Genomic DNA, 72,089 nt, shown 5'->3' with positions numbered 1-72,089 from the left:
CATTAATGGCATTATCCTTTCACAACTGGTTTTTTTAATCTAATCTAATCTCTTTTTTTATACAATTCCATAGTTTAATTTAAAAAAAAGAATGAAGAAAATTTGTTATTATGGCTTAAAAATAAATTTAATTAAACTCTTGACAAAAATGACATGTATAGATACAAGTAAGAATCAATCCCTTCAGATTTTAAGATACATAATACAACATATGTAATTACATCCATCATTTATTGCTACATGTACTATGTTGAATAATTAATAGAAATTGTAGCCGATTATTTCCCATGCGATATAAATAATTATTTAATTTCTTTTGAAAATCACAGATCAATAAATCAATGTTGACATATACTGAATAGCAAGTATGGCTCTTTTCTCCAATGATTTACAACTCCTAACAAAGTGATTTTTTTTTTAATTACTATTTGCAATGGTAGTAATTGAACAGGGAGATAGCCAGTGATTTAGAAACTTTTCTCCACTAATTTACAACTCTTTTACAAAGTGATTTTTTTTTACTGTTTGCAATATTGGTGGTAATTATATATAATTAAGACAGTGACTGTGAGTGAGATAGCCAGGGATTTATTTAGAAACTCAATGTTGATTCATGACCATCATACCATGCAATATTTTTTGCTGAATATGTATAAATCAAGACATGTGTTCAAAAGTCACTACATGATTCTAACAGTATCACATTTCCATGTTAAGTGTTATGCAAAATCAATGCTACATGTACATGTACATCAAACATTAACATGGCACATATTAAATTTTAAACAATACATGTATATTTAAACAAAAATGTTAATTGGTTAAGAGCTGGTGTGGCCAAAAGTTCCTAATCAACTACATTAAATTTGAATAATTCCAAATATAACCTGATGAGGTTAAGACAAATACAACATACATGTACAAATGTACCTGCCAGATGACCAAAAACAAATTACACCTTATAATTACTGCATAGAACTTTGCACTAAATGGTATGAGGGTTTAAAAGTAGATATAAATAAGGCCACATTTAAAAGAATGTCTGTTTCCCCTCCCCCGGGTCTACCCTTCATTTTCCCTTTCAGTTTGTAAACAGACCAGGAAGGCAGGTTCTTTTTTTTTTTTTTTAACTGGATGTGATTGTCATAGCATGGTGGTCACATGAATGGTTTGACTTGTGCAGTCCAGGCCACTTATCAGTTGTTTCTGCTCAATTTGAGTGTATTTATTTAGATTATCAATCCTTCTGCTTTCAAGCACTTTCCAAAAATGGAAACAAATTATTTTCAGGAAAAAAATAATTTCGATTTTTTTGTGGAAAATGATTTTTTGACCCGGGTGGGGGGAGGGGAAACAAATATATTTTTAATTTTGGCCTAATGTACAGTTCCAAGGGAAAACATCAAGAGTGACTCAGACTATTTATACTACATACAGGTACCTCACTCACTAATATATATGTTTATAATTTATTTATAAAATTGCACCCATCAGCATTTCAAGGAATGTTGACATTTTACCAATGACTCTTCATGACACAAACAATACAATGACCACCCTTTCAAGACTGTCAAGCTAGGAACAAGTATGGTAAACTGAAGTACATGTAGATGACAGACACAACCAAAGAAACCTTGTTCTATTCGAAAGAAGACAGCTAAATACATGTATAAGCCAACACTCTTTCTTTACAGACACCTTATTATATGTAAAAGTATATCACTTGCAGTTACAACTCAATCTACTCATTCAACAAGTTCAAGAGATAAAGTTGCAGAAGACAATATTGTGTCAAGAACTGATTGCAACATTTTACTTGTACAAGCTGGTTTTTATCTGCAGTGTACAATGTAAGTATACATGTACATACATGTACAGTTTGTATGGTTTAACTATTTTAAATACTGTCATGACTGCTAAATATTAACCTTGCAGCTGCCATTTCAACAGAAATGCAATTTTAACAGAAATGACAGTCAAATTTGACCTCATAATAAAAAATGCCTGACACCTCAAAGCAAAATTGATTTTTTGACATACATGGTTGCAGTGTCACAGATATATGCTGAACATCTTATTGCTATTCCAGGTTGACCTGAGAATCTGTCACGCTAAAACTATTGACACCTTACAACAATCACCTTTCCATTGAGGTGTCAGATATTTTGTTTTATGACCTGTGTGATGTCCAGTAATGGCACACAAACAGTGATAACATGTATTGACAAATTCATAGATATAGGAAGATGTGGTATGAGTGCCAATGAGACAACTCTACATCCAAGTCACAATTTATAAAATTAAACCATTATAGGTCGAGGTATCGGTACCTTGAATGACAAAATAACACCAGGGCTCACACTACTTCAGAATTATAGGGAGAAGTGACTTCTCTTTTTGAAACTGATAGGGAGAAGTGGTGAGATTTGAAAGAGAAGTGCTCATTCACGCGGTGCGCTACAATGTTTGGATTTTACTATAGTATAAAAGGTCATATGTAAATAATGTTCTTTTTATATTATTTAATTAATATCTGAGTATACAATTAAAGTAACATTTCAAATTAAAAGTTGTTCAAGTTTTACTAAGGTTTTTGTGCGAAACTACAAACTAAATATTAGTATCTAGCACTAAAAAAAATATTTTTTCATTTTAAAAAATGTAAAGAAATTATAATATATCAATTACAATTTAATTCAAATCTATCGTGTGTATGGTATTCAGTGCTTCTCATCAAAAAAAATTTGTAAGGGTTCCACGGAACCCGGTGTCTCGCCTACTTTTGCTGTAAATCGCAGGCTCAACAAAAGTGAGGAAAAAAATCAATAAAAATATTCCTCTTGATACTATCTTTTGATTGTAATAAGCTTCTGTCCAAGTTTGGTAAAAATCCAGGATAGTTTTTGAATCTAATAAATGTTTTAAAAACTTTAACTGCAGACTGTATGTAATGTTAACTGGAAGAAAATCTAAGTTCATTTATAAGTAAAATACGAAAAAAATGGATTTATTTTTTTACAAAATTTACTTCTGGATACTATCTTATGATCATAAACAAGCTTCTGTCAAAGTTTGGTACAAACCAAGGATAGTTTAAGAAAGTTATTAAGACTTTAAAAACTTTAACCACAGAGTGAATGTAATGTTTCCCCGCAGAAAAACTAAGTCCATTTAAAAGTAAAATACGGAAAAAATGGATTTATTTTTTTACAAAATTAACTTTTGGATACTATCTTATAATCGTAAACAAGCTTCTGTCTAAGTTTGGTACAAATTCAGGATAGTTTAAGAAAGTTATTAAAATTCCAAAATGTTTAACCACAGAGTGAATGTAATGTTTCCCTGCAGAAAAACTAAGTCCATTTAAAAGTAAAATACGGAAAAAATGGATTTATTTTTTTACAAAATTTACTTTTGGATACTATCTTATGATCGTAAACAAGCTTCTGTCTAAGTTTGGTACAAAGTCAGGATAGTTTAAGAAAGTTATTAAAATTCCAAAAACTTTAACCACAGAGTGAATGTAATGTTTCCCTGCAGAAAAACTAAGTCCATTTATAAGTAAAATACGGAAAAAATGGAATTTTATTTTTACAAAATTTACTTCTGGATACTTTCTTATGATCATAAACAAGCTTCTTTCCAAGCTTGGTAAAAATCCAGTATACATTTTGTAGTTTAAGAAAGTTATTAAAATTTCAAAAACTTTAACCACAGAGTGAATATTTGTGGACGCCGCTGACGGAATGTAGGATCGCTTAGTCTCGCTTTTTCGACTAAAGTCGAAGGCTCGACAAATATAAAAGTTATTAAGCGAGGCCATAATATAATTAATAGTCTCAGAGTTAAGCAACTTTGAAGCAATCAATAAAAAATATAGGGATTTACATACACCATAGTCCAATCAATTAGATGTAACCAAAAGTCTATTAATGCGTGTGGAATACGTAATTTTTCCCTTTGGGATCAATATTCTTCTGTCAGCTGTTCTATCCGTGCGTCCGTAGTAATTATTGTAAAAGTACGGATTTTGGTCATAGCTGGTCCGATATAGATCCTTAGTTTAGAAATCGGTCAATGGCGGACGAATGCAAGAAAATTTACAAAAATAAACGATGTTTGACAAGTTATTTGGAAAGGATCATGATGTTTTGAATGCAATAAATGGATTAAACATTTACTGGAGGCAACTTTTATCACGTTTAAATGAAGTAACAAACTCATTTTGCCGCCGAAATATAGGTTGATGTACGTTTTCAAATAACAAGTACAGGAAAGTTGTATTTTTATCAAATAACCTGCTTCACACTGCAAAGACAATGCTTCAACCTCTTTTCTTAAGTTATTGAATTGTTTATGTCTAAATTTCTTTAATTATCAATAAAAAGTTGATGTTTCATCAACTTGGTAAAAATTGAAAATGGCAGATGACGGAAGCGACTGAAAGCGAGTATCGTCAAGAACAGGACTACTTGTTTTCACTTTTGGGGGTCGGGGAAAGCGAAGTGATGGTCGGGAAAGCGACTTCTACGCCCAAGTCGCCTGGTAGCGTGAGCCCTGATCACTGTTAATATAGGAATAACACTTTTAATGACCGAATAACACTTGAAATTTTAATATTAGCACATATTGGTGACTTTTTAAACATTGCTTATCAAATAGTAGTATATTATAGATGTATTTTATAACTTATAAATGATTTACAGAAAGAAGATAAGTTTAAAAAAAAAACTTTTAAAATTTAGCGTGTATATATCCAATATGGTGACCACGGAAATCACAATGGCCACCATGTTCGATTTACACGCTAAATTTAAATTGATCTTTATGAACTTATCTGTTTCCTGTAAATCAAGTTATGAAATACATCGAAAATATATTATTATTTAATAATCAATGTTTAGAAGTTACCGAAATGTGCTAATATTAAAATTTTAAGTGTTATTCGGTCATTACAAGTGTTATTCGCATAATAACAGTGTTATTCGGTCATTCATGTTACCCTCGAGGTATGGTTGCATGTTGATTTGTTGAGTCATTATACATGTGTCAGCCACTGTAACTTTTCAAGTCTTAAGATAATTTGGTGTCTCCAAATTCAAAAGTAAATATTACAAATCAACATTAAATAGCAGACATGTGTAACTTGTAACCAGATATATATGAGTATGGTTGGGCAAACCCAAAGTAATTTGTGATATATACTTAACATACATAACATTAAGGATTGTGGAAGTTTCTAAACAAATCAATATTTTATAAACACAAAAGCATTATTGCTTTAACTGTTCTAGTTTTTGACATTTCATATTTTCATAATCAGCATGTAAATATTTGTAAAACTAGAGCCATACCTTCCAACCATTTCCTGCATCTTTATAGTATGGAAAATGGTCACATATCCATTGGTAAATTTCACTTAATGTCATTTTCTTTTTATGAGAACTGTTTATGGCAAATGTTATTAAATTAGCATAACTATAGGGTGGCTTTCCATCTCTGTGACTTGTTGCATCGTTCTGATCGAGTGTTGCAGTTGTGTCTAAAGGTGAATTTGGAGCCTTCCGTAAGGCAATATTACCACCTTGTGTTTTAGTTAAAGGTCCATTTGATACACCGTCTTTACCCACGACACCAGCCATAGCCCCGCCGACGGTTAAACGGGGTAGCCAGTCCATTGCTGTGAGAGAGCTTTCTAGGTCCGCCATCTTAGATTTCATTAATTAACCGTATCACATCATTCGACAAGCGTATTAATATATTCGATTGTAAACAATTCCTTTTTAAACAGAATTAACCAATATCACATTTAAATGGTTGCAGTGTTGAAACAAGTATTCGAAATATGATTTAAATTTAAAGCATGCTTCTTAAATAATCAGAATTAAGAAATCACTTTTTTTAAGGGGCGGAATAAATAGACGAATCACCGTCGGAAATGCTTTTGCCCCCCAACGACGTCGCATAGCAGCGTAAACATTGCTGCGTAAGCCCTCTAGACTTTTATCTATACTAAGGAAAACACAAGAGAACAACTTTCCCGGGAAATTTGGCAGGTGCCCGAAATCACGGTAAAATTTCACAATCGTGTGGGAGTGGAAAACCCCATTAAAAATAAAGATTTTGAACGAAAGAATTACACGTTTATTCATGAATGAAAAAATTGTGCTTAGCTCAATGAAATTTAACCTCTATAATAGACCAGGACTCTTATTAAATTCCTATACAAATAGGATATATTTACTAATAAAATTGAGAATGGAAATGGGGAATACATGTGTCAAAGAGACAACAACCCGACCAAATAAAAAACAACAGCAGAGGGTCACCAACAGGTCTTCAATGTAGCGAGAAATTCCCGCACCCGGAGGCGTCCTTCAGCTGGCCCCTAAACAAATATATACTAGTCCAGTGATAATGAACGCCATACTAATTTCCAATACAAATTCTAGTCTGCAATATCCACAAATATAACCCTCGGATTTAACATTTCTGAGTCAGCAAAACTAGAACTTAGTGAGTTACAGACTATAACCACATGTCTCACACTTTTTACTCTCTTTTTTACGACCGCCGCTTTAGTACAGCCAGTCAGATAGACATGATTTATTGATACGGCTAATCCGGGCTAAACAAGTTGTCCTGTCCACAAGTACCTAGTAGGGTATAAAGCTGGAGAGAGACCGTCGATCGTGACAAAAAAAATAAGCAGAAAGAAATACAGGAGTCCACAGAAAGCGATATGATATAAAAGAAAAATGAATGATGTCGCCGGGAGGAGGACGACAAATCCAACCAAAACTCCGTTTTCAATAAAATTATAATTAAGCTACTGTTAAAATTGGTGCATCATAGGCATGTAACACATAAATGTATATAAAAATGTAATGTAGTATTTATATGAGAATAGTGAAAGTAGTGGAATGTTTGCCAATGGATTATACGACAGGCTGTGAAGAGGTCAAACGACACAGAAATTAACAACCGAATATTATTAAGTTGCCGAACGGCCTTCAACAATTAGCAGAGCCCAAACATTACAAACCGCATAGCCAGCAATTTATTTTCTCTAAAATACGAGATCATACAGTATTCAGTATTTTTCATTTATCATTTTAAATGTACGCTGGCATCACCCGTCTGTTTTCTTACCAATTAATAACTTAATTAAGTTCAGACTTTTTTATGTTTAAAATATCATCATTGGTCCATAATTAAGATTGTTTCCTAATTGTTTTAATCGTAATTTATAAGCATGCATTAAATATTTGCCACTGGACGTAAAGCAAATAACACTCAATCATTTTTTTAATTATAATTGCCGAATATTACGAAAAGTTACATGGCAAATTCGGCTACGACAGTCTACACCTGGGGTAGAAAAAACTTAGTGTTTCGAAAATTTCAATCCTAACAGACATAAACAGAAAATTAAATACCTATGATATTTCGAGTCAGCACAAAAGTGCAAAGTGTTGAATACTGTGCTGGTGATACCATGGGGGTGGGGGGGGGGGGGGGGGGGGTCTCAACGAGCAATAATAGCGACCCAGGGATTGAATTGTATTTTTCAACAAAATTTAAAGACAGGCCTTAACGACATAAATACTGAAGTTATAGTAATATCGTGAACTCAAAGCTGCTTTACTTTTAGGTGATATAATGTTATTTCAATATATCATACATATATGTATGTAAATAAAAGTAAAGTCAACCATTATGTAAAATAACACCCGTATCGTATGTCTCTAGTCAGAAAAGACTACAATGGAATTGCATGTCATTTTTAATTTAATTTCCAAAATTTTCCATATTAGTGACACTAGCGCGAACGAAATCAAAAATCAATAGAATATGTATAAAATGAGATTTACACAAAACCAGACCGAATTAATTTGTCGTTCGTCTTGCATTTCGGTCTATGAAATGTATATCCATGTATTTGTTTATATAAAATTTTTGTAGGAAAAATGGATTTTTTTTAATTTGTAAAATATCAGAAGCAAACCAAAGTATATGTATCAATATATATAACATGCTATATTTCAAGTGAAGTATACTGACCTGTTTTCATTTCCATCTATTTATTTGACATCACCATCATAGATACAAAAACATTGTAAAAATGTTTTAAAAAATCCCCTTAGGGAAACTTGTTCAATATTATCAAAATAATAAAGCACTACTATAGTTAAAAAGGTGTTTTTATTATTTTATTATTTTTGCCAATTTGCCAAGGGTACAAACTAACAATTCGAAGAACTGCCGATTTGGGGTTTTCCCCAAACAAGTGTTGTATTTAAAGGCATTTATTTTGTAAATACTATTATTCAACCTTGACATTCAAAATTGTTTATATTCAAACGATGCAATTTTTATAGGTACGGGTCTGACATTATCAGAAAGGGATTGAATCCTAAATACACAGTTTCAGTGTTCTATAAAATTTGAATAAACTCAACAAAACGTCACAAAAGTGTGCATATAAAAAAAACCTACAAATTAGAAGAAGATATAGACGTTGCATTATTAAAATAATTAATTAGTTCATAACTCGTAATGAAACTAATTAAGGTTTCAACTTCGACAGGCAATTGACATTATAGATTGAATTAGCTATAATTATTGTTAGGTCTCTTTTTGGACAAACAGGTTCTGTTAAAAAGCCAAACAAGTGTAAAGTTGAAGAGCATTGAGGACCCAAAATTCCAAAAAAATTGTGCCAAATACGGCTAAGGTAATCTATGCCTTGGATAAGAAAATCCTTAGTATTTCGAATAATTCTTACTTTTGCAAACAGCTAATTTATCCAAAATGGCCATACAATTGATACTTAAAAGTGTAGTCAAGCTTTTCATGATACAACTATTGATTTTATTGTAAGGTTATGCACCCTTACATGCTTTTGTATTATATGATCTTTAAGATACCCATTGATGTCAATTTCAAACTTCAGCTTAATATAATATCACTTTAGGCCTTGGGTTCAAATAATGGAATTGGATGTCATAACTTATTTTTATTTCTTACATTTTCTATACAAGGGCGAACGAATTTGATAGAAAAGACTATAATATGAAAAAGTAAAATCACAAAAATACTGAACTCCGAGGAAAATTCTAAAAGGACAGTTCCTAATCAAATGGCAAAATAAAACAATCAGACACATCGAACGAATGGATGAAAACTGTCATATTCCTGATTCATTCCTGACTTGGTACAGGCATTATCTTTTGTAGAAGATGATGAATTAAGCCTGGTTTTAAAGCTAGCTAAACCTCGCACTTGTATGACAGTCGCATCAAATTCCATTATATTGACAACGATGTGTGAACAAAACAAACAGACATTACAAGAGTACAGCAGTCAACATTGTGTGAAAGTAAGAGTTCGAACACATCAAATTAATTTGCGGCAGTAAAATGAACCGGAGGGAGCGATATGATTATGTATCATATTATATAAATAATTTTTATTGTTTTAGATTAATTATCATTCACGTGTAAACTATGAAAAGCTCAATTTAATATAAGTGCAAAATACAACATGCTATATTTCAATCTAAATGATTTACTTGTTCTTGTTTTCATATAATGTTTTGACATATCTATACACATTTGGATATAGAAACACTTATTATTTAAACAATATTTTGAACAATATTCACAGCAAACTTAATCAGCATTATAAGATTTATAAAGTACTAATATTTGAAAAGATGTTTTTATTTTTATATATTTTTTGCCAATTTGCCGAGGTTACACATTAACAACCCAACGAACTGCTGATTAAAGCTTTCCTCACCCATGCAGTATTTAAACCTGAATTTATTTTGTGAATACTATCATCCAATCTTGTCATTCATTTAAATGGGATAATATCCAAATACTGTATGTTAATATGTACGGGTCTGCAATTTGCATTATGAATAACAAGAAATAATAGACCGAAAGCGATTGAATCATAGTCATAGAGCTCGCTGTTTAGGTTTTTTCAAAGCAAACATTGGTCAGTACTTGTGACTAAAATAACAAAAATATCGAACTCCGAAGAAAATTATAAACGGAAAGTCCCTAGTACTGAAAAGCTGAAACACATCAAACGAATGGTTAATAACTGTCATATTTCTGACTAAGTACAGGCATTTTCTAAGGTAGAAAATGGTGGATCAAACCTGGTTTTATAGATAGGTAAATGTTTTACTTGTTTGACAGAATACTTGACTGGTTATTGTAGACCTCCATGACGGTCTGTATTTTTGCATCATAACTTTAAATAACGTTGAATATCTGTATAGTTGTAGTTATGTAAAGTTTTGAATGATATTGTCACATCTCTTATAGCATTCTCTTTTTTGAAGAGTTTTTAGATGGTGCTATTACAAGGACTGAGTTATTTGTTTACAATTACTTTTAGTTTGTTTCCTTTTATAACTGATGAGAACACACTAGTTTTAATTAATTCATGACTGAAGTGTTCAGAATTCTTTACATCCGTTTTAAAATCTTTTTAATTCAAATATTTTCTAGGATCAATAGACCAATTTATCAGTGTGAAAATCTATAAAATGAAGCGTACATGCATAGCAAATCATTTTTTTTAAACCAGTAAAACCGCCGAATGCTTTAGTTTTTTATGTTGTGTATTGTACGTGTTCTATTATTTGTCTACTATTTGTTTTTTTCTTTTTTTAGCCATGGCGTTGTCCGTTTATTTTCGATCTATGAGTTTGACTGTCCATCTGGTATCTTTCGTTCCTCTTTCAAGTCTTTACAAGTAATGCCAAAATAGATGAATATGACAGCATTGGATCTCCAGTCTTTACTGATTGATATTTGTCTGCACTTTCAGAGATAAGTTATCTGTATGTCTTTGACATGATTTCTTTTACATTGTGATAAACCCCGTTTACTGAAAATGATTCAATAGAAAATGTCTATGTATTTACAATTTGTTTTCGCATTGTATATAATGTGTACTGGTGTACAAAGTTTAAGTAACGACTACATTTTGCAGAGATTTGGTAAGTATATTCGTATATTATTAATTATGTAAGATTTTGGTAAGAAACGTTACATTGCTGGTAAACAGAATATAAAGGTGTTTAGTAAACAGTTAGACGATGCTCCTATAGCTGTTTCGGTCAGGTTTTTTTTATTTGTAATTCATCAAGGATTTCGCCATTTCCGTTCCTACAGTTTACATTCCACACTAAAGTCTAGATCACTGAATTTTACCATGTTGAATTATCTACAATGGCAATAGGAAAATACCAAATATAATGTGTACATATTTGTTTCGCTAGTTCCAAATTAGAACACAAATCTATAGATTTTCTATGCATGCCGAAGTGTCAAAATCGTACAATAAATCCTTTAAGGGCAACAGTAGTATACCGGTGTTCAAAAGTCATAAATCGATCGAGAGCAAACAAATCCGGGGTAAAAACCAAAACAATAATGCCTCATTCTGGTCAGTTGTATTTTATTCTTTTCTTTATTGCATAGCGTATATGGAACAAGAAATTGCAAATCTAAAAGTAGAAAACCAAAGACTTTCTTCCGAATTGACGAAACTGCAACAGCAAGATTTTGCAGATGAAGATTTACTCAAGAACAAGTATGGACACGCCAACAACTCCGAATCGAAAATGAAAACAAAACGTTTACTTCTAAGTTGTAAGTACTGTTACATTAAAGGGATAGGAGTCTTTTTGCCGTTGGCACTTTTACAAATTGACTGTAACATATATAATTGACATCAAATACAATTGGTTGCACGACCTTCGAATAGTTGTAAACGACAAGGAATCAACGTATTTTTTTTGTGAATGGCATTTGATAGAAGGATTTTGAAAAAAGCCACTTTTAACTGCACTGCCACACCTCCCCCGCCCATGGAGAATTCGTTCCGTTGATTGATGTAGTAATTTACATTAGATGTATGTTTCATTATAATACTTTATTCTGATTGGCTTATTGTACATCACGTGTTATTCCTTATGCAATTGCATTACTCAATAAAACTTTTCATTCATGATAACACGCGGTCCCATAATTAAGTGTGCAGGTGAATTAAATATTTTTTTTTTTATAAAATTCGTGTTTTCATTATCATAGCTAAAAAATGTAATTATAAGTATTGAATGCTTCTTTTTGTAACTTCATAGGGTTGTAAAAGCGTTGACTGTGCGCACATTTTTAGAATGAAGCGCGGAATACAAAATGTTCTTCGGTCAACGCTTTTACACCCAAATGAAGTTACAAAAAGAAGCATTCAATTCTTAAGTAGAAAGTTTGATTTTATCCGGTTTTATGGACTTTCTCTTTTACATTGGAGTTTTATTATAAATTAGAAATTGGAAGTCGACAATGATAAAGTTGAAATCTTTATGTTGTCTATATATTCTAGTTCACAGTTGTCTATCTTTGTCAATATAAAGGCAAATGATCAAGTTTCTGTAGTATTGATAATTTCACCGGGATACATTCTTCCAAATTTTGTTTAAAACATAATATTTAATCAGAAAATATATTCCATTTCTCAATTGGGCAAAACAAATATAATTTTAAAGTTTCGATAGCAAATTTGTGGTGATTGTGATTAAAGAATTCATAGAAAATCTTTTGAATATTTAAGGATCTGTTCTGACTTGACACTACTTCAAGTTGTTGAGTGTACCTCACCCAATCGTTTTTAAGGCCATTTAATACTGTGGTTAGAATAGAACTAGGATTTAAGAGGGATGTTTAGTTGAACATCTAGCCGACCCAACGTTTCTTTACAATGAATTTTATTAAGTTTTGGTAACTAGCATTAATCCTCATGGATCTTAATACTAAAGAAGCGAAGAATGTATGTAGCTTTTTTTCTTCTGAAATCTCCTCTTTTGTGAATGATGCAGGGGTTAATCATAAGCACCCAGATTTGCTGTGAAGTCTTAAGTAATTTTGTTAGGCACACCAAATAAGGATTTTGAAAATAAAAACACAAATGGTTTCGGCTTTGTCTGCTGAAACAACAACGATTTAACGTGGACGATGTAGGGGTTAATCTTAAAGGTATATCAAATAAAGACTTTGAAAATAAAAACACAGATGTTGTCGGCATTGGTGGCTGAAATAACAACATATTTGTCGTGTCGTGAACATGTGAAGAAAGATTAGAAATAAGAAATATTTTAACTCATGTTCTATCATATCTTTCTAAATGCGTGAATGAATAGTATACAGTTTAATTCCACGTGACCACTGTAAATTGACTGTTTTAGAAGCAATAACGCGTATGTTTTACTTAACAATTTTTTACATTTTAGCTGATTCCCCTCCTACAACAGATCACGTGGCATTTTGTGTAACACTAACACAAACCATTACAAACATGGGAACACACCAAGCTATTGAATACGACAAGGTCATTACAAATGTAGGACATGGGTATGATAAAAGGCATGGACATTTCATATCACCAAAAAGGGGAATATATCTGTTGTCCGTGACAGCTCACTCAGAGAACGATGCCAAGCAAAAAATAGCACTAGATTTAGTTGTAAATGGAAGTATAATATTTCCGCTAGAGCCTGACGGATCAGGAGGGTCTGAATCCAATATGAGCCAAGTATTTCCGATTGTATTGGAACAAGGAGATATGGTATGGTTAAGGACTAAAACGGGATATGACGGGAAATATCTATATGGTTCTACAGTATGGATGATGAACACTTTTTCTGGTGTTTTGCTGTCAGCATTATGAAATCTTTCGCATAACTAAAACCTATGCCAAAATTCTGATTTTGTTCTTAATGATTCGATGATGATGATTTTAAAAAAGATTAAAAAAATACCGAAAGTAAACCGGGGAGCCCACAATAACACTACAAAACATGCACCTATCTTACGACATTACAACGGAAAGACATAATGTTGAGCCTATTATCTATAACGTTTGAAAAACTGTCACGGTTGTTGTGTGGCATAAACTATATATTTTCTCCTATGACAAAATGATCAAGAGAAAACTTACCTGCAATCAAGAATAAAACCTGGATTCGAGTATGCAAACAGCAAACTGATAAAATAACCATAAGATACAATCATAAAAACACTGTCTGTGCATAGTACTAAGAACAATAGTCATGGCCAAAACCCGCAACAATGATAGTTTAACGGGAACGGGGATTGTTGAAAGGTTATTTTATTTGCAAATACAATTTAATGTAACCATAAGTAGATAGTTAGTCTAACAAGAAAAAAATGGTGTTTTTATAAACTCTAAGATTTAAATGAACATGAAACTTGATTTATCCTAATTACGCATGCAAAAATTCGAAAGCAAATGAAGAAGGTTGGCAATTCTCCTTATTCAGAATAACATTTTATCGTCATACTGTCTTTTTCTCCGCATATTTAAAATCTGTAAGCGATGACAGGATCTAAAACCGAGTTATTTGTAACCACCATTTAGCAGGTTTAGTTATGTTTTTGGTACCCGTTGTTTACATATCGTGTCGAGAACAATGTGAATTAGAGTACCACTTAGTTATGAAAGTGCTAGTGGCAATATGTGAACTTAGTAATTCATATACATCGTATCATGTCCTCTCCTAGGTCACATAGTGACGTTTAATTTCTAACATCCTTGGCCTTGTTTTTTTTCTTTTAGGGAAAAGAAATTTACATTGTCAAGAACCACACTGATTCAAACAGCATATATACCAAAGAAGATATCACCAAAATGCTGGCATTTTAATGACAACTTATTTGTTGTTTATTTGCTGGTATTCCGATGGGTTCTAACTATGCACCTCAACTTGCAAAAAAGTATCAGGAAAAGGGAGCATGAAAAGTTCTTTAATTTCACCTTGAGATAGTTATCTTTTGAAAAATGATTTTACAATTTTTTTGAAATTCCCTTGTTTTCTGTCACTTGGGAAAGTAAATTTTGATTTTTCGAGAATATTTCAATCTTGGTATCTAGGATGAGTTATTTCATTACTAAATGATACAGATATGTTCACAGATACACAGGCTGTATTTATTATTCTTTAGGTACTTTTGGTTTATTTCTTTTTAACATGGAAATGATGGAGGCAGATTTGTTAGTCAGACTAGACAAAAGGCGACATCTTATGTAGACGAAACGTGCGTCTGAAATTCAAAACTATCAGATTTTTATGCTGATAATTTTTACTATATATACTAGTCAACAGAAGAAACGATACCCAAGTTTGTGCTAAAGTTCATCATAATATATACTAAATTAGGAAAACTGTTTAATTATCCAATGACAAACATTCATTTACAAAGCAAATGCATATGATTAAAATAATTATGATTATTGTTATATTTATAAATTAACTGTTTACAAAATTTTGAATTTTTTGAAATACTAAGGCTTTTCTACCTCAGGCATAGATTACCTTACCTGTATTTGGCAACACTTTATGGACTTTTGGATCTCAATGCTCTTCAACTTCGTACTTTATTTGGCTTTTTTTTTTTTTTTTTTTTTTGCAACTTTTTTGGATTCGAGCGTCACTGATGAGTCTTTTGTAGACGAAACGCGCGTCTGGCGTATATATAAAATTTTGTCCCGGTATCTATGACGAGTTTATTTACAAACTAAAACTAAGGGAAACGTATCAAATATAAGAGAACTACGACACAACAGCTTTGAAAGCGATTTTGATCTGAGCGTCACTGATGAGTCTTCAGTAGATGAAACGCGCGTCTGGCGCATTAAATAATTATCCTGGTATCTTTGATAAGTACTGTTTGTTACTTTTCCACTACAAAATCAACCGAGATCTTTCTGTAAAAGAATTATAAGATGAATTGTTTTACTATTGTCAAGTCATTTAGGGACCATTTTATATATAGATTGCTGTTCGGTGTGAGCTAACGCTGCTCCGTTTTTTACCTATAATTGTTTACTTTGACAAATAGGGACTAATATGGAGATTTGTCTCATTGACACACTTTCTCCTCTTATATTTGATGTGTTTCCCTCAGTTTCAGTTTGTAAGCCGGATTTGTTTATTTTTCTCAATCAATTTATGAATTTTGAACAGCGATATTCTACTGTTGCCTTTATTCATACCACATCTCTTTGTGTATAAATATTAGGACAACTCGTCTCTCTCAAAAACAAGTGAAACAAACAAGAATTGAGAAATACTGCATAGATAATAATAAACACAGACCGTGTATCACTGGATTTATCTCAATTATTAACTTTAAATCATTATGTAATATTACCTTAAATCAAAATTAAATTTCCCAAATGAAAAAAAAATACCCGGAAAGCAAGGGAATTTACCCAAAAATGTACTATCATAAATATTCAAAAGAACATTTCATTACCTCGATTATAATTTTAATATCATATTAGCATGTTTATAACTAAAAGAGAGTATTGTTATTTTGTCTAAGTAGCATTACGCATTATTACATGCATAATGAGGCACGATAACATTTGTTATTTCCTTTTTACACCGACTTGTGAAAATGTTAATCATAAACAAACTTTAAATTGTACTATGTTTTTTTAAGATTAGGTACTTTATGAATGGAAATGGGGGATTTAAATTTATTAATAGGAGATTAAAAATAGCACTGATTTCCTAGTTACCAGCATGTTTAATAACATTAACGGGACCAATTTTTCTGCACCAGATGCGCATTTCGACAAATAATGTCTCTTCAGTGATGCTCGTGTCCAAAATATGTAAAATCCAAAGCTTATATAAAAGATGTAGAGCTATAATCCAAAAGTTCCAAAAAAGTATAGCCAAATCCTTGAAAGGAATCAGAGCTTTGCACGAGGGAGATACATTCCTTAATTTATAATATTTTTTAACATTTTGTAACAGCAAATTTAATAACACAAAAAATCCGTATTTTCATGCCAGTACCGGAGTACTGGCTACTGGGCTGGTGATACCCTCGGGGACTAACAGTCCACCAGCAGAGGCATCGACCCAGTGGTAGTAATAACATTAACGGGACCAATTTTTCTGCACCAGATGCGCATTTCGACAAATAATGTCTCTTCAGTGATGCTCGTGTCCAAAATATGTAAAATCCAAAGCTTATATAAAAGATGTAGAGCTATAATCCAAAAGTTCCAAAAAAGTATAGCCAAATCCTTGAAAGGAATCAGAGCTTTGCACGAGGGAGATACATTCCTTAATTTATAATATTTTTTAACATTTTGTAACAGCAAATTTAATAACACAAAAAATCCGTATTTTCATGCCAGTACCGGAGTACTGGCTACTGGGCTGGTGATACCCTCGGGGACTAACAGTCCACCAGCAGAGGCATCGACCCAGTGGTAGTAATAACATTAACGGGACCAATTTTTCTGCACCAGATGCGCATTTCGACAAATAATGTCTCTTCAGTGATGCTCGTGTCCAAAATATGTAAAATCCAAAGCTTATATAATGTTTACTCTTTAACGCTCCCAAATATAACATGTACATTGTATTAGATATATAGATATAAATATACAATTAAATACCTAAATAGAAAATGAAATAAGCAGCTACTTTTCATTGAGATTTAATTTGAAAACATTGCGACTGATGAAACAAATATAAATGATTAATGGGATAGGAAAGAAAAAAAAATTCAAGTTACCGAACAGAACCTTTATGGTCGAAATGCGACTCCGGAACAATAAAATGAACGACAGTTATGTTATGACATCTCTTGAATCCCGTGGGAGTAGAAATTAAGAATGTTACAGAAACATAATGTCTGATCTTTGCTATACATGGATAAGGATGGATGCAGATTGGACAGTCATACTAGACCATGTAGACTCTTTTAATCTTTTAGTTAGTTTCAACCTGTGGTAGTCACATTTACATCTAAATCTAAATCTGCATCTATACATCTATACATCTACATGCTTGAAGTGCAAACGGCCTGAGACCCAACACACAATTTCTTAGTCAAAAGTAAAATCTCAAAAATACTGAACTTCAAGGAATATTCAAAACGGAAAGTCACTAATCAAAACAAATGATAAAACTCATCTAACGGATTGACATTAACTGCCATATTCCTGACTTGATACAGGCGTTATAGCAATATATAAGTCACATTTTACCATAGTAAACCAGGTTTCACCAACCATTTTTCTTAAAATGTCCCGTACCAAGTAAGGAATATGGCAGTTGTTATCAAATCGTTCGTTTCTATATATGTGTTGGCATTTATTTTCGCTGCACTTCGGTGTTCCTGTTATTACTTTGTTTTCCTCTTGTGGTTGATTGGATTTGTATAAAGTTCCCATGATTTGTAAAAAAATAACCGGTTACCAAGTGGGCAATATAAAACTTTTGTGCTATTTCCTCAATCTCTAGATCTATTCATAAAATATTTAAAACATGGAAGCAGCTGAAAGAATTAGTTTCTTGAATGGAATAGGATTTCAGAAATAGAGACGCACTGAGATAAAAAAAAAATATTCAAAATATTCTTACTTGTATTTATTTTAGAGAAAATGAGAGCTACCTGAAATGTTTTTTTAAGAAAATAGGAAAACAATTTTTTTTTCATATTCTTTTACTTATTCTGTAAAATTTGTTGATTTTCTTAATTATATTACGAAATATGTTCATTACATAAAGCAGCTATAATAATTTCAGTTTTTTTTAAGTTACTGCAAGCTGTCAAACCAATAAAAACATTTATCCCCGGCTTAGTATATATCTAGGATTTTGATTGGTTAACGCACGTCGTTACAAAACCCATAGCCCCTGGGTGTTGCTAACCCATATCCCCGGACGTTGCTAACCATTATCCCGGGGAACTTCACGCAAGTTTTCCTTAGTTCCATGATTACACCTTGTGAAATATTGAATTCTGTAGATTATCCATGATGTTTGTAATTAAATATTTAATTCATTAACGATTTTGTCCTATTATACCCGACCATTTACACTCATTCTATTAAATGCATCACTTGACTGCCACATTTTCAAGGAATGGGACTACTGACCTAGCTATGCAAATGACCCACGTTGACGTCACACCATCTATGACGTAACGCTCACAACATTGAGCGCCAAATTCGACTCAATCCAGTTTCTCTGTCTCCGTATTAAAAACGTCTTATATTTGACTACCTGTAGGGTTCTACCAAAGGTAGTACCCTACACCCCGTAGAAACTATGTAAAATTTCCAAATTTCAATAGAACCTTTTTAGATAATGAAAAAAACGTTGTTTTCACGTTACACTTTGTATCCGAAATTCCATAAAACTCGCCCGATTCGGACTAAGACCGGGGATAAATTCGTTATCTACGTTCATATCCGTAGATATGGATATTTTAACACCCTTCAGTACCCTGTACACCCTTCGGCTACGCCTCATGGTGTACTTGGGTACTTCAGGGTGTTAAAATATCCATATCTACGGATATGAACGTAGATAACTTATAATAACTAACGTAACTTCAAAAATTAAATTTAAATTGGTTTTTGAATACCCTGTATTTGAGTTCTGCATTGACTAAAATATTGGTACCTTTGATAACTATATATATTGGAGAATCTTTATTTAAAGTGAAAAAAGTATCTTGGCCCTCTTTAAAACTGAGTTTCACTGTGCGTATAATTGTGCGTTCTTTTATTCTGGATGTAAAGGGGATGGTTGAGATCTCACACAACATGTTTAATCCCGCCGCATTTTTGCGCCTGTCCCAAGTTAGGATCTTCTGGCCTTTGTTAGTCTTATATATATATTTGTTAAATTTTGGTTCAATTGTTTGTTTAAGAGCTGTAGTATTTCGTCTATTTACACGGTTAAGGGGCCCGATGAAGCAGACCTACGAGTGCGAGATCTTTTCGCAGTATTGAATGATTAATGCTCTTCAAATTTATACTTGTTTAGCTAGTAGTTAACTATTTTGATCTGAGCGTCACTGATGAGTCTTATGAAAAGGAAACGCTGAACTGGTGCATCAAATTATAAGCCTGGTACCTTTGTAGACACATTGTTGGCCTTCGTTGGTCTAGTTGCTGTTGGACACATCCCATGTTTCCATACTCAATTGTATTTTATATTAGTGAGTCAAACAGATGTAACTATTATGCATTACATCTATAAATTTCCAATATGTATATCCAATTGTCTATGTAACAATGTTTACACTGTCTTTCGGCGTATTACATATGTACCACATGTGTTCGATTTAAATTATATTGCATATATAGTAACATATGATTTTTAATTCATGAATGGAAAATATATAGAGCATTAAGTTCCTATTCCTAGTTACAACATGTAAACAAGACAAGGTTTTTATTCAAATTGATGACGATAAAAATATATAGGTTAATGGTTGCTGTTATTGTCATATAACCAAAAATAGAATTGATTAATGTTGTGGATACCCCGATATTCCACTTCAAATGACTTTGTTGATAATGCATAATAAAATAAGCATTATTATCTTTTAGCACACATTCCTTAAACTGTGATTACGGGTAAACAATAGCATGAATATTGGTTTATTTAATTTCAAAGAATTTAATTGAATCTTGAAAAACTTATAAATTTAGAAAAGGTTTTCTATGCATCATACTTAGAATTTGAATGCTTTTTATGCTATTTCATTTAGGAGTGATCTTTTCCTCACCGTTGATAATTTTCGGTGCGTAAACGCCTGTACCAAGTCAGAAATATGACATTTGTTTTCGTTCCTTTGATGTGTTTAAGCTTTCGATTTTGCTATTTGTTAAGGTACTTTCCGTTTTGAATATTTATTGGAGTTTGGTAGTTTTGTTATTTAATTTCTACAGCTGATATTATATCTTTACTTTGTGGAACCGCTTGTGGGACTAATTTTGACAATCTTTCAACTTCAACTAAAACAGAAACACATACATATATTCATATATAGATATAGGAAGATGTGGTGTGAGTGCCAATGAGACAACTTTCCATCCAAATAACAAATTTATAAAAGAAAACCATTATAGGTTAATGTACGGCCTACAACACGGAGCCTTGGCTCACACCGAACAAAAAGCTATAAAGGGCCCCAAAATTAATAGGGTTAAACCATTCAAACGGGAAAACCAACGGTCTAATCTATATAAAAAACGAGAAACGAGATGTATGTTTCAGAGTTTGGCGTGTCGTTCATTTTCACGGAATTTGTACACAGTTTAGGGTCCCTCTAAAGCCGACTTCCGAGTGCGAGATTTTCTCGCTGTAATGAAGACACATAGGTGTCCTTGGGCTTTTTTCTTTCTTTTGTCTAGTTCTTGTCTCTTTGACACATTCCATGTTATCCCACTCAATCCACATCTTCTTTTTTAAATGATAATAACAAATATTGATCATCCACGTGCAACAACCAATCGCGTATGCACGAATTTTGTACACTACGCCGAAAGACAGTGTTAATTTTGTTACATAGACAATTTGAAATAAATATTGTCAATTTATAGATGTAATGAATAATAGTTACATCTTTTTGACTCACTTATATTCAATTTATAATAATTTCTGTGTCATTTGGTCTCTGGTGGAGAGTTGTCTCATTGGCAATCATACCATATCTTATTTTTTAAATGATAATAAAATATATTGATCACCGAACAACCAATCGCGTATGCACACCTAAACTATATGTTAATATTACAACCTACAGAATAAATAAGTTCTAGCTTGAAACGTATAGAGCAGGTTAGCCGGACAAACCATATAAAAAATTATCCTGTATGCCTATATAAACAAAATGCCAAAGTTCAGCAACAAAAAAGTAAAAATAGGAATAATACCGAACTCAAAAGATAATTTAAAACAGAAAGCCCTTTATCAAATGGCAAAATTAAAAGCTGCACAAATCAAACGAATGCAAAACAACTGCCATATTCCGGACTTTGTACAGTGACGCTCAGATCAAAATGGTTAGAAATGCAAACAAGTATAAAATTGGAAGAGCATTGAAAACCAAAATTCCAAAAGGTTGTGCCAAATACGGCTTATGTAATATATCCCTGGGATAATAAAATCGGATACTTTTGAAAACAGTTAAAATTAATAAAAAAAATGACCATATAATTGACATTCATGTCAACACCAAAGCGCTGACTACTGGGCTGGTGATACCCTCGGCAATGAAACGTCCATCGTAAAAAAAATGAGGTACTGCAGTCAACATTGTGTTATAGCATTAATCACTATAAAAACAAATAACTATTTCAACACAGATAAACAAAATAGTGGGATGCATAAATACTTAGACACACCAAATGTTAATTACAAAAGAATGGAATAAACAGTTAAAGTTAAAAAAAAAGATAAATTAAGGTTAGAAAAAGTTAAGTTAAGAGAACACTATAATACGTAACTGAGATGATAAACGACGTCAGTACCTATAATGTATATTTCAAGAATATCATGTATTATTTCTGAAGTTGATACGGAATATTTATCAACAAGGTCTATACTTCCGGTGAACATTTTAGAAAAAGGACGAGTCATTCTATGACATAACCCTGGTTCGTCAATTTTCGGCTCTGCAGTTAATTGTGACGTTTTAAATAAACTGAGTAGCAGCTGTGAGCTCTCTAATATCGAATGAGTTGGAAAATGTATATTCAATGTGCAGGTGAAGTTAGTAACAAGTCATTTGATGAAAATTTAAGAAAGGCCAAAATCCTGATAATATGCATACCTTTTATATTTGCATTGAAACAATTTTAAGGTTTAGTTTGACAACTGTACTCTTGGTGAGTTTGCAATATACACCTTATACCAAACATTCTACAGGGGTAAACGATAAGCCCAAGATACTTAGTCAATTAGGCATGATACATATTTTACTTATACGATGGTGTTCTATTTTATAAACCATTTGGTGACAAAATATCATTTTGTATAAGCAGTTCAAAGTTTGAAAGTTGTTAATGTCAAAATCTTACTGTAGTTGTGAAGGCATATGATACTATTATTTGACGAATTAAGTAATTGCTATTTTTAATATACTAATGAACTTTCCAATGCAAGGGACTAACGAATATTTACTAAAGAATTAAGATGATACCGGTAAACAAACATGTTGCACTTAGCTTGTTTCAGAGCATGTCATTTAGCAGACCTTAATTCCTTTTTTGATTTTGCCGACAATACTGATGTTGGTAAGTTATCTAAAACTGATGATAGTCCTTAGAACGAAATATTGTCCGTAGACCTGTATACTAGTTATTTCCTGGAAAAAGGGGTTTTGATATCATTTATAATAAGTGTTAACGATATATATTAACTCATTACGGATTTATTATGATAAAAACGTTGTGTTTGCTTTTAGAAGTCACGACGTCTATGTAAGCAACTAATTACTACCAAAATTTGTGGAGTGTCTGGCAACACATAAATTTTGCACTTGACTATTTACATTTAACAACATTTGCAATAATTTACAATTAAAAGTATCTACATCTTTTGATATCAATGAAAAGCGTGCATATTGTTATTGCATACATTATCTGTTTGTCACACTTTAACACTGTCCTGTTCTCTTTCATGCTCTCTCTCTCTCTCTCTCTCCCTCACACTCGTTCTCGCGCACGCTGCTTACCTCAATGTATCTAATGCCTTCCCGAGCTCCCTCTTTCCCGCACGCACTCGCTCAATCTCACACTTTCTTATCCTTTCTCTCACACACACTCTCACCAACTGTCTCCAACTCACACCGTCTCCCTCACACTCTCTCCAACTCACACACACTCTCGCTCACACTCCCTCTCCCACGCTCTCTCCAACTCACACTCTCTCGCTCACACTCCTACACTCGCTCACACTCCTACACTCGCTCACACTCCCTCTCCCACGCTCTCTCCAACTCACCCTCTCTCGCTCACCCTCTCTCGCTCACCCTCTCTCGCTCACACACTCTCACACTCTCTCGCTCACACACTCTCACACTCTCTCGCTCACAGACTCACTCTGTCGCTCACACACTCACTCTCTCGCTCACACTCTCTCTCTCTCGCTCACACACTCTCTCGCTCACACACTCTCTCGCTCACACACACTCTCTCGCTCACACACACTCTCTCGCTCACACACTCTCTCTCGCTCACACTCTCTCTCGCTCACACACTCTCTCTCGCTCACACACTCTCTCTCGCTCACACACTCTCTCTCGCTCACACACACTCTCTCGCTCACACACTCTCTCGCTCACACATGCACTCTCTCGCTCACACACCTACACTCGCTCGCACTAGAAGATAGAGAAAGAGTAAATGAGAGAGAGAGAGAGGAAATAAAAGGAAAGAGAAAGTCAGAGTAAGAGTTAAAGAGAGAGCGAGAGAAAGTCAGAGTAAGAGTTAAGGAGAAAGCAAGAGAGAGCGATAACAAGAGAACGAGAAATAGAGAGAGAGAACGAGAGAGAGAGAGAGAGAGAGAGAAGGAGACAGAGAGACTTCCTTTCCAAAATCAAATAAATTGCACTATATTATTAGTGATAGGATAAAGCAGTATCGGTTCTACTCCACCAGGATTATGAATGAACACAGTCCATCGGGGACAACCTTACTGCTACCCATATTTTGGAAAGGTCGGTACCCTAACCTTCAGTACACTTCATTAGGTTATGGTACAATTTCTACATAAGTAAATAGAAACAATTTATCTTAATGAAAATAATGTACATAGTGGTATTTGAAAATTATATTTATTACATTTAAATATTCTTTATAAAGAAATTTTCATTAGTTTGCTTTTAATTTATGTTGATTTTTGACCATTCTATTGATTTTTACAGCTGAATTGATTTGAAAACATTACTATTTAAAATATTTTGAAATATTAGAAACGAACATATTAAGGGGTGATAACTTCAATGGTTTTATGTGTGTATAAGAATACCAAGTTATTACCAATCTGTTCACGTGTAGCCAGTATAAATTAAGGTTCATCATAATAAATGAACACAAATCCATATATTTACACCTCAAACACTACTCTGAGAACAAATTAACTTCTCCCGTTGGAAAAATTTTAAAGCCTGGCAACCACTAGATATATGCAAGTTAAATGCATTTTTGGTTTTGTTTCAGAAAGATGATTTTTTTTTAATTTGATGTGCATCTTTTTCCGTTACTGTAGAAGGTATAACATTACAATACACTTAGTTGGGTTAAATCTTTTAGATGCTATACCTCTCAGGTAACAACTGTATTGTTCTGTATTGATTGTCCTTGATTGACATTGACAATGGACAAGTTCACGGTGAGTTAAATGGTGTACCTGAGTTGACAGTATCTAATGTAATTCATGTGATTTTATTTTTTACACCAACAGCAGAAACGACAATAAATGCACATCAAAAACCAAAACATATTTTATCTTTATGAAACTGAAAATGCACTTATTTTTTTTATATATATATCTAGTGGATGTCAAGCCTTAAAGAACTTTTCCAACCGCACAGGTTAGTCGGTAGTCTTTTTGGGTAGTTTTTGCTGTGTAAATAGTTATCAAAGTTACCAGGATTATAATTTATTACGCCAGACGCACGTTTCGTCTACATAAGACTCATCAGTGACGCTCAGATCAAAATAGTTGTAAAGCTAAACAAGTACAAAGTTGAAGAGCATTGAGGACCAAAAATTCCAAAAAGTTGTGCCAAATACGGCTAAGGTAATCTATTCCTGGGATAAGAAAGTCCTTAGTTTTTTTTTTTTAAATTCAAAGTTTTGTAACAGAAAATTTATAAAAATTGATCACATAATTGATATTCATGTCAACACCCAAGTGCAATGTAGGCACATAATTAAAACTGCAACAAATAATATCTTCTACATAATTATTTACATATCAATTTAACCAAACCAACTAAGACACAGATAACGCCACCTCTGCATTCATGCATATAGTGCATCAAGACTTGAATTTAGTAAAAAGTAATGTTGAAGAACAATTTGAAAGGCTTGTGTCTAAAAGACACATTTGATACACCCGCCAGTTAAGGTTAAATATTCTATTATTGGTTCAATGTTGAATGCAAATGAATATACTGTTTAAATACATAGCTTTTTATGTATCATACCCTGTATACTATTAAAGTATTAGCTAGTTGTATGAAGAGTAAGTCGGACAAACCCTTGTACCCACCCGCATTCATACTTTCTCAAAAAAAAAAACTATTAACTTTCTGTCAATTGCGGAAATCTAATAAAAAATAACATCTCAAGAAAACGCAATGTTTTTGTACAAACACTCAATTCAAATACCAATTCAAGCTTAACATTTGTACAAGGAGTAAGTCTTACAAACCATACTTATGTAATATGACATAAAATGACAGAGTTCAAAAACCTATCATTTGTGCAATTGTTAAGTAAATCAAAATCCTAATAAAAAAATTCCTAATAAAATGCACACCTTAAGGAGGAAGACCTAGGTTAAGGGAAATAACTCTTAAAATCATCAGTACGTTTGTGTCAACCATTTTCATAAATATATTTTAAGCTTCTAGGTTACATAGATTATTTTTCAATCTGTTTCAGGTAAATGCTTAAAATACATTGATGAAACGTGACTTTTACAAACACATAACTGATTTAAAGAGTTATCTCCCTAAACCAAGGTCTACCACCTTAAGCACATATGTTTATATAACAACTTAAAGAACATAGAAGTCTCCTCGAGAGTATCACCAACCCAGTATTCAACACTTCAGTGTTGACATGAATATCAATTATGTGGTCATTTTTATAAATTTCCTGTTTACAAAACTTTGGATTTTTCGAGAAAAAAAACCCAAGGTTTTCTCATCCCATGAATAGATTACTACCTTATCCGTATTTGGCATAACGTTTTGGAATTTTGGGTCCTCAATGCTCTTCAACTTTGTACTTTATAACTATTTTGATCTGAGCGTCACTGATGAGTCTTGTGTAGACGAAACGCCCGTCTGGCGTATTAAATTTTAATCCTGGTACCTTTTTTTTTCTAGCTTGAAATGTATAGAGCAGTTAGCCGGACAAACCCTATATCATGTATACTAGTATGTCTTATATTACCAAAATGTCCAACTTCGGAAAAAAATAAAATAAAATGACAAAAATACTGAACTTTTCATGAAATTCAAAACCGTCAGAGAGTCCTTTATCAAATCAAGGCTGAAACTCATCAAACGAATGCAAGACAACTTCCATACAAAAAAACCAGACCACCTTGAAATAATATTGATGTGGTAAAATCAGATATTGAAATAAATATTGGCGCTTGGCTAAATGATTCAGACTTACATCAGATGTGGATAGTGCAGCTAAAAAAGATCTCTAGCAACCTTCTTGACATAAACCAAAATAAGCACCTTCGAACCTATAAGTCTTAGTGACCATGCTATTGTTATTGCCAAGGCTGACATATGGCTAAACATGGTGAACCCAATAAAGTGTTGAACTAACACAAAGCTAACTTGAATAACATTAAAAATCAGAGTTAGACATACTTTAATATAACAGCTATAAATTATCAGACGTAAATACTTTATAGAAGCTTTTCAAATAGAGATTTACGATCATAATAGAAGGAATCATTTCATCAAAAATGCTAACGTTAACAATACAATACATGATTATGATGAAGACATAATCTATCATTCAGCTTAATTGAGGTCTACAGCTGGCATTTCAGTATAATAAATTGGCAGTAGTCCTTCGGTCCTACTAAAAAGCGCCCGGGAGCGCATGGGAAAAGAAAAAGCGCCCGGGGAAAAGAAAAAGCGCCCGGAGAAGGAAAATTAGCGCCCGGAGAAGGAAAATTAGCGCCCGGAGAAGAAAATTAGCGCCCGGGAGAAGAAAATAATAATATTTTATAACAATATTTTTTTTCCTTAAAAAATAACTAATCATTGCTTGTTTTGTCCTTAATATAAATGGGGATATGTACGAGGCTACATCTAAAGTGTTGTTGCACTTTTACATTTTAGATTTCAAAATTGTATACAAGTAAGTAAATAAATATAAATAAGAGTATATAGAAGAGTCATGAAAGACATTGTCCTCGATCAAAACGTCTTTTTTGTTATTTAGAAATAATCGGTGCCTGATCGAGGTCTAATATTTTCGCAATTGCATGGTGAACACTTTTTATACATTATTACAGATGCTGTGATAGATTTATTATATCATTTTATAAAACTAAAACTGCTTCAACATGTTCAATGGCTATATATATATATGCTTATCAGGGTTTTGATGCTTAGACTTAAATTTAAACCAAACACCTGTTTTTTACCCCCTTGTACGGTACATGTATAGTACTGCTTTTTTTCATGTGCTGATTTATTATGTGTAACTCTTTTAATTTTGATTAAATTAATATTTATCTGTGAAATTTGGGTTGTCTTAATATACATTTTTCATTTTGATATCGTTTTTGAAAAACTTGTCTTTTGATGTCTTACATTTTACAAAATAAAGTAACACTGTTGCCATATATGACCTTTTACATTAATGGGCTTGTAAGCCCTGTTCAGGCCCTTTTGTAAAAAAAATTAAAGGGAAATGGAGTAAACATTGTAAATGACCGGCAAGACCGGGACAAAATCACACACAATAAATACATAGAAAAACTACAAATTATCAATGAACAGGGCTTTTTTTCCTGTTCTGCATCTTGACCGTCGCTGGAGGGTCTTCCAACATTGAACGAATTGTTCATACCCAGCAACAAGGTCAAGACGGTCCCTAGCATCAACTTATGCAGTAGGCTGCTATTAAATACTGTGATTTTTTTTAAAGTTACGGATTTTAATCCATATCCCGACGGGTGCGCTTCTCTATCTTAGATACTATAATATCTTTATCATTCGAGTGTTTGTAAATAGCATAGTAAAATCTTTCCAATTAAACTTCTCAATGATAACGATTTGAAGCAGACGACGCAACCCGGGAAATTTAATTTGTTTATGGGATGAAAAGTTGTTGACGAATAATATATTCTGAAAACACATATGATGAAGGAGTAGACTTAAATAACTTGTAAATTTCAGTTTAAAGGCTGTAACTTGTAAGAAAACATTTTCATCTGACAAATATAAAACCAAAAACAAAGTAGATTCAAAGAATCATGCATTATAAGTTAGTTAATGCCATAAGCCATAAGGCATAACAATTAAAACCAGAAATTATAACTTAATACCAAAAGTGTAAATACGTTTACATGTATATGTAACTGGAGAGCACATATTTCATTGTCTCCAGTGGGACTCGAACCAGGGACCTCTGTGTTACAAGGCAGCATGTAAGCCTAACTAACTAAGCTAAAGAAGTACTTCTTAATATGAGGCAGGCATTACCTGTGAATGGGGACGAAGTCTGTATGAATTCTTTTAACGGAAATACCGTAATGTTTCTGATTTTGGTTCTGTTGTTAGGGATTTTACTTGTGACGTACGCGTTATTTAAGGTGGTACCCAACACTTTCACTAAAATTAATTTGACTCGTTTAATTTTCATAAAATTTTGACAAAGTAGTTACTTTGACCCTTTTACAAAAATATAAAAAATTAAAATGATTTGAACCAAGCGTTTTATCAGAAAAATTACACTGGTTATATAGCAGTGTGACAAACACTAATTTTGATCATTGAGAAGCTTTATATTGCCTTCACAACGCAACGTAATTAAAACGTTTAGCTGATACTACAGAGTTATCTCCCTGTAGTGTTAGGTACCACCTTAAGTTATTACGTCATGTTCAATGTAAACAAAGAAACGCTGTGCATCAGGTAACATTAATTCATATCAAAGACAAAGAATGATTATTAAAAATGAAATATTGGTATTGACTATTGTGTTCCTTGAGTTCCTATATTTTACTGGACTACTCAAAGTCTCACGACAACAAGACTGGAAGAAGGAAGTAGATTTCTGCATTCTGCGCAAATGCGGGAATTGAAAAAAGCGACAAGCTTTTTTTTAAAGATTTTGAGAACTTCATTTGTACAATGAAATTTTCCATATCTTTTTTTTTTAATTATTTATTGATGTTTCTACTGTAGTAGGGGACTTTGTCCCCATAATAGCTCAACTGCTTGCGGCTGACTAAGTATCTACCACATGATGCAATCCTGTCACACATTTAATCAATTCCAATTTATAAGGAAGGTTTAAATGAACATACTAGTGTTGAACTTCCTTTGCATTTTACTTTTGTGCATACCAATTTTGATTAAAAAGGTGCTGGGGTGTTCTGCCAAATGGAGATTAAGGTCAAAGGCATGATTGCATGTTTTAATTTAAATTACATTTATTGTTTTCTTTCTTCTGAGTTTTGTAATCAGAGACATCTGCTGGAGAGCATTATTCTTATTAGGAAATCAGATCACCCTCTGGCCTCCGGCCATCGGGGTGATCTTACACTGACACACCGCGTCATCGTGGGATAACTATTAATTATCAGGATAAAATTATAAGTGTACAGATGCACACAATTTAAGATATCTTCTATCATCTTCTTCTCGATCGTAGAATGCAAAAATAGTAACACATATTCCTATTTTGTTAAGGATCATAGTGGTTAATGAAAACAAATATTATACATTTTGTTAAATCTTCATTTTTGTCTCTTTCCAGAACCAAACCCAAAGACTTAGACTGTCATTGAAAATGAGTAATGCAGCAGAGCTAGACAATCTTATTCAAAGCTTTGGTGAGTTTTGTACAGATTGGAAAAGTTTAAGAAAGGAAAAGGAATATTCATGACCTATGTAGGAAAACTTGAAAACAAATATTAAGGTTGAAATGGTCAATGAATCAGACAGACTGATGACATGAATGATTTTAAACTACAACACTGCCAAATTTAAGCTAAATGTCTAATGAAATTCTAACCTAATAAACTTGCAAATAAAATAGATCAATCATCAATTAACTTTTTACAGGGTTTCAATTAGTTTTAACTTCCACAAAGTCAGACGACCACTGGTCATGAGCATGATGAGTAACGTAAAGAAAAATTATAACATTAAATACTAGTTTTAACTTCCACAAAGTCAGACGACCACTGGTCATGAGCATGATGAGTAAGGAAAAGAAAAATTATAACATTAAATACTAGTTTTAACTTCCACAAAGTCAGACGACCACTGGTCATGAGCATGATGAGTAAGGAAAAGAAAAATTATAACATTAAATACTAGTTTTAACTTCCACAAAGTCAGACGACCACTGGTCATGAGCATGATGAGTAAGGAAAAGAAAAATTATAACATTAAATACTAGTTTTAACTTCCACAAAGTCAGACGACCACTGGTCATGAGCATGATGAGTAAGGAAAAGAAAAATTATTACATTAAATACTATGATGTGTCCAGTATTTGAACTATGTTTTAATGGAACATGTTATGTTTTTGAAATAACAATACAGAACAATAATTTTATAATAAAATGAAATGATTATGCTTTAGGTCCGAGACCACAATTGTCGTCCCTTGATTTTCGTTGTTCACGTATATAGTCCCTACTGTTGACTGTGGGTTACTTGCCATTTATTTTTATACCCCTTCCAAATTTATTTCTCCATGTTTAATGCCTCAAATTGCAAGTAGGGGGTGAAATAACTATGTAAAAAAATTTGGGTCCAGAATTTTAAAGGAAAGTAGTGATTTGGTCCAGCTGAAAAAGGTTTAAAATTAGCACTTCCGAAGCTGTAAAAAGATTTCAAGACGCCCTAAACATAAAGTTGTCCATATTTTGAGTTAGAGCCGATGAAGTTTTCTATAATTTTGATATAATTTGTCCCAAAAGTAGTACAACACACTGTAAAAATTTCATTGAGAAAGCGCAGGTGGGATTTTTTTAATTTTCATTTATGTTCTAAAAGAAATGCACTACGAAATAATTGTGGTCTCGAACCATTTTATTAAAGATGTATTTTTTGTTTCTTTTACAGACAATGACTACTTGATGTTATATTTTGATAAAATAAAATTATGAAAAATGCATGTTATTGTATTCCTTTTACTTTTAGAATATGAAAACCAACAGTATATTAAATTGATAGAGAAAGAAAGTCAGCACATTGAAGGTAAAAGTGACATAGTTTACTGCTTTTGTCATTAGATTTGATCCAGAAAATACTATGTAAAGTATCATACAGTTACTTAATCAACTGAGACTGTATCCTAACAAACTCATAGATACCAGGACTCAAATTTTATATGCCATAAGAGTTCCACTATATATGATCAAAAGACTCATCATTGACGCTTAAATGAAACAAGTTTTAAAGGCTAAATAAAGTACAAATTTGAAATGCATTAAATGTTTTAAACTGCAAAAATTATGTTCATTTACAAGTAAAATATTAAAAAATGGAAACAAGAATATTTTCAAATGTTGCTTTGGATGCTGTCTTTTGATCATATTTTTTAAAGCTTTTGTCCAAGTTTCAGAAAATTCCATGAAAGTTTGACAAAGTTTACATAACTTTAACCACAGACTTTATCTAAATGAGGATGATATAAGAATGTAGGATCTTTATGTCTGGATTCTGAAACAAAATGTTACAGACTCAATCAAAAATGTCCTTTTTAAAATTATTCCAACAAGGTAGTTTGTAATTCTAAGCAATTACAAAATGCATTATTATGAGTTGTCTTTAAAATGTATACAAATTTGACTGCATTGTTTTGGTGACTTTAAAGAAATGATTTTTCTTGTTTAAAAGCATCAGGGTTCCAGTTATGCAACCATCCTCAAATCACATATAGATATAAGAAGATGTGGTATGAGTTCCATTCAAGTCACAAGTTGTAAAAGTAAACCATTATAGGTTAAAGTACGGTCTTCAACACAGAGCATTGGCTCACACCAAACAGCAAGCTATAAAGGGCCCTTAAAAATTACTGCTCACACCAAACAGCAAGCTATAAAGGGCCCTTAAAAATTACTAGTGTAAAACCTTTCGAACGGGAAAACCACTGGTCTAATCTATATAAAACTAGAGGCTCTTAAGAGCCTGTGTAGCTCACCTTGATCTATGTGCATTTTAAACAAAGGACACACATGGATTCATGACAAAATTGTGTTTTGGTGATGGTGATGTGTTTGAAGTTCTTGCTTTACTGAACATTATTGCTGCTTGCAAAATTTTATCTCTATCTATAATGAACTTGGCCCATTACTAACAGAGGAAAATATTTTGTAAAAATTTTACAAAAATTTACAAAATTTATGAAAATTGTAAGAAATTGACTATAAAGGGCAATAACTCCTTAAGGGGTCAACTTACAATTTTGGTCATGTTGACTTATTTGTAGATCTTACTTTGCTAAACATTATTGCTTTTTACAGTTTATCTCTATCTATAAAAATATTCAAGATAATAGCCAAAAATGGTAAAATTTCCTTAAAAATTACCAATTTAGGGGCAGCAATCCAGCAACCAGTTGTCTGATTTATCAGAAAATTTAAGAGCAGATAGATCTTGACTTGATAAACAATTTTACCCCATGTCAGATATGCTCTAGATGCTTTGGTTTCAGAGTTTTAAGCCAAAATCTACATTTTACCCCTATGTTCTATGTTTAGCCATGGCGGGCATCTTGGTCGGTTGGCCGGGTCATCCCACAAATTTTTAAACTAGATACCCCAATGATGATATTGGCCAAGTTTGGTAAAATTTGGAACAGTAGTTTCAGGGGAGAAGATTTTTGTAAAATATTACAAAAATTTATGAAAAATTGATAAAAAATTACTATAAAGGGCAATAACTCCTTAAGGGGTCAACTGACCATTTTGTTCATGCTGACTTATTTGTAGATCTTACTTTGCTGAACATTATTGCTGTTCACAGTTTATCTCTATCTATAATAATTTTCAAGATAATAACCAAAAACAGCAAAATTTCTGTAAAAATTGGTTGGCAGCAACTCAACAATCAGTTGTCCAATTCATCTGAAAATTTCAGGGCAGATAGTCTTGACTTGATAAACAATTTTACCCCATGTCAGATTTGCTCTAGATGCTTTGGTTTCAGAGTTATAAGCAAAAATCTACATTTTACCCCTATGTTCTATTTTTAGCCATGGCGGCCATCTTGGTTGGTTGACCGGGTCATGCCACACAATTTTTAAACTAGATACCCAAATAATGATTGTGGCCAAGTTTGGTTCAATTTGGCCCAGTAGTTTCAGAGGAGTAGATTTTGGTAAAAGTTAACGACGGACAACGATGACGACGGACGACAAGTGATGAGAAAAGCTCACTTGGCCTTTGGGCCAGGTGAGCTAAAAACGAGAAACACTTATGAACCACATCAACAAACAACAACTACTGAATGATAATCAATTTCCAGTATTACATGCATTGTTTAGAGAAAAATGTAAATGATTCATTACATTTTGAGAATTTGATTTTTTTTTTACAGCTATTGAATCAGATATCCATGTGAGAAGAGGCCAGGCAGATACTTTACAACATGAGATAGCCCAGCTAGATGAAGATACAAAGAGAGCTCATAAGCAATTCATGCACAATAGAGATAATGTTGAAAAGTTCATATTATTACTATATTATTCTTTAATATCTACATTTTAACAGTTGTTCCAGAATTAAACACATCAGGGGCAATAATCAAGATACCAACTACCTATAATATAAATTTTTCATGGGGCATCCATGTACTATGGACACATTCTTGTTTAGTTCAGAATCAACATTTTACTGACTTTTTAAAAATTTACAATACCGGTACCGGCGGTAGGTTCAGGATATACTGACTATGTTTACTGTTTGTTTAGACTGTCTGAGTATGACCATTAGAAATAAGATGTACTCATATTTTCTCATCATCTGTAATGAAAAGTTTATTTCATTATGTGCATAAATTTGCATTCATCCTTATTCTCCTGCACCAAGCAATATATATATATAGCAAGTAAACAAAAAATACATATGTAAGCAAATATGAGTAATGCAATGTGTAATTTTCAATTTTCATCCAAATATAATCCAATATATTTTATATGATTGGAGTAATCTCTTTTTTTTTCAGTTTGAAGAAAACAATTCCAGTTTTGAAAGATCATGAGGTAGCTTTGGAGAAAACCTTGAAAAGTTTGATAGAAAATGGCAACCAAACCAGGTAGTTTTAGTAGTATCCAATTAATTTTCAAAAAGGTTTTAATGAATTGTTTTTTTAATTTTAAATATAAGGATTAAGTATATAAGTCTTTATTCCTCCATTTCCTCTAAATGATTTGTCTAATTATTCTTGTTAAAATAATTTTGATGGTAGATCATGCATGATTCCAAAAAGAAAAAAGAAGAGAACTCTAAGACTGGCAGAACTTTTAATGAAATGTAGAAAAATATTCAAAATACTGAAAAAGTATGAATTTTGTAATTTTACAACACAATGTGAAAGTAAACCTTAGTTGAATTCAAAGCAATCAGTCTACGAGTACGTGTTACAAAATGGCAGCCCTCTTGACTTTTTATTTTTATCTCATTCACCTTTAGGTGTTTTGCTAAGGAACTTATTTAGTCTGTGTAATGTCTTTAACACACATGTAAATGCTGATTGTTTTGATATAAAGGAATCACATGAAAATCTCTTCAAAATCATTGAGAAAATGCTTGAATCAAACGAGAATCTTTTTTTGAAATCTTGGGGAACCTGGCATAAAAATCAAATGCTTTATATGCACCAATTGTGTTTTATAATAAAAAAAATGTAAAATAATTCACGATTTAATTGTTTAGAAACAGTGTATGCTACAAAGGAAAATTTAATTTTCCATATTTTATTTAATTGATATAACATTTATATTTGAAATTTTTTTTTCAAGAAAAATGTGTTAAAAGAAATTTTTATAAATGAGAAAGTTTATTATAGAAAAGAGAGAGAGACAATGCTACAGCACTATAGAGATGTCTGGAAAGACTATGAAGCAAAGTACAAAACTTTCCCATTAGCTCAAGAATTAGAGGCAAAGAAACAGAAAGTCAGAATACTTCAAAATGAACTAAATGAAACTGAAGAGAGAGTCAGGAATTTACAGAAACAGATTCAAGATTTTAATAGCAAGTTGTGTTTATTATACAATATACTGTGGATACATCTATTTTCGCTGGTACCAATTTTTGTGGATTAAGGAAAACTTACATGTTCAGGATATTTCAATTCATGGTTTTGTCAAAGTTACAGAAAATTTGTTTTTCATTAAACATTTAACTTTGTGGTTCACCTGTACCCATGAAATACATGAAAGTTGGTATCGAACGAATAATAATGAATCCGTATTTGTGTGAAATACAGTGACTGATAAATTTTTACTGTTGCTACCTATTGTACTATCTAAAAATTGTTAAAATGAAATGGTTTTGGATGGTAAATTTAGATTTACTTACTATGCCTGAATATGTTATACAGTGAAACCTGTCCAAACCGAACACCCACGGGACTTTGCGTTTTGTTCGGTTTTCACAGGTGTTCGGATTGTAGAGGTAAACGGAAGTCGACACCAAAATAATTTTTGAACTTACTGACAAGGGATAATAGGTGACACAACAGACGACTATTTATTTTCGTGATGATATAGATGTAAACGTATAAATATAAGTAGAGAAAGATAGACCTAGTGCTACATTTTTGTTTATAAATCAAACGCCACTCCGTCAATCACGCTCGTCGCTGTGAAACTACAATGTATAAATCGTTCAATGATGTCCGACGTGGAGCAATTTTGCTTTTTATAATTATTTTCTAATCCATTAATTCACTGACCAATTCACACTCCAAGTCACTGTCAAATGACGATTCCGTAGTTGAGTCGAGATCGTCTTGTACACACGAGTTCTCGGACTAAATCTTGCCACCCGCTGACTGATACTTCGCGTCTCGCTAAGAGTGAAACAACAGCAGCGGTCCAGTTGTGTCCAGTTTATTCTCGGACTTTATCGTTGTTAAATAGCTTACGGAAGTCTTCAGGAGCATCCGAATCAAATATATAGGGCCTCTAAAGGGAATCCGGCAATCGAAAGCCATTGACCTTGTCGTGTTGCATGACTTCCTAATTCAGTGAAAGGCTTTAAAACTTTAAAACTATTACTTAATTAAATAGTTTAGCTACAGAATGGCAGTCAGGATACTTATTTGAGTAACGTGCATTTAATTGATCAAAGGGAAAGTTCCTTTCTTGTCATTTTCGGCGATGGGGGCAGATGACCAGTTTAACGTTTCTTTACAACATAAATCATTTGATCACTGAATACATGGACACAAACATGCTAATTAGTTTGTCATAACAACTCACCAGTTAATTTAACCTCAAATACCCTCGGGGATACTCTGTCATCCTGTGTTTGTTTAATGAAATCATGCAAATAATTAAAATTACTTTTTTGTTTTGATTGCTATCGATCGATTTTGACAGGTAATTTTTAAATACATATTTACTATCGAGCCTTCAAAAATCGTTCGGAATTCGGAGTTGACAAGGTTCGGTTTTTTCAGGTTAGATTATTGTTAATTGATAGGGAAATTTTGTGGGACTTTGAAAATTGTTTGGTTTAAACTGAAATTCGGTTTTATCAGGGTTCGGTTTACCCAGGTTTCACTGTACATAACAAATCACCTATCTGACTTGAGCATTTCTTTTGTCAAACCCTGTGTACCATATTTCCCAGCCATAAAATGTGGTTGAAATCCAGACAATTTTGTCAACTGTCATCAAAATCTCTCTTTTTGTCATATTTGTGATATGTCTGTGGTTTGTGATAATAGATGTTAGAACAAATATAGTTCTGTTTCATTATCTTAATTGTTGATTCATCAACCTGAAATACATATTATTCTGAAGCAATGTCCAGACTTTAAATTTTGGTCAAAAAATTTAGTCTTTTCAGATTTTGTTGTCCATTAGAATTAAATCTTAGTCCAAAAATTTAGTCCTTTCAGATTTTGTTGTCCATCAGAGTTTTTCTTTAACCCTTTCACCGATTGCTGCCCAGACAGAAGCTACTCTGAGACGATAGCTTCCCTGGCTACTATTACTTAAGTGGGAGATCTTCATAATAAATGTCAATAAAAACTTGTTTGTAGTTATTTGTGTATTTATTTCATTCACTAACACCATGTTCACAGTTTTGTTCATGTTTTAATAATTTTTTCCTCATAAAATATTCAAATTTTCAAATTTTCGGCATTATCTAGGTGAAATTCTCAAAATTCTGCTCTGTGACCCCAATTTTTTTAACCCAAAACGGCAAAATTTTGAACAATTTTATGAGGCTGTAAAAATTCCTCAGACTGAACCAAGTGTTTTGTACATAAAATGACATTTTATGTAAAAAAAGTATACTACTTTGGCTTCAATTCTTCCATATTCTTTCAAAAAAAATGTTCCCTCATTTCAAATTCTCGTAAATTCCGTAAATTTCCTCTGATTTTGACACGGTTTTCAACAAACGGAAGCGCCATGTTTACACTTTCATCCAGGTATTAATCAAAGAAAGATAACTCATTTTTGCACTGTTTTGAGGGGGAAATATAAAACAGGTATTCCAATCCCGGTAAAACGGGACTCATCGTCAGCTGTCTGAAGCGTGAATCCCGGTAAACCGGGACTCATCGGCAAAAGGGTTAAGTAGAAAAAAGATCTAGATGTGATATATGCTTACTCTCTGTAATACTATAGATTGTTTTTTTCTCATACAAGCTACATATTTAAAAGCAGATTTTTAAAATAAATTATTTTATCATTGCAGGTAACCATGATGTTGACTTCAAAGATATGAAGAAACTGATTATCAAAATGTATCCATTTTCTTGTTAAAATATCATTATTGAGGGGGCTCGCGGGTCTAAATAATTTTTTTTCTTAATATAGGATTTCGCTGTATTTTTCTATGAATGAACTTTATCTTATACTTGACCAAAAATTAAAATAAAAAAATGGGGTCACTGTCCATTTACACTCACAATCTGCCTTCGAAAGAAGCATACATTTTTATAAAAGTACTTATTTTTGATTGAACTGATAGGAGAAAAAGAAGTTATATGGGAATAAAAAAAGAACTATTAAAATTACAGAAATCGCTAAAATTTTGCAATAGTTAAGTTTAAGTACAGCTTATTTGAAATAATAATAAAAAATGTAAGTCACCGATGATTTAAAAAAAATATTTCAATTTTAATACCAAAACATGGCAATTTTGCGCCAAAGGGAGATAATTTGGAGCTTTTTCAATGATACATACATTTTAAAAGTCATCTAGGCTAATACAAATTGATTTATTTGAATGATTTTTGTACTTTATGATAAAGCAACAACTAATAAATTTGTAATGAAAAAAAAAATGTTTTTCTAAAAATTTTATACCCTCGAGCCTCCTTAATTGCAAATTACTTGATATAAAATTAAAAAGTAATGCTCAAAAAATTGTATACACATTATTTCTCATATTTTTTCTGTTGATTTGTTAAATTCTTGTGAAATGTAAGTATAAAGAGTAATCTCCCCTTATGAAATAATCATAAAATTGAGAATGGAAATGGGGAATGTGTCAAAGAGACAACCCGACCAAATAAAAAACAACAGCAGAGGGTCACCAACAGGTCTTCAATGTAGCGAGAAATTCCCGCACCCGGAGGCGTCCTTCAGCTGGCCCCTAAACAAATATATACTAGTCCAGTGATAATGAACGCCATACTAATTTCCAAATTGTACACAAGAAACTAAAATTAAAATAATACAAGACTAACAAAGGCCAGAGGCTCCTGACTTGGGACAGGCGCAAAAATGCGGCGGGGTTAAACATGTTTGTGAGATCTCAACCCTCCCCCTATACCTCTAACCAATGTAGTAAAGTAAACGCATAACAATACGCACATTAAAATTCAGTTCAAGAGAAATCCGAGTCTGATGTCAGAAGATGTAACCAAAGAAAATAAACAAAATGACAATAATACATAAATAACAACAGACTACTAGCAGTTAACTGACATGCCAGCTCCAGACTTCAATTAAACTGACTGAAAGATTATCCTTCCCGTTAGGGGTTTAGTATCATACCATCATAACATATATGAGAAGAACATAACCCGTGTCATGCCAACAACTGTTTTTAGAATAAATGTGTTTAGTTCCGATGCAAAGACCTTATCATTGACTCAATATTAACGCCAACATATGCAATCTTTAATGACTTGATTATATATATTTATAAAAGGTTTATAGAGGGATCTACTGTATCACTATTCACAAAAATTGTTATGACTAAAAATTGGTAAATGTAGACATTATTACTGAAATATAGGTGATTTATAAATATTTTTCTTTTAAGATTGAAAACAAATTAAAAAATTCAGACATATACATGAAATTCCCATAGTTTTCTTATTTAAGGTAAAGTTCAGATGTGACTCTTTTTCAAGATGTAAACATTTTAAATAATGAATGGAATTTTACAAATAAAAACAAATTCTTTACAAGTGAACTTAACATCTGATCTCAAGATCAAAATATTTTTTTTAAAATATAATCACAACAGTTAAGATTCCCATACATTACCCCCATATTTTTTTGTCATTGCAATACCATTTAAGTACTATACTGTATTTGTTTTGTCTTTTGGATTTTATGAATGAAGTGGAGACATTAAAACAGATTTACCTAGTACCAGCCAAAATTACAAATATTAAATATTTATTTTTACAAGCTTATTGGTAAACTAGTTAACAAATATTTTGATAATGACTTTCACTCCTTGTTATTGACTGTGATAAAATTGACTTTATCAACAAATTTGAATTGTTGATTTGCATGTCCTTAACATTATAAACAGAGCAGAACTTAAAACAGGAACCTCAGAAGTAGTTAGAAAAATAAAACATGCATATGACGAGAAAAAGGTCATTGATGAAGAAATTAAACGGGCAAAAGAGAAGAAACTTGCACAAGAAGAGGTATCTTTATTCACAGTGCAAGAAAATTAAAAAAATTATCCATATGTTACCTAACTTAGATATACCATTATATAGGCAGGGCATTATCTTCTTTTTTATTTTGTTTCAATAATCAGAAATTATCAGCAATTCATTTGATTATGTTATTTTTCCTATTGTATTTCATTCTCTCATAAATCTTCAATGAAGTTTGCAACATCAATTCAATTGGGTATAAAATTTGTTAGATTGATGTTTTTGGAAATCTGAGACACAGTTTTGGAGGTCAAGCTGTATTGTACAAGAATCTATAAAATATTTTGGGATGCTATGAAGAACAAAGTTGCTAAATTCATTCAAGTGTGGTCATCACAATATAGCAACTAATTACATAACAATTGATTATGTAATAATTATGTCATAATGAAATCATCTTTCTTTTGATACCTCATTTATAAAATATAAAGAAGGATGAAATGAATTACATCAGTTTAAAGTTGTCTGATTGGGAGTGAAAAAATCTTTGTATTGTGCTACGTTAAACGTGCCTACCTCTAATGTTCGTTAGGTACATTAAAACAGATACGGTTAATCAACAGAAATATTCTATTTTCTTGTGCAACAGTGTTGCCTTTGACCAAGTGTACTGGATTTAAAATTAACATTGACTAGAAGAATTGATTAATAAAAATAATTTTATAGCTAAGGCCACAATTAAAAATATTTTGGTTTGCCCAAACCCTACCCAAGGTTGAGACAGTGGGTAGGAAGGTAGGCATTTTTTTTTTTTTTTTTAAAGAAATTTACGTATTGGATGTTTATTAGTCTTCATGTCTATCTGATTAAAAAAAAAACTTCTTCAAATCAGGACAATAAAAGAATTTGAGTAGGCAGCTTTTTTCTGGGTAGGTAGGGTTTGGGCAAACAAACCTATTCTTTTTTATGGCCTAAAAATTCAAAAGTTGTTTATGGCGAAAATAAGAAGATCAATCAGTCAGAAACTAGATGTTTGTTTGAATAAGAATTTTGTCTAGATTATTTATCTTTTGTAATTTGTAATAAACAAAGTTTAGTCCTGGTAGAAGTAAAAGGATTGAGGAGTGTTTACTGATAAAAGAAAAAAATAATGTTTTTTCCTCTCTTTTACTTTGCAATAAGCAGAATTTCGAAGGCAGACATAATTCACTTTCATATAATCTTTGTTATGTTAAGAACAAATTATACATTTTATTACTCATTTTTTTATAGGCTTCAAGACTTGAACAAGAAAAATTAAATGAAAGTATGGACTTAGAGGAAAAAGATACAAGCCATGATACTTCTGATTCTTCAACACTTATCAGGTTTAAAATAATAATTTTAAAGATCACAAATAATGAAATATTCAATGATGTAAAAATGGTAAATTAGTATCTGCTACCCTATACACTATGTGCATACTTATATAATGTATCTAGATTCTAATGAAGTAAAGTTAAATTTTACAGTAGAAAAAAAATAACACTAATATTTAAAAAGAAAAAAAGTCTCAGTAAGGCAAGCACATGCTGCATACTCTTGCTTTACCCGTGGTTCATTTTGATTTGATACCATATTAAATCGAATATTGTTTACAACATAAACCATTCATGACCAAACTAATGTTGTAATTGATCAAATTTACTGATATTGCTGTAGTATGAGACATTTAAAAAAAAAATGACAGTTGTTGAAATAAAAATTTATTAGTTAGAAATCTATAAGTTCTAAGTTAGATTGTATCCATGAAGTTCTTCACTTGAGCTATTTTGATTTTAACAATTAAGCATCTCGAATACTTATTTGATCCTAATCCCAATTTTTGTTTCTGGTTAAAAATTTTAAAACAGTCTACTAACAGTTCTAGTTCAATCAACAACTTCAATTTTTAACCGAGTTTTTGTGACAAAAATGTCAGTTATTGATTTGGGGATGTACAGCGGGTGGGCAGGTTGACAGGCGGTCAGTTGGCAGCCAAATGTTGTTCGTGCATTTAATCATGAGCCATTCAACCAAAGCTTTTAAAATTCAAATATGTTGTTACTGATAACAAAATTGAGGTGAAGTTCAATAATGGCGATTTTCACTTTTTCTGTTCAGGAGTTACGGTTCTTGAAAGATTGAAAAATTGTGTTACCAGTCATGTTGTTGCATTTACTCATGAACCATTCAACCAAAGGTTTTCAAATTTTAATATGTGTACTGATGACAAAATGGAGGTCAAGTCTGATATTGATGATTTTCACTTTCACCATTCATCAGTTATGGTTCTTGTGATATTGAAAAATGCAAGGACACGAATGTATATCAATAAATCTGGTTTGCTGTCGCTCTGACATCCTCTTGTTGGAATTCATTATATCAAATTAGGGACATTTTCAAATTCTTGAATAATGAAATATTTTTTTTCGTGAAGGACCATTTCTTTTTTTCTATTTTAAATGTCTGCTGACTTGAAAACTGTTGGTTTTGAAATGAAACTGATTAAAAATGGGGACGTTAAAAATTATCCCTACATTTGATGCAAAATCATCATTTGGGGAATTATTTATATTGAGTGAGTTGATCTGAGTTATTAAAGGTGCTTATATTTGTTGCTACATTCAAAATGAAAATATTATATTAATTTCTAACTTTAGTATGATGAGAGATGATGAACCTGATATTAATGGTAACTTTATTGTTGAGAAACAGTCTAATGTTTTATCACATCCATTGGAACAAGCCGTTGATCAGCCACGGAAGACTTCTACATCTTTTACAGAACAGTTTGTTAGACTTAATAAAGTGACTGCACCGCAACAATTAAGAGCTACAGTAAGTGGTTTAACAGTTCAATAAATTAATGGAGCCATTTGTTTTTTGCAATTTTTGGCTGAAGAAAAACAATACAACTATGTGGAAGTGAACATACATAAACTCTTAAGGAAGTTAGAAAAACATTGAACGTTTAACACTGTCACGGAATAGAAGTTTCTTCGTAATATAAATTCATTCTGGAATATTACTTCCACTGGAATAGATATTACAGTAAATGTTCCTAACGGAATAAATGGTATAGAATATTTGTTCCAACAGGAACAGATATTATGACATTGTTTATAACAAAGTTTCCATTGGAACTTCTGTTAGGTGGAACAAACACCTGCCAACATTTTAAAATGCTCATGGGGGTTTTACTTGTAAAATAATTTTGGGGTCACCTGCCTCATTTTTAAGTATTTTTCTAGTTGAAAAATACCACAAATCATTGAATTAAGCGGAACATCCTCGTGTTATAGGCAGTAAAACAAATTTTTTTGACGTTTTGCACTACCAACAAGATAACGGTTTGACAAATACCATCAAAACAAAGTCAGTGATCCCATGATTATTCATCATCATAAAAACAGAAATTCATGTACCAACAGCATATGGTTTAAAAAAAAACATCTGTGTAGTAGAAAGGAGTAGGGGCATTAAGGCCTAGTTTTGGCCCAAGAAAATAAAATGTTTGATAACCATTTCAAATTGGCACATAATGTTTAGAAATGCATAGAGTCAAGAAATATAAATGAAAAACATAAAGATTTTTATCTGATGACGTCACAATTACGTCATAATATGTACTGTTTTCACAAAAACGTTGAAAAATACAGAATTTATGCAGTTTTCAGTCTTTATTTCCGTTGTGGAAACATCCAGCGCAGCCGAGAAACAACAAAATAATTTAACAGAAGCTTTAATATAACTATTGGCATAATCTCACCAAATATAAAGTTGTTTCTTGGGTGCGCACATACTTTTTCAATCAAAAATATACTTAAAATTTAATGAAAAATCAAGGAAAATCACGTATTTTAACAAAATATGCAAATTAGGTCATGATTTGTTACCATGGTAACTTGTTCGATGTCAAATTTGTTTTGATTTTCTTAGTACCTTATATCTTAGTCAAGTTTTCGGTTATTTAAGAATCAGTATGATCAATTTTAAATTTGCAGTAATTTTTGGGCCAAATAAGGACCTTATTGCCCCTACTCCTTTAAGATGTTCTGATTTTAGACATATTTTAATAAGAATGTTTTTCGCTGATATTATGTGCTCTCTGGTCAAATATTCACCTACTTAAAAAAAAAAAATCAGTATTATTTCAGACAGTAAAAGAGACAAGTGCATTATGTTTTTGATTTTTAGTATAGTTCAACAAGCAAAAGTTGTGTGCCAAATTTTCAAAGTCCTTTTAGTATTACAGCTCCTCAGATATTTATTCATCCTTGGCTTTCAAATTTCGGTTTTGGTGTTCCCAATTTAGGTTAATCAATAAAAGTTCTTTGAATTCCTCAAATTTTTAAAGAGGTATTTTTTTTCTCACAATACAAAATGATGTAATTTTCCGTTATACAGGTTTCCTCTCCAGAAAGGGGTCAACAATCATCACCTATGGAAACGGATGTCACATGTCCTAACCAAATACATCTGGAGTTTGCTGTTCAGAATGCCAAAATGAAGAATTCAGATTTACAAAGACAAAGTATGTTTTAATACTAATGGCTGTTCCAGATAAATCCCTTGGGGAACCTACTCAGCTAAAAATTTTAATTTTTTGCTCCATGCCTAAACCAAGAGCCTAGCTATGTGCATACTGAAAAGTAGCAAAGTATAGACCCTTGGCTTGACATCACACCAATCCAATTGGAACAATGGTCAAAATAACTGCATGAGGCTATCATGCCTAGAGGCTATCATGCCTATGAGGCTATGGGAAGCATTGGTTCCTATTAAAAATGGTAGGATGCCAAAAAACTTGTTCAGAATGAAAACCGAAATTAGAACATTGCTTTATGGATGAGAGCCTAATTTCCATAGTGTCATCCCTGTAGATAAAAACAAACATGAACAAAAAAATCTGTGCAAACAAAATCTGGAAATCTTTGAATTTTCCTGAATCACATTTTATATGAATTTGGTTAAATATACTTACCATGAAATTACATTTATATTATATAGAATATATAGAATATGTTTGCTTTCACAACATGTTCTCATCGCAATTAACTAGGTGATTAAAAATTACATCCATGAGATGTACTCACCTACGTCATAGTTCACCTGTGTAACATACACCAGCTTTAGTTTTAATTTTTGCGTTCAAGAGAACGCATGTTTCTCGTCGGCAAGGATTTTTAACAGTTTACTGTTGAAAATCCTTATGTTTTATAAAAGACATTATTTGTTTTCGGAATATCGGTATACGATTAATTTAATGTGAATCAGAATACAGCGCTTCTGCCAAGTTTCTGATATGCACGTTTTCGTCATTTTTACAGCTTACGAGTCTGGAAATACGACGACATAGAAAATGACCTTTGTTTAGCCGCCATTTTCAAACATTAAATCGGGTCCGAGGAAAGGCAGAATTTAGCTGTCAAAATCGGACATGTTACGTGAGTGCTACGTTTTTAAAAAGATATATTTTTAAACGGATGTTTATTTCTTTTTTCACGCTCAGCTGACCGGATTTTTCACTGCATTAGAGCTACGAAACGGGTCGAGTGTAAAGTTTGGATAAAGTCGATTGTTTACAATTTGCAGTCTGTACACGAGATTGTGTAAACACATCACTATATTAAAATCAGAATTGGTATTTTGACCAGATCTGATTGTTTTTCATGTGGAAAACGTCCGTATGGGAGCGTATACCACTATTGTCACCAGAACCTCAATTGGTTCGATTGTTTACAATTTGCAGTCTGTTACGTGTACACCTGGTACACGAGACTGTGTAAACACATAACTATTAAATCAGAATAGGTATTTTGACCAGATCTGATTATTTTAATGTGGATAACGTCCGTATGGGAGCGTATACCACTATTGTGACTAGAACCTCAATTGGTTCAATAAATTTCAATCAGAAAAGGGAATCTGCCCATTTCTGATTGTTTTATTTGAAAAACGTTCCATACAGGGAGCGTAGACCAACAGTGATACTGTTTTAACAGTTGATAAATACATCACAATCAGAATAGGGATTTTGCCCACAGCTGATGATGTTTTTTTGGTTAACCTTCCATTCAGGGAACGTAAACCATATTTATTGAAAATAAAATGTGCTCAATGGATCACTATAGACTTAAAATAGAATAGGGATTTTGCCCAAGTCTATTTGATTAATGTTGACATGTTTCATACAGGAAACATAGGAACTAGAACAACATGCATGATTTAGAATCTATAAGTTGCATTCATTCTAATAAAATACAGATTTGATATCTTACATAAAATTAAATCATAACTATTTATTGATTGCACATTGATATTTATGGAGCATAGAATTGCACTGGATGATTGTTGCAAATAAAATAAATTAGAATCAGACTAGTGAATTTAAGTCCAGGTCTATCTGACTTTTCTAGACATCCTTCCACCCAGGGAACATTATGTCTACTTTTATTATATTTTAAAACAACACAAGCATAGCTAATATTTGGTTGCACATTGTTTTTTGTGATGAACCAACAGTTTAGTCAATTAACATATTTGCTCATATTGAAAATATATTGAACAAGTGTCTGGAAATAGTCAAGACAGATATTAAAGACACTAAAATGATACATTGTTATCTAGTACAATACAAATGTGATTGTAGTTTAAGCATACCAATACATACTTCTTTTAAATATGTCCAGTTTAAATCAGGACAGTAATTCTAGAAGCCTGAAATATTTTTCCAGAACAGCAAATTGCTGTAAATATTTAATTATTTTTTTACTGATAAATAATTCTCCAATGCTCTAACAGACATGGAGACAGTAAAAATGGAGCACTGTTCTAAATACAGTTGATAGCTTGTGACAACTCTTTTTACTAATATTAAATTTCATGGTCAGTTTACTTATGACAAGAAGAACATGAATATTATAAGTATGAACTGCTATAACCAATTGTTTGTTTTTGTCGGCAGTAAGGAAACAAAGGCTTTTATATGTTTTTATGTAAACATTAGATTGTCTATTGAATAAAGAGTTTAGGGGATGCCATGATGCATTTCACAAAGACTCATTCAAGGTAATGGCTTATATATTGATTACATAATTCAGAGTGTACATTGCCAATGCATTTATTAAATATAATATGTACTAATTCTGTTTTGTTTTGAGTACACAAAAAAGAGGTGATAACGTAAGACTTAAGAGACCATCTTACCCTCACTATATGGGAATCACTGTCAAATTATACATATATCTTCCAATCATGAAAGCAAATGAGTTTGGATGTTCTTTTTAAGATAGAAAATTATGCCTTAATTTACATCTTAAGTTTTCTAAGCAATGCCAACAGATGGGCAAGTTTCTGCTATAAGGATTCATTCATTGGGTCTGTTTTATTCTTAATGTGAGATTGGTAGAACCTGAGAGACATATTTATAATAATATGTATTATATGTCTCTGGTAGAACCCAACAGTTTATGCAATGGCTACACATTGTTTTTCCTAGAGTTAAATATTGATTCAGAATTCTGAAGTATAGAGGACTCAAATATGCTGATTTATAGAAACAAGATTATCATTAATTTAGATCTTGTAAAAAAAAAAAAAAAAAATAAAATTAGTAAAATATTGGTAAATAAATAAATAAGATTTAAAGCATTGTGGATGCAGGATTTATTTAAAATGCTAGACATGGTCTAGGAAATTGAAGTAGTTCTCAAGATTTGAAACTATCTATTATACAGCTCTTTATATAAACCTTTTATTTAGTCAGTCTTTACGAGATGCAGAAAAAAAAAGAAGAGTTTTTTTTTTTTTTGGAGTAACACATGATGTACCAATATAAACATATAATATATATATATTTCAATTGGTTCTCAAATTTTAGCACCAGTGTAGAAGCAGTTAATCTAACAGCAAAATGTAGGAAAAGCAATTTATTTAAAAGACTGATTAATAGTTAGCAAATAGCTTTCAATAGTCTAAGAATAGTACATGGAAGTAAAATATAGTATGATAATTCCATGATTATATCAAATCAAATGCGAGACATTTTCTTAATATTATACCTAAATATTAAAATGTCACTGTTTATTTTTTATTTTTGCTCATTATAAGCATAAAGTTACAAAAATCTAGTCTGGTCAAAGTCAAGTTGTGTATTATCTATATGCAGGAAGGTTTTCCGAATGCATGTGATTTTAACCTCGGAATTGATGGTAATTATTCACTTTTCATTTCCATATTACCAGCCAGAATAATATAAATATATAGCATAGAGTTAGTATCTTATGCAAGAATATGCTACACAAAATTGAAATGTGTTTATTTTAAACAATTACTTTGAATTTTGATTCAATTTTGTTTTGAAAGATGTGATTATTTAAATCACATTAATTTTGTTTTTGCCAAATCTGGGGACAAATGCAAAATTCTTCTGAGTGACTAAGTTAACCAAATGACTGGGTTGAAGTCACAAAATACTACCAAAAGCTGTTTGGTTGATATATATTGAATCATATCAGAATGTATAGGATTCAGATGAGGTGAACCAAGACAGAAATAAAATGAGCATTTTTGATAGTGAAACCATTTCTGAAATAACTAAGAACACTGAAGGATACTGCAAGTTAGTACAAGTGTTTTCCATATTGCCAAACAAGTGTTTTTCTTTAAATACAACTATAGATCTATATTTGACAAGTTGCATTTTAGTATTTCTGATAGCGAAATAATTTCTGAAATTAATATAAACAATTATCAAGAGCAATATAAAAGAGTTGTTCATATGTCAAATTTTTGTTTTCTTTAAATTTGGAACTGTACATGGCAAGATATTCTAGAAAGTTAACCGTTGTCAAATGTTAATAAGAAATATCAAAACATTTTATTTTAGACAGATTTTTCATAGCTGGAGAAAATCATCTGTTAGCATTCTTTTTGGACTTATAAGGACAACAATCATGGCTTTAATTCAGCTCAACATCCAAATGTTCTGTGGAAGCAGTATATCAATGGAAACATGTATACTGAAACTTTTCCACTGATTTGTCCTTTTCTGTATTTTTACACTTGAGTAGTCCAATACAAAACAAAAAATATGGGTCATGGTTGAAATGGTAGACATTGTATTCAAAGGTTCTACCACTCATAGAAATTTTATCAGATTTTTTAAATTTAGTCAGTTTAGAGAATTGTCATTATACAATAGTACAAGACTTCTCTTGATGAAAATATTTTATTCTAAATCTATAAAATATTAAAAGTAGTATATCTAGCAGAGAAGCAAATTCTCAGGGACTATAACTTTAAAAAAGTTTAAAGATTAATCCAGATTTAGCATAATCATGAAACAACTTTGGTTTGAGTCTTTAATAAACTTTGATTGTATTAAGGACACCTATTTACAAAGTATATTTTAATTGATTATAATTCTTTAATTAAGTAGAAAAGAATTTATTTCCAAAGATGTGATATTGATCAGGTTATCAAAAGATGACAGCAATCATATATTATCTGTTATTATATTAACATAGAGAAAACAATGGAAAGTTAAAGAAAGGTAATAATGTTTCCAAATAAACTTAAGTTTCAAAGTGGAAAGTAATGAAATTAAGGTTGGATTAGTTCTTGTCGATTTGTACAAGCAACAAGAACAACCTATTCAGAAATAAATGCTTATTTACTGTTGCATAAATATTACAACACATTTAGCTCATAATGAAGGAGCTTTAATATAATTATTTCTATACTGACCTGCAGATTATTTATTCATCAGATATAGAAAGATGGGGTATATATACATGTGAGTGCCATTGAGACAACTCTACATCAAGTCTATTAATTTTGCATACTTGTATTTATACAATCTGCAAAGTTTGCCATTGATACATATAGTTATGCAGCATAGCTTCATTGTATAATAAATTCAGTAATTTCGGTTTTTACTAATATCCGTATTTACAAAATTTAATGGAGTTACTTTTTAAAAAATTTCACATAATTTTTTATATGTTGAAATTGTATGTGTGTGAGAGAATTTATCCTCCACCAAATGAAATACTGCTTGTTAATCAGTAAATATTCTATATAATATAAATGTAATTTCATGGTAAGTATATTTAACCAAATTCATATAAAATGGTAATTTTTGAAATCTCAAGAAGAGATTTTATATGAATTTATAGGGTTAAATATACTTACCACAATCCACCACCACCCCTGGAATAAATTCAGTTTTTTGTTCACTTAATTGAAATTATTCAATTAAACGACAAATTAAAACTAAAGCTGGTGTATGTTACACAGGTGAACTATGACGTAGGTGAGTACATCTCATGGATGTAATTTTTAATCACCTAGTTAATTGCGATGAGAACATGTTGTGAAAGCAAACATATTCTATATATTCTATATAATATAAATGTAATTTCATGGTAAGTATATTTAACCCTATAAATTCATATAAAATCTCTTCTTGAGATTTCAAAAATTACCATTTTACTTTTCTTTGATAGAACTTATATGATTTTTTTTTCAGAATAAGGATACATTTTCTATTAAAATAACTATTGTTTAAAATATATCAACATCATCACTGAACAAGTACACATTTTTGTGAAGGGGCCAGCTAAAACACACCTGGTGTGGGATTTGCTTGCTATATTGAATACTCTATTGTAGCCTCTGGCTGTTTTCTGTTTTCTGCTCTGTATTGGGGTTGTTGTCTCTTTAACAAAGTTCCCATTTCCATTCTCAATTTTATTACAAAAATGTCCCTAAAAATACTGAGTGATTGACAGCTTTTATTATCAATGAAAGTTCAAGTTAGTTTATAGATGCTGTGGTTTCTAGATTTGATAAAAACAGATAATTTGAAAATAGTGCATATGGGAGATAACTCATTTTCTGATGAAACTTTGACAATGAAGTTGTGTGAAATTTATTTTATTCTATGAAACATGATATTTTTATTGGTGATATTCAAGAGCTTAGTTATATGATTATCCTATCAATGACAAGTGATACTTGATCTGAAACCATTGACATCTATCTTTTAAAAGAATAAATAAAGATTGTGTTCTTTTTGACACATTTTTCATAATAATTCTTGAAAGAATTATCTTAGAAAAAAAACATTTTAGTAAACATTAAAATAATTTCCGGACCTATATTATTCTTCAGCTTCCTTAAGATAGACTGTCTTTTGATGCTAAGGTTTAATTGAGAGATATTTCATATTATAACATTGGTTCTATGAAGTATCATGATTTTCATGTCAAATAAATTCTTTAAATTTTACTTCTCTGACGTTATACAGCAACAGGTTGCATTCAGAAATTGCCAACGACCTTGGTGCCACTGGACGTTGAGCAACTTACAGTCAGTAAGTTAGTTAATCAATCAGTGACCATGCATCAAACCATTAAGTTTCTTGCATTCATTACTTACTTAATTTAAATTAGTAGGCAATGAAATAGAAAGAATATGAAAAACTATTAAACTAGTCTCGTAATATCAATAGAAGACACTACTGTATGTGGATAATGTGTTGTTTGGCCACTCGTTATATATATTTTGAATTCTTTGATTTGATATCTTTTTATTTTATTTTACAGATCAACAAAATGTTTCACAGCCACAAGTTAGACCTCAAACATATCAAGTATTGCCACCACAACAGCAGTTTACTCCAACGTCTGGACAACAAATGTCACAATCCCAACAGCAGTTTATTAGATCCTCTGGACAACAATCGTCCCAATCACAACAGCAATTTACTAGACCATCTGGCCAACAAATATCACAATCTCAACAGCAGTTTTCTCAACCAACTGGACAACAAATGCCACAATTTCAACAGGTTGGAAGACCATATGTGCCTCAAGGTCCTTCTCAGCTTTTGAACAAGTCTGAAATGTCGTCTTTGGCTCAAACAATGCAGAAACAAACACCTAGGCCATTTGTGCCACAAAGTACAACATCTCAAGCCACAAGGCCTTCCGTGCCCCAATATTCTTTTAGCCCAATGAACAGAAATTCGGCTCCACAAAATTTGAACCAGCAGATGTATAGAAATTCCGTTCCACAAAACTTAAATCAGCAGATATACAGAAACCCTGCTGCACAAAATTTAAATGAACAGATATACAGAAACTCAATGTCACAGATTAAATCACAGTTTACTACAAGACCAACTGTTCCCCAGATAGTCCAAAGACCAGAAACACCAAAATATGTACATCAACAGAATACAAGACCTGTACAGCAAGCCTCTCAAGTAAGTTTGATTTATATGGAAAAGATCAGATATTTATAGATTATCATTGGTCATCTCAACCAGATTTATTTTCTTGCTTGAGCCCATAAGGCGATAATCTACTTATCTGTTTATCCTAATTTAACCTTTGACAATGGCACGTACACCGTTAGTTTCTACAGTGCTGAGAAAGGAAATTATTAGTCAGTAAGATAAAAGGAAAATTTCGTTAAAAAGCGATAAAATGTGATAACTTGACAGTATGTTTGGTACTGAAAATCAGATATTTTTGCCATTTTTTGTTAATTATTAATCAAGAATTGCAACAGCATTAATTTCACAAAAATGATCTTGCTTCTTAAATTTTTTACATTCGAATAATTCCAATACTTTTTTCCCATTTATAGTAATTGTATTTGAACGCAAGCTGATTTATCTTTATATTATGACGTATTCCCCTCCCTCAACATACATACTATGAGTACCTTGAATACAACCATGAATGACCCAGGATCCCTGTCCAATAATACTCATTAATTTTCTACCCCTGTCATTGATTTAAATAGAATAACCCTTTTGGCTACATAAATATACAGATGTCAGGAAATATGTCTATGTTACAAAATCACATCATCATTTGGTGCTTATAGATTATTAAGTTGTCCTCAATGTTTCTAGTTATGTGCATAACATTTTATCAGAAAAAAAAAAAATATGTTTGAAAACTGACAAATAATTTGAACAAAATAGTTTAATGGTTTACTTTAAAAATTGTGACTTGGATGGAGAGTTTTCTCATTGGCACTCATACCACATCTTCCTATATCTATTTGAACTATATTTGTTGGAAAAAATGTATGTTTGATATATATTTATATATGTGACGAAGTCTAAAAAGTGTGGTACTGTATGTACTGGGGTATTATGTTCTTGCGATGGTAATGTTATAATCTCCACTCGATACAGTATAAGTTTGTCTCTTGACGTTTACCCAACACAGACGATGAATGCCAAGTACATGCACTTTTTACAAGATAATCCAGTGGTTATGGTAAGGTGTAAGTCCTGGACACCTTGGTCACATAAAAGTTTATGGATCCCTGTATAGTTAGACAATTTGCAAGATAATCCAGTGGTTATGGTAACGTGTAAGTCCTGGACACCTTGGTCACATAAAAGTTTATGGATCCCTGTATAGTTAGACAATTTGCTTAAATAAATCACATTGTAAGGTTGATATTTGTATTAGCATCAAACATATAACAAAGTTCACAATAATAACAGATAGTAAAAGATATTCCACTCCGTAGACTTTATACTACAACTTAACTTCTCGACTAACTACTCAAATCGCCTGTCTCTGATTCTCCGACCTCCTCTTATGACTCTCTCTCTCTCTCTCCTTTTATACCACAACTCCATTCTAGATCTTTCCAATAATCTGATGAAATATGTAAACTAAACGATAATAAACTCCCTGATGAAATGTTTCTGATGTAACACTTGTATATGAAATATAACACAAGGGCTCCAGTAATAGGGCACTAGGGCGAATGACCTAAATAAACATCTGGCATAAGCCATTAACCTAAATATGTGGTTAGTCACAAAAGGAATGTATTGCTTTTAGAATGATCCTAATGAAATCATGAAAATGCTGACTATAAGAGTGAAGTAAATGATAATAACATAACTAGATGAATTATAAAACATTGCTGAGGACAAAATTCATCACATATATGTATATAATTAATCCAACAGCTTTTATAATTTTTTACATTGATTTATTCATCTTGATACATATCTGCTGAAATTATTCTATTGGCAGGTACCAAAACAAAGACAAGTAGCTCCACAAACACAAACTTCACAGACTTTTGAAGCACCAAGGACACCACAACTACAGATGCCAAACAGACAATCACCTGTAACACTGAGACCTAGTACTACAAATGTTGCAAACCTTCCTCTGACAGGTACTCATTTTATACTTATTGACTTGGTATGAGTGGAATAGCAAGTTTATTGTACCCCAGGTGCAATTATAGCCCTGAGGCTTAGCTTAATTCATTAAAAGGTATTTCATTCAGAAATTAAGCTAAGAATCCTTGAACAATGGTTATTAAAAAAAAATTCTCATACAGAAATGAGTAAATATGATAAAAGGAGTTTTGGGGGATTTTGCAATGAGACAGCATCCCCCCAAAAAATAAATAACTAAAAGAGATGTATAGGGCAACAAAAGACCGGCTTCTATATAATATGTCAAGGTATTAAACATCCTATATCAATATTTGAATATGATTATGGCATCACTTTCAACCAATCCACTGATCTCTGATCTGGCTACGAAAACTTTTTTACCCAGAAGTGCGAAAACATTTTTTACCCAGAAGTGGCATTAAGCAAACACCAATCAATCTATCAATCAATCAACCAAACCATGGTAACAACATCAACAAGAGTTAATCATTAGAAATTGAAATTATTTGCAACAATTGTATATTGAAATTCTGGTTTAATTGGTACTAGCTTCACACTTCTCTAAATAAATGAGATCTTTGCTTTCAGATCAAGTCAGGAAAATGGCACCATCAAACAAACCAGGGTCCAAGGTTCAAGACCAATCTCCTAGGAAACCACAACCTCAATCTTCAATAACTGCTGGTAAATTATCAAAATAAACAAAAATATTCAACATTGTTAGGGCTATTACAGAAAATACTATGCCCCCCTCAAGGATGGCACTTTTTTAACCACTTACTGTCCACAGAAATAAAAACAAGTTAGAACGTACTCTTTGCATTTTGTTTTTTCAAAAAAAACAAACACATAAAATTTTAAAAATTGCCTTTCCTGCGGGGGGAACATAGTATTTTCTGAATCAGCCCTTTGAATGCAATCAGTTTTTATTAAAGGTCAGACCGTCAGGGACATGTTGATAAAAAAAAAAAAAAAGGATGGAATATGTTTTTCAGTTACTATATTTGGTTCTAAATTTTTATTGACACTAGTTTAAAAATGGAAACATTCTAACTTTGAGAATCTACTTAGAAGTCAAATCAATCAAATATAATATTTTCATAAAAGCATTCTTCAAAGGTACTTTAAACTTCCTCTCTATAAAGGTTGTAAGAAATGTCATGTAGATGATGTATTTACAAGAGCTTACACAACAAGGATATTTGGTAAATGTTTAATCTTCCTTTCAAGCATGAACACAGGCTATCCCTTTTTAGAAAAAATAGTCATAAAAGTTTTGTTTCAATAGTTGCATACCTGATTTCTCAGTCAGGTACATCATTATGATTAACCTTTTTCATAGGGATGCATCTGCAGGAACAGTATTGGAAATGATGCTTTTGTTCAAAATTATAATTTTTTAACCAGATTTCCAAAAAAAAAAATGGTTATTGATTTGGGATGTACTGCATGCAGGCATTCTGTCGGCTGGCTTCCAAACAGTATCCATGCACTTGCTAATGAACTGTTCAACCAGTTTTTCAAATTTTAATATGTTGTTACTGATGACAAAATGGAGTTAAATATTGATGATTTTCACTTTTACCTTTCAGAAGATATGGTCCTTGAGATATTGAAAAATGAGAGGACTATTGGACCAATAAATGTTAAAAAATCCTATTTGTTGTCGCTCTGACAGCCTGTTGTTTTATTTATTTTTATTTTTCATGTGCATTTATTGTAAATATGATGCTTTATTTTATCAATAATGTTTTTTGTTTCAACAGGACATAGTAAACAGAATGAACAGTTGGATATAAATGGAAATCCTTACATCAGTCTACAGCAGTCACCAAAGACCCCAAAAACACCAGGTATAACTTCATGTTCTGCCTAAAATCTCATGTTTGTATATAGTATAACATATAATTTTTTACGTAATTTTAAGCAAAATTACATTTGCAAATCTTTTAAATGTGTAACTTGGATGTAATTTATTTCCCTACATTTCATTGTGAAATATCTTTCCAGAACTTCACACATCGTTGCCAATATAATGGAATTTTATGTGACTGTCATACAAGTGAGAGGTTTAGCTTAGCTATTAAACCAGGTTTAATCTACTATTTCCTACATAAGAAAATGCCTGTACCAATTCAGGAATATAACTGTTGTTATCCATTTGTTTGATGTATTTGAGCTTTTGATTTTGCCATTTGATAGCAGACTTTCTTTTCAGCTCACCTGGCCCAAAGGGCCAAGTGAGCTTTTCTCATCACTTGGCTTCCTGCGTCATTGTTAACTTTTACAAAATTCTTCTCCTCTGAAATTACTGGGCCAAATTTAACTTAACTAGGCCAGAATCATCATTGGGGTATCTTGTTTTGAGAAAGTGTCCGGTGACCAGGCAAACCAACCAAGATGGCCGCCATGGCTAAAAATAGAACATAGGGGTAAAATGTAGATTTTGGCTTATATCTCTGAAGCATTTAGAGCAAATCTGACAAAGTTAAATTGTTTATCAGGTCAAAATCTATCTGCTCTGAAATTTTCAGATTAATCGGACAACCCGTTGTTAGGTTGCTGCCACTTAATTGGTAATTTTAAGGAAATTTTCTGTTTTTTGTTCATTATCTTGAATATTATTATAGATAGAGATAGTCTGTAAATAGCAATAATGTTCAGCAAAGTTAGATCTACAAATAAGTCATCATGACCAAAATGGTCAGTTGACCTCTTAAGGAGTTATTGCCCTTTATAGTCAAATTTTAGCAATTTTTGTAAATTTTTGTAATCTTTTACAAAAATCCTTTCCTCTGAAACTACTGAGACAAATTTAACCAAACTTGTCCACAATCATCATTAGGATATTTAGTTTAAAAAATGTGTCTAATGACCCTGCCCACGAAATAAGATGGCTGCCATGGCTAAAAATAGTACATAGGGTAAAATGCAGTTTTTGGCTTATATCTCTGAAACCAAAGCATTGAGAGCAAATCTGACAGGATAAAATTGTTCATTAGGTAAAGATCTATCTGCCCTGAAATTTTCAGACCATTCAGGCTACTTGTTGTTAGGTTGCTGCCCCTGAATTTGTAATTTTAAGAAAATTTTGCAGCGTTTGGTTATTTAAGAAATAATTCATTGCAGCCATAGATTTGTTTTCATTTAACCATGGGTTGGGCATTTATATTCGATTATTTTACCCTGAGTGTTAGCAATGGGTAAAATAAGAATATAAATGCCCAACCCATGGGTAAATGAAAACAAATCTACGGCTGCCATGAATTATTTCTATTCTAATAGGTCAAATTCGGTAATTTTGTTAACTGTGAAAGCCCTATACATATGATACTGTTTTGGCTGTTCCATTTTACCCAATTTTGATAATACTAGTAGTATCATATAATTCAATGATTAATTTTTTTTTTAATCGCATTTTTCACTTCTACATTTTCTTCCAATGTAATTTTATTCATTCTGAGGCGTACAAGAAGCTTTAAAACTCGGTATTTACATTTGATTTTTTGTTTACGGAAACATACTTGTGACGTCACCTTGTTTCGTTGCCATACCAAGACAATAACATCATTTCGCGGAATTTTCAATTTATGAAATTTTACCATGAAAAATAAATTGAAATGGACTGATTTGTTTATTTTGGCTGTAGAATAGAGATAAATATATTGTATCTGAATCTTGGCCTACGTAAACTGGGGGTTTTGATGTCTAAAATTAAGAATATTTGGCAGTACAAATAAGGTGGTCGTAGGGCGGAATAGCCGTTTTTGTGTATTACTGCGTTTGCGCTAAAGGTAGATATATTGCGATTATACTGGTTGATGATATAGGCTGTCATATTAAATTTTTTTGGTTATTATCTTTAATATTATTATAGATGGAGATAAACTGTAAACAGCAATAATGTTCTGCAAAGTAAGACCTAAAAATAAGTCAACACATACATAATGGTCAATTGACCCCTTATTTAAGGAGTTATTGCCTTTTTAATCAATTTTTAACAATTTTCATAATTTTTTTAATTTTTACAAAATATTTTCCACTGTTTAACTACTGGGCAAAGTTCATTATACAGTCAGAGCTCAGAAAAAATAAGTCTAAATCTGCTTTTGACTCGCAGAGGTCTAAACTTGAAGGTTTCAAGATTTGTCTCCCTTTCATTTAAGACCAATTATGACTTCAATAAGTCGAATAGCGTTAAGCAAAAAAATATTTGACCTGAATTAAAAAGTTGCAAATATTGACTCCTACAAGACGATAAGTTACCAAAATTGATCAACTTCACGACCCAAGCATATTTATAAAAAGGTCAAGAATCTACATGAAATTATGACAACATTGAAAGACAATGCTTTGTCTTTTAAGAAAAAATATGCATGAGAACCTAAAACAACGGAATTAATGTTTATTGACCTTATAATGCAACCATCTGTAATCACACAAAATGAGGAAAATAATTTATGTTTAAAAGTAAAAATGTTCAATAAGATAATTAAATATAGATAGCTCAAGTCCTTGTGAACTCTCAGGTTTATGATGTCATAGGTGGTACACTTTGGCCACCAATTAAAATTAAGTCTTTTCATAAACATAAAACGACCTAAACAAGTCTGTCATTTTTTGACTCAAATAAGTCTGAAAATGAAAGTACATTTTTATAATAAATACAATTTTTGACTTATGCAAGTCAAAAAAAAAAATGATGTGTTTATTTCTGAGCTCTGACTGTTATAGATAGAGATAATTGTGAGCAGCAAAAATGTTCAGTAAAGTAAGATCTACAAACACATCACCATCACCAAAACACAATTTTGTCATGAATCCATGTGTCCTTAGTTTAATATGCACATAGACCAAGGTGAGCAGCCTCTAGTTTTGAATTTTCCTCCTAGTTTGGTATTTTTGTTATCTTATTTTTTCAGAACACATCTCCATAGAAACAGGATCTGGTGACTTTAGCCCATTTGATATGGAGAAACACAGACAGAAGCTTCTTAAGTTAAAACAATCACCAGGACAGCCAATGAGAGCGGCTAGACCAATGTATTCAGCTGATAAAGTGGTAAATATTATATATTTCCTTAATATTAAGCAGAACCAAACAAATCACATGATTTTAAAGAAATGAAGTATTCTAAGGTAGTCACTTTAGCAGAAAAAAGTATGAATACTATGCTTTCAGATTGTTCAAGAGTAGATATATGGAAAGTAAAGAATATATGTTTTTTAACACACTTAGAAAAAGATCTTTATGAAGAAATGTCACTATGATGTCGCATAACATGAAAATTAAGATATAATTTTTATACAGCCATTTTAAATATAGTTTTTTGGTGAAAGCCAAAAATATTTTATCATTTGAACATATGTATGTATGAAAGCTTGTACGAACATATTTTTTTGGGTATTATAGATATTGGAACATAAATAAATATTTATGACAGTATTTTGAAGTGAGACTTTTTTTGCCCTATTTTTTTAATCAAGATTGTTTTCTCCCCTTTGTGTAATTGTTTTCAATTTCAATTGTTCCTTTTTATGGTTTGATGATAAAGATAAAGGAAAAAATCATTTGATATATTGCAAACAGTATTACTTGATTACTAAACAGAATTTGCATAATAATCCATATAAACAAACATTTCAGGATCCAAGCAAAGAAACAGAACCAGGGATATTTATGGGTGTTCAGAGCATATTTGACACTGTAAGTAAGGAAGTACTGTAAATTCAGAAATTATTGCGTGCATTTGTTATTGCAATTTTGTCATTTTAGACTTAATGCGATTTTAATTTTTACGATTATGAGAAAATCCTGTTTTAATTAATATAGAATATTTTAAAATGTGTATAATGGTGGGTGCTCCTTGGTACCTCATCAACTTAGAATCGTGGATTTCGATGAATAAAGGAAATCATGTATTTGATACTGTGTGCCACTCCCTAGGGTGACTGAGGAATAGAAAAATGCCTGCTACAAGTGTTCTTCTGACTTTCAGTAAAACCTTTAATTGCCAAAGTGAAGCTTCCCTTTGCCTGTGCTGGATGTACAAGTACCCCATCATGTTCGATTAAAATGGGGATGTTAAATCTAATGTCTGGTGTTCAAAGAGTGTCATGTGCCATGCACGTTAAGAACTGTTGTAACAAATCTTTCAAATGTCTGTAGGTGGCCTGTTGCAATGATAAATATCTATCCCAAATCTAATATACCCTTTTTTTCCAGTAACATTCTTAATAACCTCTACCTTCATCCCGAAACAGCCTATACTGTATAGCGGATTATTTTCGCGTGTGTAAAATTTCTGGATTTTCACTGAATAAGGTATACGAAATATTTTAGCGGTTATTATTTTGGCGGATTCAAAAATTTTATCATTATCTTTGCATGTATACTTTTGAATTGGCGGAATTCATTTTGGCGATTTTATTCTATCCGCAAAAAATAAGCAAAAATTTACACCACGCCTAAATAACCCGCTATACGGTATCGCATGATCTAACTGTTATATTTCATTTCTGTTCTCCTTCTGAACATGAATGAAATATTTGCCACTAGAATGTTAAGCAATCAATTATATCACTGTGGTTATTAAAACATTTAAGGTGGTACCTAACACTACAGGGAGATAACTCTGTAAAATCAGCTAAACGTTTTAATTACGTTATGTTGTTAAGGGAATATTAAGCTTCCCAATGATCAAAATAAGTGTTTCTCAAACTGCTATATAACCATTGTATTTTTTTCTGATAAAACGGTTGGTTCAAATTTTTTGAAATTTTTATACTTTTGTAAAAGGGTCAAAGTAAATACTTTGTCAATATTTGCCACTAGAATGTTAAGCAATCAATTATATCACTGTGGTTATTAAAACATTTAAGGTGGTACCTAACACTACAGGGAGATAACTCTGTAAAATCAGCTAAACGTTTTAATTACGTTATGTTGTTAAGGGAATATTAAGCTTCCCAATGATCAAAATAAGTGTTTCTCAAACTGCTATATAACCATTGTATTTTTTTCTGATAAAACGGTTGGTTCAAATTTTTTGAAATTTTTATACTTTTGTAAAAGGGTCAAAGTAAATACTTTGTCAAAATTTTAAGAAAATTAAACGAGCCAAATTAATTTTAGTTAAAGTGTTGGGTACCACCTTAAGAGGAAAATACTTATTACAAATATACAAAATATGGCAAAATACACAATTAACGGAAATCTTAACACTTTAAAGGGGGTTGTCAACTTTAAAATATATATTTCTAAAATAATAGCATGTTATGTCAGTCAACATTTCATTGTGAATGAAAGCAAACAAACTGTTGAAACATTCAATTGAATTATGACATGTTCAAGCATAGAATATTATTCATATGGATCAACTATCACTGGAAAATATCTTTGATATATGTTTTTTTGTATATTAAACTAATAACAAATAGTAGGGTGCCCAGTATCGAAAAAGACGTCTAGTTAACGAGTTTAAGTTAACGGAGAACATACGGCTAAATTTAGATGCAAACTGTTGAAAAATCATTATATTTTCCAATCATTAATGTCGTCGTATGCTGCCGTGGTCACGTTTTTCAAAATTTCGTTGTTTCTTATGGTACCCAAAGATACTGTACAGTACAGGTCATCTTCAACACAAACAATAAAATGATTCCTCTTTGTTTTATTTGTTCAAATTGTACTTATCATTTAGCTTAAATATCAAATTATTCATATAAAGAAAGCTAAAAAATATTTATATAATTTAAGTATAAGTATTTCATGATTTTAGTAGGTCTATTTTTATAGCTGAAATTAACAACATTTTCAACGAAAGCAATTTTATTACGTGTTACTTTCACCGGATTTTTACTCTGATTACATCAATAAGACATGGTTCATATGTGTGCCAAATATATTTCGTGTAATGTTAATCGGTGAAAAGAAAATAGCAATTAAAAACACAAATTTAGTGATAATTTTTTCTTGATTCAAACACGCCTTTTCTCGTGCCGTTAATCGTTTTGTAGCTTACACTATTAGGTCATTAACTAGGACAATTGTCACTAACTTCATTTCTTTTTTTTTGCTTGTTGTATGGCCAATCTGTTTGTTTTTGATAGTCCAGTTTGTTTGAAGATCGTTGTTTTGTAACTTACAATATCATTTTGTTGTTTTTAGCTCACCTGTCCCGAAGGGACAAGTGAGCTTATGCCATCACTTGGCGTCCGTCGTCGTCCGTCGTCTGTCGTCGTCTGTCGTCTGTCGTCGTAAACTATTTCAAGAATCTTCTCCTCTGAAACTAATGGGCCAAATACTTTCAAACTTTAACTGAATGTTCCTTAGGGTATCTAATTTATAAATTGTATCCGAAGTTTTGATCTATCAACAAACATGGTCGCCATTGCTAAAAATAGAACATAGGGGTCAAATGCAGTTTTTGGCTTATAACTCAAAAACCAAAGCATTTAGAGCAAATCTGACATGGGGGTAATATTGTTTATCAGGTCAAGATCTATCTGCCCTGAAATTTTCAGATGAATCAGACAACCCGTTGTTGGGTTGCTGCCCCTGAATTGGTAATTTTAAGGAAATTTTGCTGTTTTTGGTTATTATCTTGAATATTATTATAGATAGAGATAAACTGTAAACAGGAATAATGTTCAGCAAAGTAAGATTTACAAATAAGTCAACATGACGGAAATGGTCAGCTGACCCCTTTAGGAGTTATTGCCCTTTATAGTCAATTTTTAACCATTTTTCGTAAATCTTAGTAATCTTTTACAAAAATCTTCTCCTCTGAAACTACTGGGCCAAATACTTCCAAACTTTAATTGAATGTTCCTTAGGGTATCTAGTTTGTAAATTGTATCCGAAGTTATGATCTGTCAACAAACATGGTCACCATTGCTAAAAATAGAACATAGGGGTCAAATGCAGTTCTTGGCTTATAACTCAAAAACCAAAGCATTTAGAGCAAATCTGACATGGGGTAATATTGTTTATCAGGTCAAGATCTATCTGCCCTGAAATTTTCAGATGAATCAGACAACCTGTTGTTGGGTTGCTGCCCCTGAATTGGTAATTTTAAGGAAATTTTGCTGTTTTTGGTTATTATCTTGAATATTATTATAGATAGAGATAAACTGTAAACAGGAATAATGTTCAGCAAAGTAAGATTTACAAATAAGTCAACATGACGGAAATGGTCAGTTGACCCCTTTAGGAGTTATTGCCCTTTATAGTCAATTTTTAACCATTTTTCGTAAATCTTAGTAATCTTTTACAAAAATCTTCTCCTCTGAAACTACTGGGCCAAATACTTCCAAACTTTAACTGAATGTTCCTTAGGGTATCTAGTTTGTAAATTGTATCCGAAGTTATGATCTATCAACAAACATGGTCGCCATTGCTAAAAATAGAACATAGGGGTCAAATGCAGTTTTTGGCTTATAACTCAAAAACCAAAGCATTTAGAGCAAATCTGACTTGGGTAATATTGTTTATCAGGTCAAGATCTATCTGCCCTGAAATTTTCAGATGAATCAGACAACCTGTTGTTGGGTTGCTGCCCCTGAATTGATAATTTTAAGGAAATTTTGCTTTTTTTGTTTATTATCTTGAATATAATTATAGATAGAAATAAACTGTAAACAGCAATAATGTTCAGCAAAGTAAGATCTTCAATTAAGTCAATTTGACCAAAATTGTCAATTGACCCCTTAGGAGTTATTGCCCTTTAAAGACTTTTTTCACAATTTGTTCATCATGTTGACTTACTTTAAAAAATCTTCTCCTTTGAAACTGCTGTATCAATTTCAGCCAAACTTAGGCTAAATGAGTTTCAGAGTATCTAGTATAAATTTTATATTTTATTTCCTTGTATGTCAAGAAACATAGCTCCTATGGCTAAAATAGAACATAGGAGAAAATGATTATTTTTTTTGGCTTTTGAAGAAAATAGGACGATCCAAAAAACATTTAAATAAATTGAAAAGCCAAAATAATCATTGATGAGAGATTTAACCAAAAGAATTAAGGTGAGCGATTCAGGCTCTTGAGAGCCTCTTGTTTATAACTTTAGTTGTTTTCTTTTAATTGATAGTTTTGTTATAATTGTAATATACAAAACAAATCCTTTGGTCACGTTTCGGACACGGAATATGGCACACATTCACAGTCCTGTTAAACTATGCTAATCAAACCCTAAGCAAAGTAGGACTGAAATACAATGGGATAAGTATGTTATAACTTATATGTCATGGTTCTTCTACTGAATTGCCTATTAATATGCGAGGAATTAACACTAAAGCTTTATCGAGGCTATGGGAGGACAGAAAGATCATGTATATTTTAGTATATTGCACGATGCTTCAGACCTAGACTATCTTCGTACTGATGATTACAAAATGTTGTACCATCATTCTTGCTATAAATCTTACACTAGCAGACACAACTGCAGTTATTTTAAAGCTTAATCAAGTTCTTGTTCGTCTGTAAAGTGTTTCAGGGCATATATAGAAGGTCGTCAAATTCCTGACTGTATAAAATTTCTTTGGGTCAGTGAGAACCAGCAGGCCTTAATCAGATTTCTTGGTGAATTGATTGTTCGGCATCATGGTATATCAACAGTTACTATAACACATGAAGAAGTCATATTCTATTTAACACTTCCAAGGACCCTAAATCAGCTCAGACGGAGTATTCAGGTTTGAAGAATTTTTTTGTACGCCCGATGAAGTAGATACTTGCATGATTGTACATGCTATACATGTAGACAAAGAGTTCGGTGTGAAAGAAATCAAGAGTAGGCTATTAGTAAAAAAGTCACAAGATACAGATGTTCTTATCTTATGGGTTCATAAGTACAAGTGAGAGGTTTAGCGCCATGAAACCAGGTTCAATCCACCATTTTCTACATTTGAAAATGTCTGTACCATGTCAGGAATATGACAGTTGTTGTCCATTCGTTTTTTATGAGTTTTGTAATTTGATTTTGCCATGTGATTAGGGACTGCCCGATTGAATTTTCCTCGGAGTTCAGTATTTTGTGATTTGCATGAGCTATGGTTTCAAACTGGCAATATAGCTTGCACACAAGATTTGCTCCACTATTTACCTGTCCATGACACATGTAAAAGTATCGGGTTTGCCACCTGTAACATGGTACCAGCCGCACATGATGTTACATGATGCGATACAATGTAATCGGTCCTGTTTAGGATCGATAGGCGCACTGTTTATAAGTCTAAAAGGACAACCCAGATGATTTCACCGATTTGTCAAACCTTTCTTATTGTGACATCGATGAATCGATTAATGCAGCTCGAGATCTTGTTGTTAGGTTGTATGATCTCAAGTCAAAATTAAAAATAGATCATTGTGCTTAAACAAATTGAGCGTAAAATTGGCTACAATTTTAAATTTCTCCCTTGTCAAATTTCCTACTTGTGAATCTACTTTTAAACAATATGAAATAAACGCTTCATTCCAGACGTAAAGATATCTTCCAAAATAGCAAAACTAACCTAGCATTCTCCTCTTCAATTCGAATGGGAAAGAAAAAATGACTTGTCTATCTCGAAGGTCAGATGTCTTCCGAATTTCTGCAAGATTAGTTTGTACTTGTGAGGGGGAATCTTTGTTTTCAAAGGGTTGCATTTGCTTCGACAAAATCTATCCTGTACAGATGTATGCCCATGGCAGGCAAATGACATATGTCAAAATGTAAATACTCATCTGGTGGCAGTAAGAAACATTGATGACGACGAAGATGACGATGCATAAGATTTCATTTTTCTGTATGTACCTTATAAATCATTGTTAGTTATCGAATGAAAATTAAGAAGTCCATAATATTTTCTAAACAATAAATAAAACATATAATCAATTTTGATATTGTTGGAAATATAGTAATAATCTTTCTAATGGGGATTCCGAAAGATATGTAAATTAAAAAAAAAACAAAAAAAAACCCTGCCATATGTTCTCTGACCTTGGTATGGTTGATGGGCTAAAACTACAGGAGACCATACAACGTAGTAGGTAATACTAGCCTCGATCATAATTTTCTATTTGCATTTGATCTTTTTTGTGTGTGTGTTTTAGCAATACTGTTGTCTGCTTGTATTCATTTTATAAATTTTTAATGTTCCTTTGGTTTCTTACGCCTTTTTTGTTTGCATTTGTTTGTAAAAACATCGGTGCTGTACATAACCCTCTCCCTTATTACATTTTTGGAATACTTATAAACATTATAGCCAATTGTTGCTCATTTAGTATATGTAAGAAGGGGTGTTTTACCTGTTCTAATAGACGTTTTGTTTTCATAACTTTTGCCCCCCCCCCCCCCCCACCTCTTTTTCTCTGTTTGCAGTAATTTTTACTTCTTCAAAGCAAAGTTATACACAGAGCTTTAAATTCAATCAAGTTCGACGTTAATTTCGGAACAAATCATTTATATATACTATTTCGCACCCAATAACAAAAATTTGATATTTACCTTGAAATTGACTAACACCTTACTATCAAAAGACGTGAAAAACACATTTTGTTTTCAACAAAAGATTAAAGTTAAGATCTAAAAAACGTCTTTAGATATTACTTGTAACGAATTGAATACAAAAATAACAAAGGAGTAGGTCCGGTAAGGACCGATTTTGGCCTCAAATTTCAGTTTCATCTGACGAAAAATTTTGACCACTTTTTAAACACGTAAGTGTCTATTTCATATGATGCAATTAATTTATGTGAAAGATTTTAACTTATTTAGTCATTAAAAACGATCCGATTTAGGCTCAAATATGAGAAATCTACCAAATATGAGAAAAAATGTCACTTTTCAGATGTTTTTTGTCAAAAACGAAAGTGGCCGCATCCGTGTTCATCCTCAATCTTTATATATGTTATGTATTATCATCAAATACAACTTCCATTTCAATATTTTGGATGAACACGAATGCGGCCACTTTCGTTTTACACGGAAACCGCCTAAAATTTAACTAAAATGCTGGAATTGTGAAGATTTCAGTAATTTAGCATGAATTAATGGTGCTAGTTCTCAATATATGTGCATTGTATTGTCAAAAAGAGCCCATATTTATGTAACAGAACCTTTCTACTATCCAATAAATGACTAAAAGTTTACATTTTAACAATTTTGTAAAACTGCTATATTTTGGGGCCAAAAAGGGGTCTTACTGGACCTACTCCTTTAGAAATTGAAATAGGTCAAGGTCACTGTTATTTAACAGCTGTTTGAAAATTTCAAATTTGCACCCTACATGCAAAAAAGTCAATCTAAAGTCATTTTTGGGGATAAAAATATAAAATAAGTTCTAAATGTAGACACAAAAGATATTTTTCTATAAATTAATTGTTTTTATTTTGCTCCAAACGCATAGATCTAGGAGAATCAAGCTATCTAAATGTGACTGTGCATTTTCCTTGAATTTTTGCTCTGACCTTTGACCCTGATTTAAAAAAATCGTGACCACGGTAGACAGTGACGACAACGCTATTTCGATGAGGATTGTTCTCCTCTTTCCAATGATATAAAATATAGTCATATGTTATTCCGTTAAGGCAAATCGATAATATTTGTTGATTGGGCACCCTACTAAAATCTTAACCATACAGTATTGCTATAGGACAATATTGAACATACTTTATGAATTTAAGATAAACCACAGTAATTTTAATCATTGAACGATAGAATATTTTGTTGAATAACACTTGTAATGTTTTGCAGAAATGATTTGCCAGTTGCTTAGATATATTTTTTTTATCTTATTTTACAGAAGAATACTACCAAGACTAGCAGTGCTGCTGACAACAACATAAACTTAAGTGGGTTTGCTACAGAAATGTCCATGTTTCAATCTGGTGGTGGAAGCAACATGTTTCCTAGCGCTGGTGATGGTGCCAGTGACAAATCCAATTTCTTTGGTAGCAAATCACCCGGTAAATATTTAGGGGAACTTTCCAGTTATTTTCATTGCTTCAATGACTAATTTATATTGGGGATTTCCAATGCAAATCAAGTTGATTTGGGATTGTACAGGGTTTGGTGGAAGGATTAAACTGTTCAACTGGAAGTCAAGTTCAATCTTAATCTCGACGATATTATCTTTTGCTGTTCAGGAGTTATGGCCCTTAACACAGGCACTTAAAATTAAAATAAAACCTAGTGTAGATATCAAAATAAGACTGTCAGTAATAAATGGGAGTAAATGACAACAGTTAAAAGAATTGAGACAACAAGGTCAGTCAGTTTTTGTTGAATCTAGTTTTCCCATCATAAGTTTTAAAGTCCAAATTTGAACAGTTAAAAGAATTGAGACAACAAAGTCTGTCATTTTTTTTTGAATCTAGTTTTCCCATCATAAGTTTTAAAGTCCAAATTTGTTTAGATGTGAACTGATTCAGATTTCCTATAAACAATTTGCTTAATATTTATTTTATTTGACAGATTTGAGCACAGCAGATTCAGGGTTTAGTTTTGGAGCAGCAGACAAATCTGGAGGAAGCTCTATCATGTCTTTGTTTGGTAGCAGTAATTCAGAAGACGATACTCAGGAAACCAGTTTCTCTTTCAGCTTTGGAGGAGGAGGAGGGGACCAGTCAGGAGGAAGTCCTGCATTTAGTTTTGGAGGGGCAGATAAATCTGGAGGTGCTTCAATTATGTCATTATTTGGTGGCGGTGGAGGTAAACCAGAAGAGAAAACACAAGAAAGCAACTTCTCTTTTAGTTTTTGATGAACTGCCATTTAAAACTCAACTGTTCTAAAGTTCACTCTCTGAAAAAGTATGCCTTTAATCTCTTATTCTGTTTTTATTTTCGAAATCATTATATTGTTATTGTTATAAGTTATAATATCAATGTTAATTGTTATTAATTATAAATGTAAATATTAATTGTTATAAATTATAAATGTTAAATGTTATAAACTATAAATGTTAATTGTTATAAACTATAAATGTTAATTGTTATTAATTATAAAAATAAAGGTTAATTGTTATCAAGTACACATGTAAATCTTAATTGTTATAGATTATGAATATAAATGTTTATTTATTATATTGTTATAAAATTTGTTTTATATATTGTTATGAGACAACTCTTCACAAGAGCCCAAATGACACAGAAATTAACAACTATAGGTCACCATATGTTCTTCAACAATGAGCAAAGCCCATATGTAGACAGCTCTCTCACAAGCAAAACATCCTATCTGTAAAGATAATTATGTTTATGTAATGTAAAAGAAGGGATATGGTGTGATAACTGAAAAAGTTCAAAACACAAATTTCTTACACTAACATGATGATTCAAAAGTAAAATAACAACACTTTAATTGCTGCTAGTCATCTCAGAGTCACAGTTAGGCCATCAGTAAGGAGCAAAAACTTACAACTCACTGCAAACTCACAGACAGCACCCATCACCTTTGAGCAGAATAATTTTCTGGATGTTGTCATTTGATCACACATTGCTTGGTAATAAAAAAAAGCAAAATCACAAAATTACAAAACTCCAAGGAAAATTCAAAAAGGAAAGTCTCTTATCAAATGGAAATATCATAAGCTCAAACACATCAACAACTGTCATATTCCTGACTTGGTACAAGAATTTTCTTATGTATAAAATGGTGGATTAAACCTGGTTTTGATAGCTAGCTAAACCTCTCACTTGGATGACAGTCGCATGAAATTCCATTATATTGACAATGATGTGTGAACAAAACAAACAGACATCAAAGGTTAAAATGTCAAAATAATGTTACAGCAAAACATAAACAAATTACAAAAATGTCAAACAAACCTAATAACTATTGTCATAGCGTGTATAAAAATCTCTGTGCAATATTTCTTCAACCACTGACGTCATAAAGAATTTGTTGGGTAGATCGGCAGAAAATAATGTAGGAATAATTCAAATAGCAGTTTCTATCTGACAACATACAGACCTGTAAAGTGAAGAAGAAAGACAAGTTATCTCTAGAATAAATAACTATGTCATAACTCAAAAGAGGAAGACAACAAATACTTAAAAAAACAAAAACAGTGTTTGTTATCTCCTCTCAGCAGAAAAAGTTACCTCTGTCAGTGAAATGAAAAATGGATATGTTGTCTTAACTCAAGACAAAAAAAGAACTGATAAAATTTAAAGAAAAGGGAAAGTGCTATAAATGTTTTTCTTCCTCTCAAAAGTAACATTTATCTTACTGCAAGTTCATTACAGTATTGTAAATACTTAGTACAGAAATTATTGTGTGCATATATTATTGCGATTTTGTCATTTTTAGTTTAAAATGTGATTTTATTTTTTGCAATATTGAGAAATATCCTGTTTAATTCATGTAGCAAATTTCTAGTTTAAATTATGGCTATAATAACCCTTTTGCATTTTTCACAATAATAAAACCATTGCTATAATTTCTGAATTTACAGTACTTATAGCACTTGGTTTGCGTGAATTTTTTTTGCTATAGGTTAAGTTTGATGAGGAATGTACAAGATTTTTCTGTCCTAGTATTAGCTAATTCAATCTAGCTGTATTTGGGTGGTGATGGCAAACTGTTTATATAGTCAGTTTAATTTTTTTGTGATTTTTGGCACAAAACTGGAAAATTGCTTGGTACAACCTCTCCCTTCCTCAGTTTCTCAGCTTCATATAGAAAAGTTTATATTTTTCTGACATTGACCTTATATTGTATATTTAGAGAGATGTGACATGTTGTATAGACAATTGTCTATTGTTAAAGACCGACTGTATGTTGACATCTAGGTGTCTTTTAATTTACCCCACATCTCCTTTATTATATTTTGGATTTTTTTGCTGAAATACTGTTGCAATATAAATGTTTAGTTTTCATCAGTAACATTTTTTTTAGTACAAAGTTATAGGTCAGACACACAGCAT

General features: G+C 31.9%; 3 protein-coding genes and 1 long non-coding RNA gene across 5 annotated transcripts in view; 3 read left to right on the top strand and 1 right to left on the bottom strand.

The window, feature by feature from the left end:
* The window catches only part of LOC139501715 (forkhead box protein J3-like), a 13,425-nt gene extending 7,651 nt beyond the window's left edge, over positions 1–5,774 (bottom strand). Inside the window, exon 1 of the mRNA XM_071290857.1 lies at positions 5,355–5,774. Within this exon, the coding sequence (XP_071146958.1) occupies positions 5,355–5,720 (366 nt within the window). The 5' untranslated portion in view covers positions 5,721–5,774. The remainder of the gene's footprint in view (positions 1–5,354) is intronic.
* A 5,091-nt stretch (positions 5,775–10,865) lies between these two features.
* LOC139501714 (heavy metal-binding protein HIP-like) lies at positions 10,866–13,785 on the top strand. The gene is made up of 3 exons (XM_071290856.1): positions 10,866–11,023; positions 11,508–11,678; positions 13,316–13,785. Exons 1-3 carry the CDS (start codon positions 10,933–10,935, stop codon positions 13,750–13,752), a joined length of 699 nt encoding a protein of 232 aa, XP_071146957.1. The 5' UTR covers positions 10,866–10,932; the 3' UTR covers positions 13,753–13,785.
* Positions 13,786–28,904: 15,119 nt separating this feature from the next.
* Positions 28,905–70,004, top strand: LOC139501299 (protein SIX6OS1-like). 2 transcript variants are annotated; one of them, XM_071290332.1, is made up of 19 exons: positions 28,905–29,028; positions 30,625–30,700; positions 32,022–32,078; positions 34,422–34,548; positions 35,049–35,138; positions 35,892–36,079; positions 38,765–38,813; positions 40,844–40,964; positions 42,192–42,286; positions 43,601–43,778; positions 45,348–45,474; positions 52,553–53,214; positions 55,022–55,169; positions 55,765–55,860; positions 56,943–57,029; positions 60,099–60,238; positions 60,824–60,883; positions 68,965–69,127; positions 69,636–70,004. In XM_071290332.1, exons 2-19 carry the CDS (start codon positions 30,658–30,660, stop codon positions 69,920–69,922), a joined length of 2,718 nt encoding a protein of 905 aa, XP_071146433.1. In that variant the 5' UTR covers positions 28,905–29,028; positions 30,625–30,657; the 3' UTR covers positions 69,923–70,004. The 2 variants fall into 2 exon arrangements, with proteins under 2 accessions (XP_071146433.1, XP_071146434.1); XM_071290333.1 differs by having other exon boundaries at positions 28,920–29,056.
* On the top strand, positions 70,003–70,244 carry LOC139501300 (uncharacterized). Its single transcript, XR_011658513.1, has 2 exons — positions 70,003–70,129; positions 70,175–70,244. It is a non-coding gene; the product is annotated as an uncharacterized lncRNA (long non-coding RNA).
* The last annotated feature ends 1,845 nt before the right edge of the window (positions 70,245–72,089 follow it).

Source organism: Mytilus edulis, chromosome 13 (genome assembly GCF_963676685.1).
Source record: "Mytilus edulis chromosome 13, xbMytEdul2.2, whole genome shotgun sequence".
Lineage (NCBI taxonomy): Eukaryota > Metazoa > Mollusca > Bivalvia > Mytilida > Mytilidae > Mytilus > Mytilus edulis.
The sequence above is the reverse complement of the archived record's forward strand: the minus strand, read 5'-3'. Positions and strand labels throughout refer to the sequence as shown.

Bases quoted from the DNA above. Each gene is read 5' to 3' on its own strand.
- LOC139501714 (XM_071290856.1), top strand. From the start codon at position 10,933: ATGTCTATGTATTTACAATTTGTTTTCGCATTGTATATAATGTGTACT. The intron at 11,024-11,507 runs GTAAGTATATTC...TTTATTGCATAG, and splicing joins CTACATTTTGCAGAGATTTG to CGTATATGGAACAAGAAATT. The intron at 11,679-13,315 runs GTAAGTACTGTT...TTTACATTTTAG, and splicing joins AAAACGTTTACTTCTAAGTT to CTGATTCCCCTCCTACAACA.
- LOC139501299 (XM_071290332.1), top strand. From the start codon at position 30,658: ATGAGTAATGCAGCAGAGCTAGACAATCTTATTCAAAGCTTTG. The intron at 30,701-32,021 runs GTGAGTTTTGTA...TTTTACTTTTAG, and splicing joins CAATCTTATTCAAAGCTTTG to AATATGAAAACCAACAGTAT. The intron at 60,239-60,823 runs GTAAATATTATA...CAAACATTTCAG, and splicing joins TGTATTCAGCTGATAAAGTG to GATCCAAGCAAAGAAACAGA.